At 40.1% G+C, this 72,089-nt stretch overlaps 1 protein-coding gene across 1 annotated transcript; it reads right to left on the reverse strand.

Moving 5' to 3' along the window:
• Positions 1-10,911: 10,911 nt before the first annotated feature.
• AHR (aryl hydrocarbon receptor) lies at positions 10,912-46,034 on the reverse strand. Its single transcript, XM_080920872.1, has 11 exons — positions 45,614-46,034; positions 38,915-39,102; positions 28,357-28,460; positions 26,715-26,804; positions 24,350-24,473; positions 23,242-23,372; positions 21,392-21,594; positions 20,684-20,793; positions 19,533-19,674; positions 17,078-18,344; positions 10,912-13,491 (listed from the first exon to the last, which is right to left on the reverse strand). The coding sequence occupies exons 1-11, from the start codon at positions 45,673-45,675 to the stop codon at positions 13,354-13,356; spliced, it is 2,559 nt and encodes an 852-aa protein (XP_080776998.1). The 5' UTR covers positions 45,676-46,034; the 3' UTR covers positions 10,912-13,353.
• Positions 46,035-72,089: the final 26,055 nt, after the last annotated feature.

The raw sequence follows: 72,089 nt of genomic DNA on the forward strand, positions 1-72,089 counted from the left end.
ACTGCAGTGATCTCTGTCTTGGTTTTGTTTTCTGAGTACTTGCTCTTTCCTGGCTTCCGGAGGAGGATCCTGGGCTCTCTTCATAGAAGGACTAATTTGAAGGTGGAGAATCTAAGGTTGTAGAACCCAGTAAGTTGGTGAGAATTTTTGGGTTCCAGAGCACACTTCTAACTCTAGTTGCTCCCCCTCTTCATCATAATACTAGGCTTCCCTCCTCATGCATTTCCATCCTACTGCTGGACCATTTTAGCCCATCATCTTATGAGCTCCTGTTATCCACAGTTGTTTGGAAGCCTGGTTGTGGATGAAGCACCAGGGAAGCTGTTTTAAAAAGTCACTGTTTGCTCTACCCACAAAGGTTTTGTTTCAAGCCATGGCTGAAAACCTACACACTAGTAGATTTTGAAGTCCAGGTTTAGGACCTGTGTAGATGAAGCCAGTACCTCTGTATTGTGATGCTGGGTAAGTAAGTCACTAACATTGTTGCTCAGATGCATTGTCCTTAGCTACAGTGAGTCTGGGAGTCAGTGTTGCTGTAAAATGGCCAGCTCCAATACAACCTTCAATTTTGAGATCCACTTCTTTCTTACTTAAATTGAATTAGGTAATCGATTAGGTCCACTACTAATTCTTTTTCTTACGTGTGTGTGTGTGTGTGTGTGTGTGAGTGAGAGCATGTGTGTGTGTGTGTGTGTGTGTGTGTGTTATTGTGTGCACATGCAAACAAGTGTCAGATCCAACTTAGTGTCCTCCTCTATTTATCCCACCTTATGTTTTGAGAAAGGGTCTTTCACTGAACATGGGGCTCACTAATTAGCTAGTCTGTCTGGACTTCCTTACTCTACCACTCCATCACTATTGGGGATAGAGACTCCTGCTCACCCACCCACCTTTTACATGGGAATCTGAACTCAGATACGCATGCTTCGGCAACAAGTGCTTTCCCCAGTGAGACACCTCCTCACCTCTCTGCTATGTCTGTACTAAGTTTAGCTTGTGATTTCTTTCAACACTTAAAATAAACATAAACAATCCTCATCCCATATCTGAGTCCTACATATGTGGAACCATGTATGCTAAAAGGGACTTTGCGCTTGAAGCTCTCCATCAAGAGCTTTTAACAAATTTAAATCCAGAGTTTTAAAACTTCTGGAACCAAACAAACTATTTCAAATGTAAATTAACTATTGAAATTGCAAATTGCTTGCAAATTCTGGGGGTACATCTATTTCATGCTGGGGCAAACAGAGCAGTAAGGAGTCTGGATATTCATGCACACATCCACTCTTCAGACTGACATGTCCAACCTGAAAACTTCAGGTTTGTTCAACTATTTATTGCTCTGAGTATAAGATCTCCGAAATAGGCAATCATCACTCACTTTTACTTCAGATACCTAATTTGTTCACATGTATACCAAATTATGGAGATAAAAGAAGCTACACAATGGTGGCTGAATTGGAAGGCCACATTAGATAGGTGTGTAAGAAGTGTTAGCCCAGAGTGAATGGAGTATTTGCTGGAAAGTGATGGGTGCTGTCCCCAGCTTAGGCTAATACACTGTAGCCTTCCTTTCCTCTCTTTCAGTGGGACAGCAGGGAAATGGCTCCTTGCCTCAGGCCTGATGTCTGAGTCTATAAATAGCTTGTATCTCCAAGATAGCCTCCATGACTAGAGCATCTTACTGACATTCGAAGATCTATGAGCAAATACATGGAGGCTGTATGTATGTATTTTCCTTCAGAGTTCTCTTTAAAGACAAAATAGCATATCTAAAAAACAAGCAATTATTTTGGTTGGTCACTTGTATCTATAGTTATGCAAAAATGCCTGATAGTTTTTTGTTTTTGTCTCTTCATTTTTGTTAATTGCCTTTCAGGAAAATATTTCCCACTACCAACACTAGAGGCAGAAAATGTTTCTTATAAACCACACAAAACATAGAGCAGTTGGCCTACTATAACTAGTTGGCGTACTATAACCAGTTGTCAAGACAATCTGTTCCAAAGTTTAGCTAGCAAGTGGCTGACAAGTTCAGAGCAGGGCAGGCACACTAACTCATTTTGGAGTGACCTGGATGGGTTTGCTTTTCATATAATATTAGAGACATCTCCCTCTCTAGCAAAATCTTTGGAGGCAGGGTACAGCACTAATCTCACAGTTCAGGGCTGCCCTAAAGACAATGAGAAGTATTGGTTTGTTTCCACTGCCTAGAACATCTATGAAAACTCCAGCTATGCATATGACTTGGGACTTTTTGTTGAACTGAAAGCCATGTCGCTCAGAAATGGAGCACTGATAGTACCTAAAACTGATGAAACAGAGATACTTGCAATATATAAGTTTTTCTAACCTGGGTGACCCCACCCCAAATTCAATGGAGCTTCAAATTTTCTCACTGTGTTTGTAGCTAGATGTCCTGAACACAGTTTGAATTAGGTCTTAGAGCATCATTTCTCACTGGGGCTGCTCATTTCACAATGTAAGGAGCCATCACAGAATGCTGCTAGCACTGGTAAGGTGAAGCACCCTACTGTGCCCATGACAGCCCAGCACAGCAAGAAATGGCACATCCAGAAGAGGTGATAGCTCTAAGGTTGCTAAGATCTAAGATCTCAGATGAGGGAAAGGTGTGAATTTGGCTAGGAGACATGCTGTGAGACATGGAAACACTATTGTTCACATAAAAAAAAAATCCACAGGATTTCCTACTTGCAAAGTTGCAATGTTGCTTATTATTACAGAGGAAGATAAGTGTGTTCCTGTGGAGTGGGAGATGCAGACATGAACCTATGGGGCCTCCCTCACTAAGGATGCTCACAAGTACGCCTGTGTCTACACAAACAGGGCACTTAGATGCCCCATCTTTTTGGTCTTATTTTATTTATGAAAGGAATTCTATTTGTCTCTGGATCAGAAAGTAGTTAAATTTACAGTGGATGATGCTGACTTCTGCTGAAGGCAGAATACACACTGGTGAGTTCTGGTTACTTATCAAATGAATCCCCAACATTCAACATACCAGCCCTTGTTGGGTGCACGGTATGGAAGAGTTTGGTAGAAATGAAAACTCCTGGGATCTCTGCCATTTGCTGAGTCAGTATGGATGACAACGGGCTCCCATGGAGTTCTTGAGAAAGATCAAGAAGCTTGGCTGTCACTCCTTGTTCCTGGTAATGAGGTCCTCATTTTTATGTGGGCTTTTGTGAGAGTCACCATGTTGTGCTAAGAGAGCCGGTTTGCCTCTTGGGGATAAGTATGCTCATTTGCAAAAGCAAACAAACAACATTAGGATAAAATGATTGCTTAGTTATTTCCTAGAGCCATGGGACTCCTGATTTCTTCCTCTGTTGACCCATGAGTGTCAGGGTTGTGTTAGTGAATATTACCTTGAGAAGAAAAGGGCCTCTGGCCAATAGATATATTAATCAACTTAACACTAATCACGTTTGCTAGCTAATCATGTCAATGTCTCTTTTAATTCTTTTGTAATTCAACCTCCGAACTGGAAAGAAAGGAACCTGTTGATGTGATGACATGTGCCTCAGATAAACTGCCTTAGATTCCTGCCATGATCATTTCATGAAGTACACACACAGCAAAACGCTGAATTGTGAACTTTAAATGGTTATGATTCTATCGGTCAATCATACTTCAATTAGGCTATGACGTAGTTGAGTGTGATAGTGCACATTTAAACTTCATCCCACCACTCAGGAGGCAGAGGAAGGTGGACAATTATAAGCACCAAACCAGTCTGGTCTATATAGTTATTTCTATGCCTACATAGAGATACTCTGTCTTAAACAAAACAAAATGAAATGAAACAAACAGAAAAGAATGGTATAGACTAGATACAGAAATGAAAAATGCTGAATTATGTAGAGCCAAGATTTGTTTGGTTAAATTCTATTTTAAACAACAGCACCAAAAGAAAGGGGCATAAGGTGAGAGAAGGCTGGAGATTGGATAAAAAAAACCCAGAAACTTCATATTGTAGTTGTAAATCAAATGACAGCCTCCACTGTACTCTATTTCTGAGACACCTTGGAGGGACACTCAGCAATGTCTCACTGACAATTGTGAAAAAGAAATCTCTGTGTCATTAACTGGGCATGCTTATTATTAAATAGCCAGTGAGCATTCCCTGTGATCTGGTTACAAATAATGGGTACTTTGACAGTTGTTGCTACATGAGTTAGGCTTTGAGCTCAGCTGCAATCCACCACGAGCAGCAAGTCTGTCCTGATTTCTGCTTCTTGAGTTAGTGAGGGCCTCAGAGAACTGCACTTAGGTCCTTGGGCACCAGGAGGAGGTATCCTAATTGATTACTAGTGAGACTTACCATAGGCCCTGGTACCAAGATGACATACACATAGCTGGATGTCATCAGAGCCCCATCTATACTCAGCCTCCCACCTGGACTATGGGATTCTCTGCAGATTGCTTCACACCATGCTAGCCACTCAGTGCCTTTAAGTTGTGGAGAATCTACATTTGCCTCATGAGGCCAGCTGGCAAAACTCACAATGATTCTGATGGTTTATGTCAAGCCCATGCTTGACCCTCAAACAAGTTTAAGCTGAAGCATTTTAAGAAGTGTTTGAGGGATCTAGGTTCTCAGTTGTTTACAGTGCTGATGTTGGAATAATGAAGGCAGGGAGGAGATCCAGCTACCATGAACTTGGTGAGCATCCATTACAAGTAGAACTGTGGATAGAGCCAGCCTGTCCAGGTAGTAGTGGCGTCTGGTATCAGAGTTGTGGACAGAATTCTTTTCTTTTGTTCAGTATGTCCTTTGTTTTGCTCTGTTTAATTTTATTTTGTCAAAATTATTCCAAAGATAGCTGGTAACGAAGGGTGACTTGACATTGATAATAACAACAAGAATTAAAGTACTCACCCCCAAAGGGTCACATAAAATGAGATAAAACAGAATGGGGTAATGCAAGCCAGAGAAAGATGTGAGTGTGACAAGAGTGTATGCAGTGTGTTACCAATTGTTCTCACTGTGCCCTGATTTCCTTTTAAGCCTTCTCATGTTCAGACTAAAAGGAAAAGCTACTTGTACTTTGATGAAGAGCAAACATGTTCTTTTCCTAGTCCTAACAATAAAAACAAAAGCATATGGGTCTTATCTAAAAGGTTTAAATGTGATCGCTACAGTAAATAGAGTCACATGTCTCATAAACTGCTTTCACACTCTCTATGGAAACTAAGATTCAAAATGTATAAAAACAAAGTTAGTGAAATTTTCTGCAGATGGCCAAATAGCAGAGCTGAGTTAAAAAGTGATTCTCAAGTTTGAAAAAAAGAAAAAAAAAAGCTTTGGGGATATATTTACAAATGATATGGAAAAAAGATCTTAGCAGGTACTTCAGATGTGAAGAAAATGTTAAGGTCTTCAAGACATGAAAAAAAAAGCATGCTTAGGAAATGAAGGCAGAGAGGATCAAATTCTTATGCATGTGAATGCTGGTGGGGGCATGATGTGTTCCTGTAAGATAGGAAGATACGTCCTATGTGTTACAAACCATAGATGAAGATGCAGACTCTGAGCCACAAGGAAACACAAGAAATGAGCTTGCAATTTCTTCATACAAAGGAGACTTTGTTAATGTGCTTTCTTTGGAACATTAGCAAAATGAGAACTGTTTTGTGCAAACAGTTCTGGCATCAAATTTGAAACATACCCAGCACCAATTGTTTAATTACTATATACATTAACACAGTAAAGGTGTTTAGCAAATGTCTTCCTTAGGGTTTTACTGCTGTGAGCAGATACAATGTCCAAAGCAACTCTTCTAAGGACAACATTTAATTGAGGCTGGCTTTTTGGTTCAGAGGTTCAGTCCATTATCATCAGTGTAGGAAGAAACATGGCAGCATCCTGGCAGACATGGTGCAGAAACAGTTGAGAGTTTTACAACTTTATTTGAAAGCAGAATGACTTCCAGGCAGCTAGGATGGAGGTATACCCACAGTGACACACCTACTTTAACAGGACCACACCTTCTAATAGTGCCATACTCCCTGGGCTAAGCAAATGCAAACCATAATAGTAGCAAAGGAACCTGATTTCTTTTTCCTGGGTTTCCCTGAATATGTTTAATTACAAGATTTCCCTGTTGACAGCTCATATAACTTTTGACTTGTGTTTGGAAACAGAATATTAGAAACCACTTTGTAGATAGATTCTGAAGGCAGTGACTTAATATGCAATTGAAATTAAAGTCACCAGGACATATCATCGTGAAAAATGTTAGGGCACACAAAATAGTGGACATTCACACAAAGCTCTCGCATACTCTTCAGCCTAAATAGGATTCTTTCAGATTTACCTCAAACAATGTTAAAGGGAAGGAAGGAGTCCCCAACATCCCCAAGACCTACTGAAAGTTTACCCTCTGAAAGCACCAGAGTTTGTTCTGATGCGGGCATTTCTTTCTAGACTATGAAATCTTTTAGTAACCTTCTGTTTGAAATACATATTTTAGTTTTGTTATCTTTGAATATTTCTATTTATTATTTGACAACTTCATGCCTCAATATAATGTACCATGTTCATACCCAAGGCCTACTTCTCTCTCATTTCCCCTGAACTCCTTTAATAGTCCTTCCTCTCACATTTAAGTCCTTTTGATAATTTAATAACCCACTGAGTCTGGTTAGTAGTCCAATAATGATGGGCAACCTCCCATCAACCATATCCCTAAAGAAAAATGACTGCTCCTCCATTAAGTACCACCAATAGGTCTTCAGCTAGAGGTAGAGCATCAGGAGTCCCATCACTCCCCCACCCTCTTCCGTGCAATGCTGAGTAGCTTGATCTTGTGCAGGTGACCACAGCTGCTATGAGTTCATGAGTACAGTAGTCTTGCATGTTCAGCAGACAGCGATATGCTACACTCCTCCCCATCTTCCACCTCTCACATTTCTTCTGTTCTTTTTTTTTTTTTGGGATGTTCCGTGAATCAAGGAGAAGGGGATGCACTTTGCAAATTCAAGGAACTTCAGGGATTTATGACCCAAAATGTTCTAAGACTTTTATTTTAAACTGAGAAATTCCTGTCTCTTTCAATGTTCATTCTGCAGTTAAAGCCTTTTTGTTGATAATACAAAGATAGTTTGCAAGTGTTCTTTGTGCAGAGGCATTGATTGGTTTCTAGATGAACATAGGAAAGAACATGTCTGGTTTGAATGCCCTGTGGGAGATCCTTAATCTCACACTTTATTTGAATCAAGGACAGGAACCTAAAACTTGACCAGGTAGCCATGTCATTCTTAAAACTTGTTTTTTTAAACACTTTTCTATATTAAAAAGAGCCCTTCGGTTAAACATTAGCTTCATATTTTAGCCTCTTGTCCATCAGACAGAAGGCTAATTCCTTGATATATACAAGAATAATCTGAGCTGGATCCTTGTAAAATCTTTGAGGGAAACAGTAAATGCTTGAATTGGATATACATTTGACTCAGTGGTTCAAATCTGTGTCCTAACACAGACACCCACCCTGAAATTAAACAGGGCCCCACTAATGGTTTGTATTTTGTGGCTCTGCTACCCACAGTCAACTATGGCTTCAAGACACTATATAGAAAACTGTAGAACTATTAACACTTCTTATTGTATAATAACCCAATGAGTCAAAAATTCTTTGCACACAAGGCATTGAACAAATATCTGGCAAGGTATTTGTAATGTACAGCATTTTAAAAGCTCTGTGACCTTTTTCTATTTAATGGGCTTCCCCTGGGCCCAGTCAAGTGACAATATCTTGATAAAGGGTTGAAAAGAAAAAAAAAAAAAACCATTTTTTTTTTTACCCTCAAAATAGTTCTGTTAACTTTACATGTAGAGAACTACATGGCAATGTGTGAATGCAGCGTGGGTATAATGACTAATTCATTTCGGGAAACCCGTTTTTATTCTAGGAATCAGGCCAATTTGTATGGTGATTTGCAACCAACAGACACATTATTAAGACCCTTCCTTAGAAACATATGTGAGGCTGTGTGCAACACACACATTTCCTAACTCCCAACATGAGGCGAACATCTGGATTAAGCAAGACTGCTCTTCCACATATCCCTGCACAGAGGCAAGTTTGGAGCCAGCCAGGCACCACAGTCTCTCATAAAGTGGAATCTCTTTTCTTGCTCCAGAGGGACTTAAAGGTGGGAGGAGCAACAGGAACAGTGCCAAGCCCTCCTGGTTTTCCCCAGAGCTGTAGCCTGAGAGAATGCACGGAATGATTTGTATAGAAAGATGTGGAAAAGAAGGTATTTCCATTCCAGAGGCGTCATTCCTTAAAATCTGAAATAACTGTGTTAACATCTAATGGCTACTATAATGAATTACTGCACTGATTGGCACAGGATAATACAAATATAATCTTAATAGAACTAGTGCAGCAATTCTCAACCTTCCTAATGTTGTGTTCCTTTGATCTGGTTCCTCATGCCGTGGTGACCCTCCCCCCCCCCCAACCATATCATTTTGATTGCTACTTCATAACTGTAAGTTTTATTGTTATGAATTGTGATGTAAATATTTAACATGCAAGATGTGACTCCCTGAAAGGGTCCTTCAACCCCCAAAGCAGTTACAATCCACAGGAAAAACACCATTAGAGGATGCCTGCTGAAATGGAGGCATTGGGAAGGGCGAGTTACTTTCTTCCCTTTTTTAGCTTCTTGGACCTTTTTTGAATTCTTTGGGTGTGGTCTTACATCTTCAACAGTATCAGCAGCGTGTCTTCAAATACTGCTGCTGTTCTCCTTTCTGTTCTCCCTCCCTCCTGACCCTCCAACCTTCCTCTCAATTACTTTTGGTGATAACACTGAGTCTCCCCAGGTAATCCAGGACAGCCTGTATGTCAGTCTTCTTTTAAGAGAGAAGGATTAAGTTATAGTTTCTAAGACTTTTGTCCATTGTTTCATGGCCATGTTACTGCCCAGTACATCTTGAAGGAAGGTAGGTAGGAGAGTATTGCTCATATTACTGGACTCAGGAAATACAGAAAAAAAGAGGGGGAAGGGTTTGGTCTCAACATCCCCTTTCATCACATCCTTGGTGTTTAGTATCCTTCCATGGCATATTACTTTTTAAAGGCTCTGTCCACTCTCAATAGACTATAAGCTAGTGGCCAATCCTCCAACAAGAGGTTTAGAGGACATTTTAGATCCAATCCATAGCACCTTCTCATCCCTAGGTCCTGGACTCATTAACATTTACGGAATGTTCCTTGCCACCAAATTAACATATACATGGGTTCTAAAAATTTACAAATAAATTTTGTTGACTATTTTTCTGTGTATGACCATTTGAAGATTCAGTTGCTTTTTAAAAAATATATAGCTTAGCCATTTACAAAAATGGAATAATCAAATTGACTGAATGGGGATGTAAATGGGATGAATTAAATTATCATCAGGAGGAATGGGAAGACAGAGCAAAGGGCTTGGCAGGGACAGCTGCGCTGCTCTTTATCGGGAGGTGCACCTAGTTCCCTCCGTGTCACATAAATGATATGAGCCCACTTTGTGTCTTCAGCATCAGTTTCTTCGTTTCTAACTGTGTAAGATTTTTATGGCTTTTCCCCACCATTCTATGTCATTAATTGGAAGTCACTTACCTTATATTCATAGGACAATGAAGGCCAGTCACAGTGAGGTAAAATTTGAGGGTATTCCTCACAAAGGAAAGGGTTGTAGACTGGATGAGTGTGTAAAGAACCAAAACCAGAACCAAGACTTAAACAAGATGGAAGACGAAAAGAGGGCATGAGTGGAGGCTGGAGAGCTGCCAGGCTGAGGAGAGGGTATGAGGAGATAAGAGAAAGAGAGACTGTTGAGAGACTGAAGGAAACTAAAGCCATGGGAGTTGTAGGAAGAAAGAAGTTCACTGAAGGAACAGCTTCACAGGAACAAGTTCAAAAGATGGGGATGAACTACATCACAGCACAGAAGGGAAGAGCCAAGGTTACAGTGGATTTGAGGGGGAAAACCAATTTCTGAGCAAATAGGAAAAGAAGATTAAATTAAGGTGATTGAGCACCACGCATTCCAAGATTTAATTGCAACATGTCCACAGAGAGACCTATAGAAGTGGGGAGTTAAAGATAGAAAACATAGATGCTTATCTTTAACTCTTTAAGTATGAAAAAGATGGTGTCTACCTCAAGGTCTAAGAACCTCTCCTCCAATATACTCTAGGAAAGGTGAAGTCTAAAATTAGTAATATTGAGGAGATGAAAGTGTAGAGAAACACTGGGTGAAGCTGCCAATTTTATTAGTAAAACTGGAATCAAGGTCATCTGCAGAATGTTAAGACAGAAATCACAACTGCCATCCATTTCCTTGGAGTGGCCAATCTCCCTGGGTCAGCAGTCTTGGTAAGATGTGCTACACTGAAATCATTTGTAGTTAAGGAAGCCACTGGAATGAGTACATAGAAAGATTGGAAAGATTGTAGTCATGTATAATTATTCAGTGATATACAGTAAAAGATGTGATGTAGACTGTTCTGATGTGCACATATCACATCACAAAGTGAAAATCAGTGGTGAGGTACACTGCACAACCTCACTGTCATGTGTTGGTGCCAACATAAACACACTAGTGGTTAGGAACTACAGATCACTCACTGATAAGCTTGAGTTTGCTCAAATCAAACAGTTCAAACAGAGGATTTAAGTGACTCTTTCATGAAAGACTTGGTGTGTTGTCTTTCTCTAAAGAAACCTTTGTCTAGCAATCACATGATGCTACAGGGCTCTGTTTTCTCCATAGAATTGGAAATAAACATTTACATGAAGACATTATTCATATTTGGTGGTTAGTTTATTATCATATATCACTGTTTACATTTCCTTTGATATTTAAGGACATTTATAAATCATACTTTAACAAAACTCTATGCATGGCATATATAAGCTATAACAGTTTGAAGGAGAGCAAGAAGCTATGTAAACCTAAGGTCTACTGATACTGAAACAAACTAGCTTGTGCATAGTAAGGATCGAATGGTTGATACAATGGCATATTGGTTAAGTGTTCAGGTGCGGTAAGAAGCACCCAGAAGAGAACTTTAGTCAGACATACACAGAGTCTTAGAATTTCATCTAGAAATTAATCCCACAGTCTAGCAGTGCGATAAGCATCCTTTCCATTTGGCACTTGGCAATACAGACAAATGAATATGAGTTTATATGTGATTTTATTATTCTTAAACATTTTAGCTATTTTATATAGATAAGAAAACACAATATTACTTTTGAAACTTTCAGTTTGATAAGTGTGTAATTAAATGCCACCATACTCACAGTGTTCAGAGTTTTCTCTTTTCTTTCAACTGAACATTTGGTTACATGCAGAAGAGACTGACAAAATGGTTTCTATGACAACTTTTAATGAAAAGCTTACATAGAAAAACAGGTTACTAATTCAGACCACTGGTCTAAATCCTTGGTGATACCTCATGCTGAAAGCAAATTGTGAAATGCTTTAGACAGCTGTTTTTCAATGCTTAATCCTAAAGGTTCAAAATTTTGACTGAAAATGCATAGAAGTAAGAAGACTTTTTATCCAAAGGCATGTTTACATACATTAATTTTCTAAAAAAAAAAAAAAAACAGCCTGCATTTCAGTGTCTCTCAACCTTCCTAATGCTTTGACTCTTTCAACCATAAAATTATTTTCATTGCTACTTCAAAACTATAATTTTACTACTGTTATAAATACGTAAATACCTGTCTTTTCCAATGGTCCTAGACGACCCCTGTGAAAGGGTCATTCTATCTCCAAAGGTAGTCAGGACTCACCGGCTGAGAACCACTACTGGATTTTAATACATCTCAGTTTGGGATCTCACCAGATTTCTATACAATATGTGAAAAACAGATCCAGACCCATGTCCTTCATGTATCTAAGCAATGACAAAGACAATGACAGACACTAGCATTTTTTTCTCTAAGCCATTTGAGAACAGTACATTTGGCAGAGTGACAAATTGGCCATCGTGGTAGCAAAGGTTGTGTCACACAAATGACTTAATGTATGGAGGTGAACAAATTGTAATTATCTTTATCCTAATGCCAACTCAAATGTCTCATTTCATTATTTGATTTCTTAACAAGATACACTGAAAAAATATGCAGATGAGGTAAGATCTATTCCTACATGAAAACTGAAAATGTTTTACAGATTTTTTGTTCGTTACACTTATACAATGCACCACTCATTTCAGTCATTAAAATACCTTTCACCAAACATGGCATCTTCAATCCTAACACTCCTTAAATATGAGAGAAACGAACAGTTTCCACTAGTTTAAGAAGTGGACTTTATAAAGTCAATATAATAAAAAGGATTACAGACCCATGACAGATTTGTAAAGAAAATTTAGACACAATGAAAAGAGTGCTCTGCTTAGTTTAGCTGACTAGCTCCACAAACCCCACCACCCTTCACTGCAGCTTAAGGGACACAGCCACCTTTAGCATCTTCTATGGTGACCTTCTGATTGCACCCTGGAGGTTTCAGTGAAAGCCAGCGGGGTGTTATCTCACCTCTCAGAAAACACTGTTAAAATACAAGTGCTAAGCTCTTAACAGTATGTAGTAATTAAATAATTTTGGCAACATGTTATTTTCAAATTTTTCAACATAAGGCACAGAGGAACATCTAATGTTTAGAAGCAAGTATATTACACAATAAATAGTTAATTTCAGTCACTGTTTGCCCTTTAACTGAAGAAAAGGATTGCGTAGTGCAGTAAAAACACGCCTGGATTCATAAAAAAGGTTGGGATTTGAGAAACTTTCTGTGTGCAGAAAGAATATTAATTCAAAAGAGGTAAAAAATATTTCATATAAAATACACACCCTATCGTGTTACAGGTAGAAAAAAAAATAGTGAGGCACTTGTATTAACAGTGCAGAAGGAAAACATTGAGATTTTCTTTTGATAAAAGCACCAAACCATTTACTTTAACATCTCAGACAAAAACAGAGGTTAAAAATATTGATTAGTTCTGTAACTCTGTATTTGGTATACTGACAAGAATCCAGAAATTCAAAGCTCAAAGAACTTCCCTGTTTTTCTAGCTGAAGTTACTGAGCAGAGAATCCGAGTTCTCCTCAGAAAGCACTGTGCACTCTGAGGTGCTGGGGCTCGGGGAATGCACATGGCCTCTCCCTGTGTTCCTACAGTGCTTCCATCTTATAGGTAACTGGTGATATGGTTTTTAAATTCCTTTTCTAAACACCAGGATTAAAATCTGCTTTGGAGAAAGTTTACTGATGTCTGTCCCTCGAAGTTTTGGTATCCTGCTCCATCCTGGCCTCGGAGCTACAGGAACCCACTCGGTGTGATATCAGGAAGAGGCCGGGCTTCTGCCAGGGGATGGAGATGAGCAGCTGTCTGAGCGTGGCCAACACTGCTCAAGTCAGACGGGTAGGCTTCATTTAAAACACCCTGGCTCTGAAACTGAAAACAAACACAGCACAACTGCTTGTTAAGATCCAAGGACCACCTTGACACACATCTGTGTCCCTTCGACCTCCAGGTTGGCTAATGGACTGATTTCATTTGGAAGATCAGGTTTTCCCATTAATCCTATAAGACAATTTAAAGATGGTTACAGAGAAGGCTATAACTATCTCACTTCATCTGCCTTGGGGCCTGATAGGAAATGATGTGACAAGGGTTGTCACAGGGCTATTCAGTCCCACCACCACCCATCAAAAACCTGCAGGCAGCAAATGGATTCTCCCCAGAACTTCTACACAGCACTGCGACACCATCGCCCCGTCCAGATCTCGGGTTCACGTGTTTTTTTGACTATCTTTGAAATGTTACACTACAGGCATGACCGTAAACCAACTTATTCATAATACATGTTTAATAAATTGTTCTGCACGTTACCAAATCACAAAAGAAAAAAAAAATGCTTGGTTGCTGTACCGGCTATTTGCATCGGAGAGAAATTCCTCAATTGAGAAAAGATTGAACTGTAGCCCCAGTAGGGGCTGAAGACTCAGAAGAAGAGGCAGCTACACAGAGGTGAAGTTGTCTGAGAGTATCCCTCGGGTCAGCTCACAGAAGCTGTGTTTCAGAAGTGGCCAAGGTTGCACCTTGTGTTGGCAGCCAACCTCGGCAGGTGAGAGTCACGCAGCCACTGGGTTTGGAGGCATAAAGGGGTCATGGAGGGAACTGAATCTTGGTGCTGTGAGAGTCCAGGAGAGGTCACCGGTGAAGGTGCTACCTCAGTGGCACTTGATAGCTCAGGGAGAGAAGTTGAGGCTCAGCAGCGAAAAGCGAGCACGGGAGAGACTAGGTGGAAGAGACACCCAGCTGTGGCAGAGGACCCCAGGATTCTGGAGGTGCCAGCACTACAGTGTGACCATCAAGAACAGCAACTGTGAAGTGAAGGCTGCCAGAGTGTGGAAGACAAACTGTGTGTGCTGCAGAGCATGGAGCTGGAGAACTGACCCCAAGTCCTTTGGAGGAGCCCAGAAGATTGGGAGTGGGTCCCAGACACTGGCCGCTGAGTTATTTACAGAGCTGGAGTTTGGGTTTGCTTTCATTTGATTGTGACTTCGAGAGGTTCTTTCCTCTCGAAGAGAGAAGGCATTTAATTAATTTTGAGTTCACAAGAGCCCACAGCTTAGGCTTTAAACTTTAAAACAAAGTTTTAGATTTTTTTTTTTTTAAAAAAGAGAATGGACGTTCAGAGACTGAACTTTTAATATGCTTACATTTGTAAAGATTATGGGACTTTTAAAGACATTTATATTTTATATTGTGGCATTAATATTAATGTGTAGTCTGGGGGATACATGAGAAAGAAAGGTGCTGACTGAAAAATGAATGTCTGTGTGTCAAGTTGACAAGGAGTCACCTGTTCTGGTTAGTTTTATGTCAACTTGAACTCAGCTAAAGTCACTGGGAGGGGAGAGAGCCTCAGCAGAGAAGATGCCTCTATTAATCTGGCTGTAGGCAGGCAAGCCTGGAGGGCATTTTCTTAATTAGTGGTTGATATAGGCTCAGCACATTGTGTGGATCTATAAGAAGCAGGCTGAGCAAGCTATGGAAAGCAGTCCCGCAAGAAGTACTCTCCCATGGCCTCTGCAAGAGCTTCTGCCTCCAGGTTCCTGTCCTGTTTGAGGCCCTGCCCCTACTGCTTTTGATGATGAACTGTTATGTGGAACTGTGAGTAAATTAAACTCTTTTCTTCTCAAACTGCTTTTGGTAGTGGTGTTTCATCACACCCTAACTAAGACACCTGCCTTCTTACATCGGTGTCCTTTTCAGAACTGCTAAAAAGGAGGAAGAGTGAATATGAGAGTTGACAGAAAAGCAGCCAGAACGATAGCAGAAACCATTGAATTTTCACACTGTGCTGTGGAGCTGATGAAATAAATTAAGATTAAAGTAAAAGTCATACAATTCCTTTAGTTGTTCCAAATAACTCACTTACTTTGTAGTGCTGGAGGTCCAGTGAAGGGGCTTGAGTAAGCTCGCTCCCCCACTGAGCTATCTATACTCTTGACCTCTTTGTCCCGTGTCTTACAGTTTTCCAGATTGTCTTTGAACTCACTCTACAGCCCAACACCAGCCCTGAGAAGCGTGGGGTTGTCCTATACCTACAAGCAACATACAGACTGTGTAGATTGTATTTTTATTTTTAGGAACACACACACACACACACACACACACACACACACACACATATTCATAAAGAAAAAGAGGCCAGGAATTTGAAAGACAGCAAAGGGGGTGGGCAGTAGATGAAAAGGGTTGTAGGAAAGAAAGGGAAAGGGAGTGTAATTATATTTTCATTTCAAAAATTAATAAATTATTTAGAAGAATGAAATGTCCCATGTATGGGTATTTTGCCTGCATGGATATATGTGCACCACTAGTGTGTGGTACTCAAGGGGGACAGAAGAAATCACTGGATCCCTGAGCCTGAAATTTTGAATAGTTATGACCTGTCATGTGGGATCTGGGAGTCAAATGCAAGTCCTGTAGAAGTGTAAGTGTTAATAGCTGAGCCATCTCTCCAGGCTCAAACTGTTGTTAATTTTTCATTGCCATGAAATGAAATTAATCATACGTACAGGTTACAATGTGACATTTTAATTCATCTATATTGTGTAAGCATATCAGACAACTATCTTCCCCTGTGAATACTCACCTATCATTTGCATTAAGAATGTCTGGATTCCATTTTTTCTAGTGATTTTGAATCCTATAATGAACTGCTGTTAACCACTGTTGTCCCACTTTGCTGAAGAAGACCCAGAGTTACCCGGAGTTACTCTTGTTCTCTGTCAGTACCCACTAGCCAGCCCCACTGTTGCCGTTTCCAGTATCTGAGGCATCGGCCTTGGAAGTCTCCACACATGAATGTGATAAGCAGATGTACCACTTTGAGGACAATACTAATATTCCATTCTTTTATGGGTAAATTATATCTAATGTATGGTTAGTCCATTTTCTTTATAATAAATATTATGTTGGGTTATCAGGAAAAAGATTGAGAAAAACCTTCAAAAAAAGAAAAGAGAGAAAAACCTTCATCTTCATTCTCCATTTAAAAAAAAAAATCCGATACAATCAGATAAAGCAGATGTGTTAACAACCTTAAAAACAAGAGGACTGCAATTTAAGCCACACTTATAAGTGGCTACACTCAAACACCCAACAGGGCAGTGAACTTCATATTAGTCAAGATATTCTTAGAACCTAAACCAGTATATCTTCAAATAAACTAATATTTGCTAGCAAAAATTTATCAGTATAAGCATGTTATACTCCTGAGTAGTAACAAAGAACGGTTATTAAATTATGTTAACATCAACTCGTTTTTAAGACAATTATTTACAATAATTTATTATTCACACTATTTTAAGTAAATGATAACGAAGCTAAGTACATGACCACAAATACAATCAAAGCAGTTCTGAAGTCGTTTGCTACCTAAAACGGTTCTGATGATATGTCTAAACAGAACAGACATGGAGATGCTTAGGCCTACAAGGTTTATTCATCTGTAGAAAGCCCTTACCTTGCTTAGAAATGCCTGGGAGCCTGGAATTTGGGGGCTGTACTGCATCTGATCCACAGGGGTGTGCTGAGGCCCAGACTGGCACTGGTGATACATTGACATGGCCCCAGCATAGTATGCCTGAGGGCTAACCACGGCTGACTGTGAGTTTATTCCATGTCTCTGGGTTTCAGGAACTTGTAAACAGCTGACATAATTTTCTAAATTAGAAGTAGTGGGATGCAGGGACGGTTCAAAATCCCTTCCAGTGAAGGCCAAGTGCGTGCCCTTGGAATGTTCTGGTAGCAGTGACTGATTGCAGGGGGCAAAGCTCTGTGTGTAAGGCATACTGTCTAGCTCTGACCTGTAGGGAAATTCCTGAGCAGTTCCCTGTAGGCTGGGAAAGAGATTATATTGCTTTGCTTCCTGAGGACAGCTCAAAGACATGGGAGGGGTAGGGTTCCAACTGGCGAACATGCCATTGACTTGCATGTGTTTTGTTTCCTGACCCAGATCTTGCTGGGGGGGCTCCATCTGACACAACTGATGCTGGGGCTCCATTGCCTGAGCCGGGTGCTGCTGAAGTTGCTGTTGTTGCTCTAGCTGCAGGCGCTCCTGCAGCATACAGCTTAGGTGCTGAGTCACAGGCTGTTGCTGGCAAGCAGAATTCAGCAGCGTTGAATTGTTCAGGGAATCTTGCACGTATGTCAGGATCTCATCCGTTATGTCGATGTCTTTGAAGTCAACCTCCCCCGGGGACTCAGTTCTGAAGAACTCCTCATTCTGCATGCTTCTGATATCTTCGAAATCAATCCCCAGGTTTCTCATGATGCTGTACAATTCATTATTTTTAGTATCTGGAAAGAGCTCTGAGGGGCCTCCGGAGAGTGCAAGGTTCATGTCCTGAGCGTGTCCAAGTTGCTCATGCTTTAGCATAGCTTCACTCCCTGCGGCTGCACAGCTGCCTTGCCAACTACCGCACTCATTCGCAGAGTCCATGAGAAAATGGCTGTCCAGTGGTACAGGGCTCGAAGGAGGACACAGGTAGATGGATTCGTCCTGTTGGATCATGGCACTCATAAGAGAACTGGGGTGGAAAGAATCTGTACTTGGGGTTGACTGCGGAGCCCAGTCTTTCTTACTAGTGTTGCTTTTGTTGCGTATTGGTAAGGGGTCCATTATGGGAGAGAAAGGGCTGGAGATCTCGTACAATACGGCCTCTCCAGTAGCAAACATGAATGGCAGTGTCATGCTTCGTTTCTGTAGATGCTCTCGTCCCTCTTCATCCCTGACAGGACGCAAGAAGGTCGAACACATTACTTTCACCATACACAATTTAAGTGAGATATTTCTAAAAGGAGGGGGAAAAAAAACTAAAACATACTAAAGCTGAGCTCGACAGTGAGGAACGTGGAGCTTATTTTGAACTAAATTTTTCTCATGGCTATTATTATACAAACGGAACTAAAGCTATATAGGAAAAACATATAGATACTAAAAAAGGGACATAAAATAACAACTTGGAGACATACGTGGAATACAAAACAAATGGATAACAGCAAAGCTGTAATGAAATGTTTAACCCTGGAAGAAACTAATGAAGTCAAAGGTCTGTTAGCTGCACCAATCAATGGTTTAATGAAGCAAACATTCACATGCCCCTATGGGTAATATAAACATTCACTCGGGTTATGGGTTAATGACTCAGTTCTGTACAAATGTTAGTTCTTCCTTGAAATCTTACAAAATCCCAATAGGTCTGTTGTTGTTGTGGTTGTTGGGAATTTACTCATTTTAATAAATGAGTTCTAAAGTACATTTAGAAGCATAATGCATAAGAAGAGCCAAAGCAATTAGGAATGAGAAAAAAATGTATCCAAAAACAAAGACAAGTATTCACCATAAAAAGATAGTACAATTAGGGTCTGTGAGGACTCAGAAAGCAATGGCAGTGGACCAGCCAGCAGCTCTAGAAACAGGACACAGAGAAACCTGACAGGCACTTCAGGGTGGTAGGACAGTCTGTCAAGAGTTTGTTTCCTTAACAGACTCTGTTGGTTAATTTGATATTAAAAAAGGAGAAAATCAGTCAGGATGCTTACTTCTACCTAACTCCCGAAAAGCAGTTAACAATTCACCAAAGACTCCTTTCTGGGATATGTGAGAAGCTTCCAAATTGCGGTGTACATACTGGAAACAAGTTTTATAGTTTTCCTTTTATCTTTAAGATGTCATAGTCTTTCATCTCCCCAACTAGAGGATGAACTGGGGGTCTTTAGCTTTACCTTAGCTGCTCAATGAAGCTTGTCACTATTGTTTTTTATTTTTATTCAACATTTTTCATCTTTGTCCTGCTCTTTCTACATAAAAGTGTTTTAACAATTTTTAGTTTCAGGTTCCATTGCCTTAAGAATTTTTTTTTAATTTTCATGCAAGAAGACACAAAAGCAGGACACAATCTGTTTCTTATGCTCACGTTAGCGGTCTCTGAGTCGCGATGATGTAGTCTGGTCTTCCGTTTCTGTAAATCAAGCGTGCGTTGGACTGGACCCACCTCCACCGACTGTGTTTTGCAAGAAGCCGGAAAACTGTCATGCCGCTTTCTCCCGTCTTAATCACTAAAAGGAAACAGTGACAACAAGGTCACCAAACCCCATGTCAGTGCAGTAAAGCACATCCCTGCCACCAACCCCCTCTGTAGGGAGACTCGCTCGCTGGGTGGGAACCTGCCACTCATGCAACAGACTTGAGTTTGGTTCCCAGCAGACACACTGGGTGGCTCACAACCTCCAGTAAACAAGTCCCAGGAAGCCTGATGTGCTCTCCTGGCACCAGAGTTTGCCTGTATTCATTCTGCCACAGAGACAACTGCACATACACAACTGAAACATAAAACACATTAACTTATAAAGCGCCGCCCTGGCGCATTTCCAGGTGATTCCATTGAATATCAGTTATGACCGGATCTTGAAAACTTTAAGTCCAGTAAATGCACTGAAAGGCACAGAAGTGATTCCTCAGAGTCTGTGCTCTCCCATTTAGATAGAGCCTAATACGTAAAAGGTTAAGAGAAATTCTGAGAGCTCTTCAGGCATGCAAAGAGCTCAGCTTGGGGGGAAAGTAAAAAGTTTCTTGTTAAGTGAGGAATATTTTTAGTATTTTTTGACTTTATATTAACATCTATGTGTGATGCCATTAAAGATTCCCTGAACAAAGCTTCAGTGGCCAAAAATAGTTACTTCATAATAATTATAACACAGCCATTACTGCATAGTGGCCGCAGAGGAATTAGGAAGTAAAAGAGTCAAATCGGTTAAAGAGGTAGCATAACATGCACGGGACCCATCCAAGTAGTCAGTCCTATGAAGATATTATCATATATAACAGTTTGAAATGCATACCACGGTGCTGGGAGATGCCTCCATGGGTAAAGGTGATTGCTACCAAGTCTGACTGTTTGAGGTTGATTGTAGGGATCCCCAAAACGAAAGTAATCTGCCCCCGACAAGCTGCTCCCTGACTGCTACTTGCGCACACACACCAAAGAATCAATGAAGATGTTTAAAAGCTTAATATGCTCTAGAACGTGTGCCATTTGCCAGGTAGGTCACAAGAAGGCCAACTCACTGCGGATGTGGGATTCTGCACAGTGAAGCATGTCTGCAGCATGGATAAACTGGTACCCCGATCCTCTTGTGCACAGCTCCACTTCCGTGTAGCCCAGAATAAGCTGTCCCCTGTTGACATCGAAGCATCAGCTTGTAAGGTCATCAACATAACATTCACTGGTGCTATGTGATTTCCATAGCATTCAAGTTTTTCACATTAGTACATAGAAAACAGCCTTTTGATTATGTGTTTCTTTTTCTTGCTTATGGCTAAGAATTTTCAGTTTTAGCTGCTTTCTTCCTTTGAATGGAGCCATTGACATTAAGATGGTCAAAAACGAATCTGATATAATTAAACATAAAAGTGAAACAAATTCAAAAGCTAAATATATGGACGGCTCATGCTGTCCTTTGGAGGCAGTTATTACATTGCATTCTTCCTCATGAAAGGAGAAAAACATTAAAATGCCTTTACATAGATTCTTTTTAGTTAACTAATTAACTTTAGATAGTGAATCTCTAAAGCTAAAAATTAAGAAATATTTCTACAAAATGAAAATAAACCAGCGGTAGTAAATCACACAAAGTAATAAGATTATTGGTCAAACTGATGAAACTACCCTATAGTGATCAGTAATATTAGAACCTAGATCACATCTCACACAGTTGTAGGTCTGCTAAAGTACAAGACGCACTTGATGAATTCTGAGTGAGAAGGTTCTCTTACTTGGCATCACAACCAATTGGCGTGAAGTCTAGTTTGTGTTTGGTCCTGAAGATGAAGTTTTTGGTTCGAATCTCCAGGATGGACGGCGGCTGAAGAGGAGTGGCTATTGCAAACAACGCCAGCTGTGGAGGAAGAAGTGCTCCGTCCTTCCCTTTCTTGTTCTGTCCATGAAGATACTTTAACCTCCCTTGGAAATTCATTGCCTAAAAAAAAACACACACACACACACACACACACAATGAAATTACCAGTGTGTAACAGTTTTGTTTTCAAAGGTTCCGTCACATTCCTGTCAGGGGAAGAACACTTCCCAAGGCTCAGAACGACAAATTAATTTCACTCTTCTCTCTGCAGAAAGCCTGTTACAAATTTAAAGGTAGAGTGGGAAAGTGAGCACTGACTGCCAAGTGACCTACCCTGCCCCCGCATCGTGACAGAACTGCCCTATCATTCCTGTGCTTAGAGTCACGTGACCATCCCGACCTTCTATTCCACACTCACAATCCACAGCTTACGAAAAAGAGTGGTGATAAAGTCTAATTACACATTAATTTTCAAACATGTAGGATCTATATGCCATAGCTGACTGGAATCTTTCTTACTAAGAAAAAAACATTTTATTAAAACAGTAAAATGAAGTTTATAAGGCTGTATAAGGCATTTAGAGATCAGGGGATGAATTTAGAAGTCAGAGGCCAAAGAGAGTTTAGACAATGGGTGTGGTGAGCTCAGCTGATTTATGAGTCTGAGAGACTATGTCACACACATCTGATATAGCACAAGACAGAAGAACCCCCCATACACAGAAACCCCACGTAATCCCATTAACCAGCCTTGAACAGTGGTACTGGCAATCTCAGTTATAACTGTAAATCTATATCAGCAAAAGCAATTGTCAAAAAGAATACACTAACAAAATGCACTGATTCATGAGGCTTAATGAGTTAACCTAACTCTCAGTCACTCTCAGTGCTGTGCTGGGTGGCTTGCGGGTACTTCTTGCAGGAAGCCTCCTATCAGATGCTAACTCTGGAACCACAAATATAAGCATTTTGTCTGGCATTTATCCCAGACCTGCATAAATCTATGCTCTTCCCATGTAGAATGCATATAACCCCCAATCTTAGGTACCCTATTGAAGAGTGGCTAGCTAGCTCTGAGTCTAAAAAGTTCTTTCAAAACATCCAGTATACAAGGTTATATTTTATGTCAATTGCTAAAAGTTCATCTTAAATGATAAGAGTTTTCTAGGCTGCAAGAGACCTCAAAACTATGTGTGTGTGTGTGTGTGTGAGTGTGTGTATGTCTGAGTGTATATGTGAATTTATATGGTATATTTAGTATGTGTATGTGAGTGTTGAGTTTATGTGGTGTATGTAACATATATGTATGGTTTATGTGGTGTATATGAAGAGCTGTGCACATGGGTGTGAATGTATATGAGTTTATGTGGTGTGCATGGTATGTATGCTTGTGTGTGAGTACATGTGTATGTGTGTGTACATGTATATATATGTGTGTATGAGTACATGTGTGTATATGTGTATATCTGTGTATATGTGTGTGTATGAGTACATGCATATGTGTATGTGTGTGTGTGAGAGAGTGTAAGCACTGAGGCTCCTCCAGACTCCCCCTCTCCTCACACCCTCACTGTACTACAGACGCATATCACCAGGCCAGGCTTTTATATGGGTTCTTGGGGTCACTCTCAGACCCCCATTCTTCAGGAAAAATGCTGCAACACCTGAGCCAATTTACTGGCCCTAAAATGTTAGCTTTTAGGAGCTACTTTGTGTTATTATATCAAGTCATCCACACCCTCGGTATTTTAAGATTATGCACCTTACCAGAAAGCCAGACGAATTATCCAGCAGGCATCTCAGCCGGCACCGGAAGCACCTCTCCATGAAGGAAGTATTCTCTGGGGGAAGCTGGTCTGCGGTGTAATAGACTGCTGGCTGGGAGAGGCCATGGGCTTCTGTAGGGAGGAAACAACAGCCTACCTTATATCTGCTGTGAAATTAAGGGTTTGAGCAGTTAAAACTGTGGCAGATTTAAAAGTGGCATCTGTATTTTGTGTTAAAAATGCCATTTCAAAAATCATTGAAAAGCCCCAAATGCATCAACACTAACACTGTAGGACTTGCGTTCTTTTGTATTCATCACTCTGAACTATGCTGTCAGTATTGGGGCTCTGTCTCTAACAGTGGTTTTGTTTTCTCACCAGCCCCACAGATATCTTACCAATGCATACATCAGGAAAAACTCTTTATTTTGCCATGTGCTAGTGTCCGCTCTTAATGGGGACATATTAATGAGAATGATTTACTCTCCTCAGTTCCAATCCTGTATATTGCTCCCACCTTTTACAATGGTATCAGTGTTGGTTAAAAAACAAACAAACAAACAAACAAAACAAACAAACAAAAACAGTACTGCTTTGGGCTTGGGTCAGAGCTCTACGGGTAAAATGCCAAGCATGCATGACATTGAGTTTGACCCCTAGAACCCATATCAGAAAAGCCAAGCATGGAGATGCTTGGAATCCCAGGGCAGGGAGCTCCAGACAGAGGGAACCCTGGGCTCCCAGCAGCATACACTTCTTGGTGATCTCCAGGCCAGTAAAAAATCTTGTTTTAAAAAAATAACGTAGAAGGTGTGCAAAAAATGACATCTGAGGTTGGTGACCTTTGGCCTCCACACGTACCGACAGGTGGGCACACACACACATTCACATGACTAACAACACAACCCTCTTTATGATATCCTTTATGGGATTGCATCTGCTACTGTTTTCTTGGCTCTTGTGGCCTGGCTCTTATGTCCAGCTACAGACTCCCACCGCCTGACTTGTTCCCTGTTTTCAGCCTGGAGCTCTGTGCCTTACAACATCTCAGCCTCCTTTTATAGAATATTCAGAATGCATGAGCATCGTCTTCTGGTAAACTTTCTTACCGTCCACTCCTTGTGCAGAGTCTGTGCTCTGTGAGGGGCTTAGAGCCCAGTGAAGCTGGCGCTGGAACTCAGCTCGGTCTTCCGTATGGATAAGCTCATAGACGCTCTGATGTATGACATCAGACTAAAGGAGAGGGCCATGAGGAAATAAATCGAGTAGTTTAAAGAATGGTAAGGTTTAGTAAAGCAGTTTCCAAAGGTATCTAGATCAGTGGGCACCTGTTAGCAACAGTGAACTGGAAGCCAATGAAGGTTTGCAAAGACCCCTAACCATTCACATCAGCCAACACTTCCCACTTCCCGATGCGAACGCTCTGGCTCACAAGGAAGTTTCCTGTTCTTCAAATGTACTGTATTAAGATCTACTCAGAGTCCTTGTTTAGTTCACACTGGCTGATAGCATTCTAGAATAGTCGTTTTCAACATGTGGATTGCAGCCCCTTTGGGGGTAGAATATCAGATATCCTGCATATCAGATATTTATATAACCAGCCATAGCAGTAGCAAAATTAGTTATAAAGTAGCAACAAGAGCGTTTATGAGTGGGTCACCACAGCTTGAGAAACTGTATTAAAGGGTGATAGCATTAGGAAGGCTGAGATCCACTGTTCTAGACCCTATCTCATCCATAAATCCTTCTACCAGCAATACACTTGAATTTAAAAAACCTAAGATCCCATTGCTTTAATCACCTTCCCGTAAGTCTCCCTGGAAACTTAATGTCCTATCATCTGTAACACAGTTGCCAGGGTGATCTGGAAGATAGCTAAAGCATCCACTTTCCCTGTAATGAAAGCTGCCAGTGAATATTTACTATATATATATATATATATATATATATATATATATATATATATATATATATATATATGATAAAAACTACACATGTGATAAACAGTCTATGGCATGGTCACCAGTAGCCTTGTGAGATTACAGAAATGCTAACTCATGGGCCACACTATGACCCACTACAATGGAATATCTCGGAATGGAGTCCAGAGATTTTTTTTTTTTTATCAGTGCTGTATAGCATCAAATTAAAAAAGGAAAACAAAAAAAAAAAGCCTAAAATATATTTTTTTAATTCTTACAGCACCCATTTTAATCAAGATACACATGTACTCACTGATCAGTTGATAATAGCCAAAAATAAAAGAAGCTCAGGATACTCACTATACAACACACAGACCATATGAAACCCAAGAAGAAAGATCACATCAAAGTGTGGATGCCACAGTTTTAGTCAGTAGGGGAAGGAGAATAATCTCTGGCAAACAGAGGGAGAGGGATCTGGGGAGGGAGAGAAGATGGGGAGGAAAGGGGGGGTCAGTTCAGATATGGGAGGAGATGGGGGAGAAGTACAGAAACTCAGAAATTTGAAAGTGGGTGTGCATCAGTGGGGGATGGGAAAACTGAGGATAGCCACTAGAATGTCCCAGATGCCAGTGACCCAAGATGTTCTCACGTCCCAACAGGGAGGAATTTAGCCGAAATACCCAACAAAAGGGAGAGACAATGTGTAGAGACCATAGCTAATGGATAGGCATGTCCTCCAGTTTAAGGATAGGGCCACCCACCTAGCTCAAAAATATTAATCCATAATTCCTACTTTCAAAAGGAAATGCAGGGACAAAGTATGGAGCAGAAACTGAAAGGCCATCTAGAGACTGCCCCACCTAGGAATCCATTCCATCTGCTGACACGAAACCCAGTCACAATTGTTGATGCCAAGAAGTGCTTACAGACAGGAGCCCAGTATAGCTGCCCCCTAAGAGGCTCTGCCAGAGTTGGACCAATACAGATGCAGATGTACACAGCCAAACATTGGATTAAGTATAGGAACCCCAATGGAGAAGCTAGGGCAAGGACTGTAGGAGCTGAAGGGGTTTGCAACCCCATAGGAAGAACAACAATATCAACCAACCAGACTCCCCTCAATGCTCCTAGGGACTAAACCATCAACCAAAGACACAGCAGGGAACCCCTGGCTCTAGCTGGATATTTAGCAGAGGATAGCCTTATTAGGCATCATTAGAAGGGGAGCCCCTTAGTCCTGTGGAGGCTTAATAACCCAGGATAGGGGAACACCAGGCCACTGAGGCAGGCATAGGTGGGTGGGTGGGGGAATCCCCCTCATAGAGGCAGGAGGGAAGAAGGAGGGGATGGGGGCTTCAGGGGTGAAACTGAGAAGGGGGATAACATCTAAAATGTAAATAAATAAAATAACCAATAAGTTTTTTTAAAAAAAGACTTTCCATTTACAAATGGTCAACTTTGATCTTACATCATAAAAATAGATAAAGCAGTAGAAAGTCCATTTTTCTAAAGATAATCATTTTAAATGATGGCAGAGAAATGTATGTACTTGCTGAAAGCCCAGGTAATCTTGAATAGTGGAGGAAGCATAGAAGACCAAGGCATCCGCTGTGACAACCAGTACAAAGCCATTCAGCGCCTGCAGACAGGAAGGTGTGGTTAGAGCTGGAGTGTAAACCTGTCACTCAGAAATACCGACTGTGCAGTGAAAGGCTGTTTCTCTTTATCTCTCAACACATGCTCTTCAAAATGACTAAAATTCTTACGCTCCCCAAACACAGGCACACTGTGTGTAGACTACGGAGTTTCTACTCATGCCTCCAACTCGGTTGAGAAAAAAAAAAAAAAAAAAAATTCCAGCTAAATTTAAAGTTCAACAGGTGCATGAATAGAATATGAGGCTTTCCAATTTCCTTATAGTCCAGACTTCTTTTAAGCACAGTGCATCTAATTTTTGATAGAAAATAAACTGCACAGAGAACTGTCACTATGGTTCCATGCCTTTCTGTAGGGAACACAGTAGGAAAAACCACTTGCAGGACCTTTAAGTGGAGAAAGCTAGTCGGAAGACAGAACTGCTTTTATCTAATATACTCCTGGCACTGACTGAGTTGGAAATTCAGATGCCGTCAAAGAATTATAAAGACATCTAAACTTTTATTGGAAAGTGCAATGCATATACAATATGCCATTCAAATAACTGAAATATTATTCTCAGATATAAAAACACATACATTACTGACATTCCATCTCCTTATGAATATTTTCACAATGAAATGCATCATCTTATACCCTCTCCTTATTTCTATTACCCCAGGGCTGCTCTGTACCCCTTTTCCCTCGAGCCTGTATCATCGTTAAGATTATTCTGTGTTCGTTCCTTCTTTTAGTTCATGAGTCTTTTTTTCCATTTATTTTTTCTATTTATTTTTTCTATTTATTTCTATCTTGTGCCATTGTATGTTGGAAGTTACACATTTCCAACATACAATGGCACAAAATATACATGATCATTTCAAGAGGGAGGAATGGAGCACAGGGAAGAAATACTGAACCCAAGACAGCCTGAAATAGCGGGGCAAACACCAGAGCCTCTAGGTCCATGTGCCGATTGCGAGTGGTAGATGGTAGCTTAGTGGGAACTCCCTTAGTCCTGGCATTTGAAAACTTGGTCTCAATTTGGTGGAGCTGTTTGGGATGGGGCCTTCCTGGAGAAAGTTAGTCACTAGGGGAGATTATATGGTCTCATCCTATTTCTAGTTCATTCTCTCCCTACCTCCCCACCTGTCTGTGTAAATGTGGGGGGCAATGGTTGCTGGAAAAAAATCTATAACATGTAAGCCACATATTGTTCATCAAACACACATTATATTATCACATTAAATAAAATATAAGTAAGAACAGTAGATGCTTTAACTCTCTGCCTGAGCAACATTCTTGAAAAGTGCACACAGATTCATCATGAGAAGCAGCAGAGAGGATGACTAGACCTGATAAATCCAGTTCCCATAATCCCAGGGTGACGAGACCAGATTAATCTATTTCTCATAATCCCATCTGCCAGGAACTAGAGAAGGGCAGTGCTGCACTTGCATGAAGGTAGTACAGTGAGAGAAATCAGGATGGATGAATCTCCTGCTGTGTGCTCCTGTCCTACTGTGGGCAGGGAAGGAGTGCTTCCCTTGAGTTACCTGTAACAAAAACTCTCCTTCTTGCAAATCCTGCCAGTCTCTCACTTGTGCTCTGCACTGGTCCTGGCCTCCATTTCTGTCAGCCGGGGTGGACTTTAAGGCAACTATAGGGAGAAGAAAAAGGAAGAAGTAATTACACAAAAGGTACACCTTTAAACAAGTTATACTCAAAGACTGTAATAGAAGCCATCAATGGATGACCCGAAACACAATGTGTGCCGCGTGCTTTGACGAGAGGCAACACAACTGAACACAATTCTTACGGCTACCATTTACGTCAGCACTTTACCACGCACGAACAGATCGCACTTGGCAGCACATGGCTGACATGTCTGACCTGCATAGATGTAAATCTCAGTTCTGCCATTTATTAAAATATCCACTCCTGAGCCTGCTTACTCAGATGAGACAGGACCATCGAAGCAAACAAACAGAACAAGACCATCCTGTGAAGCTGTTGTGAAGAGCAGCGAAGATGTCCCATGGTTCCAGTTGCTCTAGTTAGTGTTTACAAGAGTTTAAGGGTTGCCCTATTCCAATGCTCTGCATTCTTACTCTCCCTGATCCCTCTCTGTCCCGTGATATTTAAATAGTGACTCTGCAGTCCTTGAGAATTATTTTATTAGATTTCTGTGTTCCCTGGTTCGGGGCAAGCTTTCTTAGCGAGCCAGGGGTCACATGAGCCATTCTCACGTTTGCATTTTCCAGTAAATCACCAGTCTACGTGTCACACCAGGACCTTGGGCCAAGCTCTCGCCTACCTTTGCAGAAGCTGAAAGCTATCTCTGTGAGAAAAGAGGCCAGGGTTTGGCCCCTGTCCGTAACATTTTCAAAAGGCCAGAGAACAGATTTCCTCAGGCCAAAAAAATAGTGTGAGGTAAACTGGTCTCCTGTTAAGACTAAAAGGAAATACTTGACTGTTTCTCACTGGAATGCAGAACAGAGAAGGGCCCTTCCTTTCTGTACATTATTAGCTGTGGCTGCTTGCTTTGATGGGAAACCTTGCTGTAAGGCACTGGCTGCTCATAATGGCAAAGGTAAATAAGGGCCCTGCAACATTGCCAAGCAAAGAAGACGGGAATTTTACCGAGTAAGGCCCACTGCTGAAAAGATGGGAACAAAGCCAAACTCAAACTGTACATTCTAATAAAACGAGTAGTACCATTCTAAAATTGGACCAATACAGTGTCAGACAAAAAAAAATCTCAATTATCAGCTGAAATCTCTTCACATTAATTTTTGAGTAACAGAACTCATGTCAGTACCAATAAAAGAAAACAACCGCTCAACATCTAGATTACTGGACTGCTCTTTCTCTCCAGACAGTTAATAAACAACCAAAGGTATTTGTCTCAGGTTTGCTACTGGGCTTGTATTGAGATTAGTAACCAATGCAAATTAGACTTAGCCAGTCTGCAGGAGGATTTCCAATTTATAGAAATAAAGAACTGGAAGAGAATGTTAAAAAGGACACGAGTCAGAACAGGTCTACAAAGCATCACAGAAACTGTGGGGATGGTAAACAAAGGAGCAAGCTCTGCACACAGAATGACTCTCGGAGTTTTGAATCTTGGAAGCACAGTATTTGATAGGAATAACAAGTAGATTTCTGGGAAGGGTGACTGGATGGTTCTACTCCAAGCAGACCAGACAATATTTCTGTCGTTTATTCCATAGGAAAGGCCTAAAGTAAATGCTTCACAAACATGAGTCGGAAACAGTTTGTGTTCTCCCTGCCCAGGGTCTCCCCACAGAGGACATCTGTGCTGTCATAGAAAGCCACATTTTTCAAGCCAGAATGAATCATTTTAACCTTTTACAATGTTTCCCCTTGAAGTTTTAGTATAGTAACTATTACACTCCCTTCTTAAATTACAAGACTCTGTATTAATTCTCTTTCTCCTCAAGTATGTTGCTTAACTTGTAAAGAAATCCATGGAATGAGACAACTGCTCCCTACCTTCAGAATTCCTCCGTTCACGTGGCAATAATGTATTGTCTTGGGGCCACAATCTAAGTCCTATTTAATTTCCAAAACAACCTTATGTCACTGGTATTGTCTGCTTGATAAAATATGACACTAAGACACAGGAGATGAAGAAAATCCCTCAGAGCTGCCAAACTTTAAGAGGTAAAGCCTGAATATAAATACAGGAAGCCTGGAGCCTGCTTCCAGTGTATAGGGGTGGGTTCCCAGTGTGCAGGGATGTGCTTCCAGTGTGCAGGGATGTGCTCCCATATGCAGGGATGTGCTCCCAGTGTGCAGAGATGTGCTCCCAGTGTGCAGGGATGACTCAACCATTCTACAGTTCTCACAGTGAGCCAACCATTTTTACCTCTAGTTTTCTTGCCTTTGCATAAGAGCAATGCTGTCACTTGAGGTGAATTCTGGTGAGCATACAATAACATGCAACTCACACATGAGCAGTAAAGGGCAGACATGACCAATGCCTGTTACACACCCTGGAAGGACTACAAACAGACAACCATATAAACTGCACTGGGCGCTATTTCCTTATCTTTGAATGGAGAGCACCAATTAACATCGTTAGGATTGCTCTGATGACCAGAGGGCGACTAAAACATCCTAACACTTAGGAGCACTGGACACGTCACTCACGTATATAGTCTAATCTCTATGATACTTGAAACTTAACAGCCCCGGGACGTGTGACAGTTTGTAGAAATGAAATGTAAGATCTGAAAATATCATTGGTTCTGCTACTTGAGAAGCATGTTAAATTTTAACAGGTATGTGTGCAGTAGGCTATATACCCCCTTCTGAAGTGACAGGAATGTTAGCACAAGGTAAGGATAGTAACATGCCAGAGGGTTAAGCATGGCTTCCTTTAGAGTCTCTGAAGAACTGGTCTACTCACTGTGGAAAGACATGCTGCTAACACATCCCCGAACCCTAGCGCCCACAGCTCCAGTCTACACTCAACTGACACTTACCGAATCTACATTTTCTAACGTGGGACTTTCCTCTCTTGTATATTATTTTGGATTGTTGAAGAAATAAAATCCATGAGGACAATATATAGGATTCTGGTTAAACCATCTATCCTTTGTTTTTCTAAGTTTACTTTTAAGTTGAAATGTGGCATGATACAGCTTGAGAGGAAAAACTATTTTTACTTATTTATCATTATTAACTTAGTGTACGTTATAACATTTATTTCCATTGTTATGACTTGAAAAGTTAAATTCAGTTCCAACACTGATGTATGCATAAGAGAGAATGACTATGATAATTTAACAGAACACATAACATATATATATATATAACATATATATACATATATATTTAAGAAACAAATTTTTAATTAATTTTTAAAAAACCTTCAAATTAGTTTATATAAATGAATAAATGTCCAAATACTACATGAGGGGGTAAATACTGAAATGATCGGCGGCTACCAGCTCCCACGCGTTATCACTCTGCACACGGTCCATGAGCCACTCCAGCTGGGAGCTGTGCTGGCCTGCTGTCTCTATATTTGCTTTCACACACTGTCTCCTAGGTGGGTTCTCACCACATCTGTCACACACGTAGGGCAGGCAACAGCTGGACCCACACGCTCCGGCTGCCTCTCTGCCATTGCTTTCACACACTGTCCCCTGTAGCCCACAAAAACCAAAGTTCCAGAAACTTGTAATCTAGCAATTAGATTTGTATGTTAAATCCATAATACATCCACATAATAAATTCACTGCCAATTAATAAAGATATGGACTGCCCACCTAGACAAGATAAACTCGATCTAGTTCACCTAGATCTGAACCACCCTCCGTAGTCTCCATCTTGATTCTTCTTCTCCTCCTCCTCTCTCCTTCCTAGACTTTTCCCCTCCTACCCTTCCTTCCCATCCAGTGATAGGCTGGACCCACCTTGCTGCATAATGACATCATCCTACAAATACATCATATGTACAAAAGGGAGTTTTCTATATAGTTTGAGATAAAAGATACATTTTACTTTAATACATTGGAAGGTTTTCTGTATATGAAATGTGTTCTTGTAAAAAATATTATTGTGTGTATGGGTGTTTTTCCTGTGTACCATATGCATATCTAGTTCTCTCAGAGGCTAGAAGAGGGCATCAGATCCCCTGGGACACTTGTGACATGATATGGGTACTGAGAATCAAACCTGGGTCCTGTGGAAACAGTAAATGCTGTTAGCCACTGAGCCACCTCTGCAGCCCCTAAAGTGTGTTTCTCGAAGGCACAGGGAAATTGTGTTTTGATTAATGGAAGGTTATCGTTTATTAGCAGATCTTTTTTTTTAAGTGAAAGGCCTTAAAAATTAGTTTTATTTCAAATTTGAAGTGAAAACTCACTTCCAAAGACCCCGTTATCACACTCCACGTTACGCAGTCAGTTAGATGCAATACTTCTAAGCAGTCCCTCTGGGCATTCATGAAACAACAGCAGAAATGTCGGCTTGTCTGTATCATACTGTCATTGTTACCTACATAAGTGCAGTTCAAACAGGACTTAAAATGCAGAATGTGACTAAGAAGTTGTACCAGTTACCATGACACTTCCACAGGCGTTAGAATCATCCCGAAGGCATGTTCATCTCAGAGTGGCCCTGTCAACTGCTGACTCAGCGGCTCTAAGATGACACACTCCACAAGTCACACTAACAATCCCAGGCAACACTACAAACCACACACCACTCTCTGAAGACCAGTGGCAGAGTATCTAGACTTAGAAAATCATTTAGAAATCCCCTGGGTTCCTACGTTTTTCTACGCTTATTGTTGGCTTAGTACATACATTCACTAGTATAACATTAAGAATCTTTTAACCACTTACCAAGACAAAACTGCAGCACAGCATTAAAACATACACCAGGGTGAGTGTGCAAACACAGTGCCCATGGTTCTCACCCTCCTCAAACAAGCAGCAGCTCTCTTTTTGGAGAATATCTAGACATAAGCAGCTGTTCCTAATGAGAGAAAACGTCACGGGCAAGTAATGCCATCCACCCCACAAAGAGCTTGTAAGAGCTCGTTAGCAAATTCCCATCTGAGTTAAATGCAGCATTGTTTCCACACAGGAGTTCATAGGTGATATTAAGACAGGGTCTAAGGGTCCCTAGGCACTTTCAGACCTCTGTTAAAACAGACGTCAGTATTCTATAGGACATATGTGTAATTTGCATGACAACAACTCTAATGACAGAATCCATTCACAGAAACCTTACTGTCAGCATGAAGCCACTTCAGACCTCAGACCCGGCATGGCTTCTTACTGTTCACACTGAGGGGGTAAAGGCAGTGTGACAGGAAGGTTAAAGGTCCTCTGAGACTAGTCTAGACACACTAGAATGGTATGTGCCCCACCTGTCTCCCCCACCGCGCGGCACATGTCCTCTGCTGTGTGCTGTCTCCACAACATGGAGAGGAGACATTAAGAACACAGGAAGTGAGGGAGCATTCTGTCACGTGACAAAAATGCTCCCCATATCATGTAAGAAAATGTGAGGCAAGAAAACATATTCACCGTTGACTGCAGGTCCATTACAGCCATTTTCCTCACTCAGCCCCCTTTCCTCCTCCTGGAAAGGTGATGTAGAAATAGTCTGCACCACTGTATGTTGGAACTCTGTAATCTTCCCTTTTTGTTTTGCCTAAAGTCAGGGAGGTTAGGTTACAATAGTGTCTTGAGTCTCTGAAGAGACTTTGGACTTTTAAACAGTTTTTGAGATTGTGGAAAAACTACAGGGACTTTTGAAGTCAGACTGAATGCACTTTGTATTATGCTGTGGCTACCAGCCTGCGGTGGCCAGGGAATGGAATGATGTGGTGTGAATGAGAATGGCCCCCATAAGCTCATATATTTGTGCGCTCGGCCCCCTGTTAGTGCAGCTGTTTAAGAGAGATTAGAAGGTCTAGCCTTGCTGGAGTAGGGCCCGGAGGTTTCAAAAGCCCACACTAGGCCCAGATTTGCTCTCCCTTTGACCACAACTTATAGATCAAATGCGAGCTCTCTGCTACTGCTTTCTTAAGTCTTCTCCACAGTAATGATCATGGACTTACCCTCTGAAACTAAGCAATCTCCCAGTTAAATGCTTTCTTTTATAAGCTTGCCTTGGATACAGTGTTTCATCACATAGATAGTAACCCCAACTAAGACAATGTCCAAATGCAGAGCAATTTGAACAAACTATTTACATCCTGAAAATTTAATACATAGTTAAAAAAAAACTACATTCCAAATTTAAATGCCAAAAATTATACTTTCTTTTTTTTATTAGATACTCTGAATTTACATTTGAGATGTTAGCCTTTCACCCTGCCCCACTCCTATCCCCCTTCCCCCTCCATCTGCCCTTTCTTAAGAATAAATTGTTATCTGGGCATGTCGGTGAATGCCTTTAACCCCAGCACTCAACAGGCAGAGGCAGACAGATCTCTGAGCTTCTCTAGTCTTGTGTACAGAGTGATTTTGAAGACAGCAGGGCTACTAAGGGAAACCATGTCTTGAAAAAACTAACTAAAACCATGCAATTTATCTGTTTATCCCATGTGCAATCATATCTCTGTTTGACCACTGAACAACAGACATGATACAGGGGAAACCACCTGTCTGTTAACATGAGTCAGTTCCACCCGGATGCAGCCACCCAAATCCAGGTATCCAAAAATAAAGTCCTACTGATCATAGTCACTGAACTTCTTGAACTTTCTGCCTCAGACATAACAGATAATAATTTCAAATAGACAGCTTCGAGCTTCACTCTACCTAAAACAATGACTGAGCAGCATTACGTACTTCAAAGTTAAATTCTGGGATGTCTCAATTAACCAGAAAAGTCTAAGTATTAACGCTGTAGCTAACGTTCAATTGGTGCTTTTCAGACAGTTCAGTCACGGCTCCAAGTTCAAGAAGATCAATTCATGGCATATTATTTGAACTTGCAATAAATAGATGTATTTTCTTGGAAAAATATCTATTGTTATAGTAAAACTTGAGTTTCCTTTCTAGCAAGATTGTATGATTACTCGTTTATATTGTTCTTTCCGCAGGAATTTACACACCCCCTGTTTGCATCCTGTTATTCATGTGGAGCTTCCCTTCGCTTCACTACACTGTTTCCCTAAAAGAGGGACGTGGAGACTAACTGGATAGTGTGAGACGGACACCTCAGGACTGCCAGGAGCTCCGCACCACACGGTTCTGCTCATAGCTAACGGTACTATGCTCAAACGTTTGTCTCTAGGTACTCTAAGTCACTGCACGGATGGACACACGGATGGTCCAGAGACATATGGTCAATTCTGGTTTTAACAAAGTTTTATCCCATATACTTTCCACCTAACTCTATGTCTATATATAGTATATATAGAACAGCTCATGGTACTGCTCAAACTGTATACACACCCTTAAACTACACACACACACACACACACACACACACACACACACACACACACACACTTATAACCTTCCTTTAAAATTTTGTGTATTTGGAGTTTTCCTTTCAAGAGCAAAGAAAACAAATTTTAAAAGCTAGCTCTGGACACAATGGAGACCAAAGTAAAACTCTAGGACATATTGGTAACATACTTGCTCCAATACTAATTTCTTGGTTCTGTGGAAAGGAGATAGAATCAGCACAGAGGAGGCCTGCTTTAGAAGGCATAGCTCAACAAAATTTCTAGCTACATCTAATGCACACTGAAGTGTAAAACCAGCAGAGTAGACTGAAATTAAGCATGATATATATAATTGATGAGGAATAATACAAATGGGTAATAAAAGTCTGAATAAAAATCCAACTAACTAATGAAGGGCAGAAAAAATACTTTTAACATGACGGCCTGGGGCACTCAGCACTGCTAATGAGGCTGACTCGGGGTAATAAGACACATGTATGATCATGCATGTGTGTGAACATACATATATTCATCCATTTTAAAGAAAGCCATTATGTAGTGTTTGTATGGCAAAGTAGTTATTCTAGGCAGCTTCAGTGTCATCGTCCTGCCTCTCAACAGGAGACAATGTGTGTGTTTTCTCACACATCATAAGGCCTATTCTTCATACACACAAACACATCATGTTCTTCATCATAAAGGCACCAGAAATTAAAACATATGATGATTCAAGTCAATAAACCTCTCCCGGAGTTGAGTCTATGGCCTCTGGCCCTGTATACGAAATTCTCTGGGGGCAGAAACACCTCCTATGTCAGAGGAGAGTAAAGTGAAAGGTAAAAATTGTATTTTCTTGAAACTATGCATGATCTCACTACTGTGGACCTCTATATTGCAGGCCACGTGGAATCACTACTGTGGGCCTCTCTATGACAGGCCACGTGGAATCACTACTGTGGGCCTCCTCTACATTACAGGCCACATGGAATCACTACTGTGGGCCTCTCTACATTACAGGCCACGTGGAATCACTGCTGTGGGCCTCTACATTACAGGCCACGTGGAATCACTACTGTGGGCATCTCTACGTTACAGGCCACGTGGAATCACTACTGTGGGCCTCTACATTACAGGCCACGTGGAATCACTACTGTGGGCCTCTCTACATTACAGGCCACATGGAATCACTACTGTGGGCTTCTCTATGACAGGCCACGTGGAATCACTACTGTGGGCTTCTCTATGACAGGCCACGTGGACTCACTACTGTGGGAGGTGGTGTACACTATAGATCACATGGAATCACTATTATCAGACTCTGTACAGTTCAGACTATATGGAGTCACGACTGTAGAACTCGGTGTACACTCTAAACCACACGGAATGATGACTGTGGGAGTCAGTGTACACTTATAGACTAAACTGGTCACAGCTGTGAGATTTGATGTACACTCCAGACCATGTGACATCACTGTGGATGTCTGTGTGCACTGACAGAATGCTATTGTTAAAAATACGAATGCTAAGAAAATATACAACCATGCAAGCAAAAGTTGCTCAAATCAAATACATCAAATCATACAAACATAAATCTGAAGGGAAATGCCTTTCTTTGCAGTCCTCTAAGACACGTTACAGACATGAAGAGGTGCTCCCTGGTGACTTGGATGGCCATTATTAGCATCATCTGAGTTTGCTGAAGGGGGAACTTCTGCATCTCACCACGATGCCTACTGAGCAGTTTGAGATTTTGGTATTAATCCATTCGCTACAATTTGTGAAAGAACATGATCCTTTAAGAAGCACATTCCCTAATAATTAATTTTTGATTTATGAAAACAAAATATATAAAAAAGGCACATGGGAAATGGTCTAGCAAGGAAGATCCCTTGTTATTGAAGCAGGACATCTCTAGTTCAAATCCACAGAATTCTTGTAAAAAATAATTAAGGAGCTATTTTGCATGACAAAATATGTTAGGACATTAATTTCAAATACAAAGTACATTTTTAAAATTCTGTGGTGATGAAATGCTGGATGCCCCTCAGCCACCCTCAGAGCTGAGTTCGTGGCTGAAGCACAGGGTGCTCCCTGACACAGTTAAAGTCAAATACTTTGCCAATGACACTGTGAAGAATGAAATCCAACACTGTTGATTCCATATTTAAGTGTTCTTTCTGGTCATAAACCACTCTAAATACATTTTCTTGGTGCTAAACATACATTAATATAAATCTGTAAAAGTCCGTATAGCTTTGAAAGACTAAATGAATTCACATACAGAAAATATAGGAACAATATATTACTATCTCCTGGGGAAGGGTGGGGAAGAAGAGACAGGGTGCATGTATGTTAATTTGTGTGTGTCAGAGAGAGAATGTCAAAGAAAGAGCAGGTGTATGTGTGTGCATGTATGTCAGATAGAGCATGTATGTGACAAAGAGTGTGTGTGTAAGGGTCAGAGGGAGAGGAAGTGTGTGTATGTGTAAGTGAGAGAAAGATAGAGAAGGGAACAAAGAGGAAGAGGGAGGAGAGGATATATGTGTGTGTCAGAGAAAGTGTGTGTGTGTGTCTGTGGTGTGTGTGTGTGTGTCTGTGTGTGTGTGTAAGAGGGGGTGATAAGGTGCAAGCACACATGCCTGCATTCACACCTGCAGAAGTCACAGAAAGGTTTTGTGTGTCCTTCCCTATCGTTCCTGCCTTATTCCCACTGAACCTACAAATAAGCTGGCAGCCAGAAGGCCCGTGGTCTGACTCTGTTTCCCTCAGCTCTACAGTTAAAGTCATGCAAGGCAGTGTCCTAAGTGGGCACTGGAAGCGTGAACCTGATCTGCATGTTCACACACCAAATCTTCTCTTGTCCACTGAGCCAGCCCTAGGCCCAATCACAGCCGTAAAGTACTTTATTTCTTTTTAAAAATGAAACCTGAGCATAACCTGTAATTGCATGACTTTCACAGAATGATACCACGCATCATCCAAATGGCTCTATCTGTCTGGTGAATGAGACAGGAGAGTTAATGACACATTCAGCTTTGTCACTTTTCTATGACAATAAATACATATGCAGTCGTGGACAGTTTGTATTGACACCAGCATTCAAAGGACCATACTTAACATTAGCAAGCTGTGAGTTGTTGCTGTAAAAGTCAACTGTGCTGACATACCATCAAAGAAGCTCTTGGCCCTCAGGTAGCTAACGCTGAGCCTGAGAACGGAGAGTTTGTCCAGCTTATTGATAACATCTTGTGGGAAGGGCAGCAGGCTGGCCAGGCGGTCTAACTCTGTGTTCAGCCGATCTCTGTGTCGCTTTGAAGGATTTGACTTAATTCCTTCAGCAGGTGCAGGCCTTACTCTGCAAAACAAAGACAAACCTTTAGAAAACACAGAGCAAAACATGTCTCTCACATTAAAACCTCACCTCAAGGACCTTTCTGCCCTCGAGACATAAAGTGTTTCTCCATTGCACTGCTACCCAACTCTTCTTTTCTCAACAGCACAATTATGAAATAAGTCCCAGATAATAACAAACACTGCCCAAAATACAAAGAAATCCATAAACATCCGTGTGAAAATATACAAAAACCACTGCATTATCCAGTTAAAACAGAAATATTTTCATATTGAAAGAGTCTTTAAGTGAAAAATTCCTTTTAAGCATGTTTTACCTAGAAAAACTACTAGTAAACAGGCATTTGGCTTTAGAGAGTAAGATGTTTAGTGACTTAGCTAGTTAATCATTTACATATTGGTAAGCACAGATTCTCAAATTCCCACTTCCTTAATTCTCCTTAAAGATTTTACTTAGTTTTCTCACGCAGACTAAGTAAGATTAACTATGCTGTTATCACAGATCCTTTTATGACCTCAATGCAGAACCACTGATAGTCTCTTTTTGATTGGATTTCAGACTTGCTCTATGAGATGAAGGCTGTACCTGACACCATGAATGAGCCCAAGAGCCTGTGCTAGACAGGCTCCTTGGGGAAAACCTATTACTAGCATGCTCTTAAATGGACAGAGCAATAAAATGACTCCTAATGACTTATTGCTACACCTTTAGATAAGTGCATTGCTCAACTCTTGCCACGGAAGCTTCTTTTTTTGTAGTAGATAGCCATTAACAGACACACCCACAACTGGCAAACATGTAGCAGAAGGACAGTGAATAAGAAGTGTGCTCAACCCTAATTGGGATGTTTGTAACACAGCCTTCCCCTCATGGTTCAGGGATCTATGAGAAGGAAGGGACAGGCATATCCTAAGAGCCAAAGACAGTGGATGACTTCAGACTGAACAGCACAGAGGGCATATCAACCCACAGAGACGGTGACCACATGCACAAGTCCTGTGAAAGGTCAAGGCAGACAGAGCCCTAGCAGGGAGGAGAAGAGGTCAACATGAAATCCAACCTCTAGCTGAGAAGCTATTGTTACCTGATCACAGCTTGGAGAAAGAAAATCAAGTTTTCTACAATGGAGTGACACACACCCAGGAATCTTGGCCAACAAAGCTAGATGAGCCAAACCTTAGGGAAGGCCAGGGGAACGCTAAAGAAAACTGGGAGGATTGTAGAAGCCAGAGAGGTCCAAGACACCATGAGAACACTGACCTTGGAACTAACTAAGGATTCACGCGGGCTCACAGAGACTAAAGCAACAAGTATGTACCCTACGTGGGTCTGAGCTAGGACCTTTGCATATACTCTGTAGTTGTGTGGCTTGCTGTTCTGGTGGGACTCCTGACAATGGGAGTGAGGGCTAACTCTGGCTCTTTTGTGTACACTTGAGATCCTTTCCCTCTTACTGGGTTGTGTCGTTCAGCCCTGATATAAATTAGGTTTGTCCTTGTCTTACTTCAATTTCTCATACTATGTTGGGTTGATATCCTTGGGAGGCCTGCCTTTTCTTATTTTCTTGGAAGGGAATGGAAGAGTGAATCTAGGGAAGAGGGATGTTGGGAGGAGTGGAGGTAGGGGAAACTGTGGTTGGGATGTAAAGAACAAATATTAAAACTGAATATACATATATATATACATACATACATATATATGTATATATATACATGCATATACTGAGGGGGGATAAGGGGTATTAGGTGGGTAGAGGTGGGGAGAAGGAGTTGAGAAAGAAATTAATATTATTAAGATACACTGTATCAAATTCTGAAAGCCAAAAACTTCACTTTTTTAAAAATGGAAAGCAAGTAGATACCTGACTCTGGCCTCCACATTCATTTGCATACATGTACAGTACATAATCATATGTATACACACACACACACACACACACACACACACACAGTAGAGGAATAATCTCAAGATGAAGAAAACACAGAACATACCCAACTCTTAATACAATGTGTTCTTCATTTTGTTTCCCCGGCTTTAGAGCAAGGTCTCTGAATAAGAATTTCAAATGCTAATCATCATAAACTTTAAATGATTTAAAATGATAAGAGTGATATATCAGAGATGAATTTCATCACCAGGCTAAGTTCAGCTTGATGTTTTACTTCCCTAGATGAGACAAAAGACGTCCACAGAGCCTTCTGAGACTTCCACCTGGAAGCCCCGCTGAGCCAAATTCTCTTTCCAGTGCCCTGTTGCTGCTTTCTAGCTGGGAGGGATTCTTTACTTTCCTGTTGTCTTTAGTTAAGGAGAGATTTGTGTGTAAACAGCAGGTGCTCATACAAGAAGCACATACTAAAGAAGCTAGGAGAATTAAATATGTCTAGAAATTATGATTTTTTTTTCCTGGTGATCCTGAAAAGACTTGGACGAATGTTTTCTCTCACAATTTCTTAAGCATGTGTATGTTCTTTTCTAGTATTACTCTTTGGGCCCCCATAACAGACCCAATATAACACAATTATCAATATTAGAGCAGAAAAATGTTAACTGATAATCAACTGGTAATTTCGTAAAACTCAAATACTTATTGTGCAGGGAGCTCTGGTCCCTGCAAAGACAAATGCTACAATTCTGTTTCTCTTACCAGGAGCAAACTTATTTTATAGTAAGTCAAACAAGTATCATACGTTGCTCAGTGATGTAGGTGGCTTAGCAGTGATGCCCAAGAGTTCTTAGAGATGCAGGTCTCTAAAGTGGGTGTTAAATATAAGCAAAATATTCTGGATTCATAAGGACAGAATACAACGCAATCTGCAACTACCATTCTCCTTCAGAAACAAAGACGGAAAGGAAAACAAGGGCAGAAATCCTGTCTCTCAGACCTGAGACACTGTGCCCACATGGAAAAGACTAGGGCAACGGAAAACAGTGTAAACTACTAATGTATATGAGTGGGAGGAGAATGCCATCACAGACCACTACAAACTCAACAACAAAGAATCTGACGCAGTCAAACACAATGGAAGGTTGAAATCCGAGGAGAGATGGACAGCTGACATCCTTACGGAAGGCACCTAAGAGATGGCCCAGCACACTGAGTATAGGATGGCACTGTGTGCGTGTTACTGACTTTAATATGGGGATGCATTTCAGGGGAACTTCGTCCAGAATGAGAGAAAGAACAAAGAGGCTGAAAAATATTAGACAAAGGAAGTCAATATGAGAAGCATCAAATTCTAGTATTGCACACAAGGACAGTCCCAACACAGAAGCTCTCCAGCTCTGTCACTTGCTTGCCAAACTGGTAATATTTCTAAGTAAAATACATGGATACAGACATGTCTCTTTGACAAACAGTGCAGATGTAATTCACAAAAATTTTATAATCTAACTTTATACTATATCTGAGTGTTAGGCAGAAACGGGGCCGCATCATTTGGTCTAGATCTGTTGCTTCTTTTGTTAGGTTTGGTGTGAGCCCTTGTGTTTAGACCCATCCACAGGCTAGTGTGAGGCGCATTCACAGCCTCAGCACAGATGCTCTCTCAATAATGCTATTTGAGAGAAAATGAAACAATATCACGTATCTGCAAATCCCAGGTACTCTCTAGAAAAGGGCATCATGCCATAGCTCTGTGAAAAATTTAGTATGTATACTGTAACAAAACTTTTAGTAAGTTTTATTATACAGATGAGGCTCACCATGTTTTAATAAAGTGAAGGGCTTCTGTATTATTTCAGTCGTCCAGAATACTAATAAGGCCAAAGTTGTTACTGGTGTGTACACTAGCAACAGATCACAGGATCCTTGAAAACTATTATCTTGACACCCTGCCATAGCTGGCTTGAATACTGCCTCACCTACAGATTTTATTTATTGAACACCTATTATCTGCTAACAATCCTAAATTACGATAGCAGTAACACCTCTTCTGTCTTAACAAAGCTTCAAAATCATATTTAAAGTTTTAATCACCAGAGTAGATCTTTCCAGGGTAGGTTCTTCAGCCATCCTCTTGAGAATCGGAATAACTAAACAAATGTACACATTTTCCTCTCCAAAGAGAACGAGCAAGACAAGGACTTAACCGAAAACAGACACTGAGCGTGGGATGACTAGCTAAGAAACATTGAGGAAGGTTCTATTTGCGGGTTGGTCTTTGAAATTCGGTCCTTGAATATGAGGATATGGGATGGATGCGAGGCCGCATCGGATCTCTTAATTTCCTAACTTTCACTTCACTGAAGAAGAAGGAAACAGTTCAGTTATTCACAGTGCAGTGCCTACAAAATGCTGTACTGGGGTGAAATTGAACACATTTCAAATTCACTTCCTACTACAGATAACTGTCATGGTGAGACCCGCCACTAGAGGGGGCTTATCTTGTCTCTAGATCTTCACTTGACTTGAAAGAGCTTCGGGTTGAAATCATGTCACTTACTTTACTCCAAATGTTCATGGAGCTGTATATTTAAATATGACATTTTTTAACACTGTAGAATCACAGTGCATATGTTCCTCATAAAAATAGCTATCCCTTAAAGGGATCAGGCTCATTAAACGAGAAAGCACGGTCAACACATCTTTGTGCTTTTCCTAAAATTGAGGTATTGGTAAGTAGTTTAACTTAAAGACTCATATTAGAGCTCAATGACCTAATTGTTAAGGGTGAACTTTGATTATGTACATTATAAAGTTCACTATTTTGTATTGGGGGCAGGGGAGACTAAGTACTTTCACTAGAGAATCTAAGTAAGTGCCAAAGCCACCAAAGCACCACAGTCTTCCTTCGACAAGGCAAGTTTGTTGGTGACCCTTAAGGCATTTCAAGGGTGAGAGATGATTAAAGGTGCTCAGTATAGATCTAATAAGCAGAAGTCAAGGGCCACATAAAATAAAAAAATAAGTGAGTGGGGACAACAGTTTAGTTGTAAGAAATTGTCAAATACAAATAGTGAGACAATAAAAGGTAAATCTTAATCTAAAGGGAAGTGTTGTAACATTAAAAAGGAAGCTCTCTATAGTAACTAGAAACTAAAAACATTCAACATCAGAATGAATAGCATCTAAGATGGTGAACTTTGTGTAGAAAGCAGTTAATGTCCTTAAGTAACACGCTGAAAATCAGTTAAAACCTCATACAGAGCTTCAGAGTTGATGTCATGTACAGAACATCTGAGATTTTTTTCATCTCCTGCTGAGCTAGTATTGCTATTAATGAAAACAGGGAACAAACACTTGAAAGCCTCTGAAACTTTAACCATCAGGAACAAAGTCAAACTGAACAAAAGTGTTTAAAAAAAAAAAAAGAAAGAAAGAAAGAAACCATTTTACAAAATAGAAAAGCACTGAAAGCCAGGGTCCAAAGAACACTGAGGTGGAAAAGTGCTGAGTCAATGACATTTGTGTCCTTTAAAGTTTACCATAACATTTCCAAATTCTGATCACATTATTTACACACAGACATCTCCTCTCTATATTATTTTTTTATGTCAAGATTTGAGGAACTAGGACAGTTTAAATTCTTAAGGGGAATTAAAATCCAAAAATAACCCAACTCCTAAGCTATTAGTTGTAAATAGCGTATATCTTACACTGTTATTTTTCTAGTTCACTTGGTGATGGCTGTCAGGTTTCAAGCAAAATGCACACTATTAATTGCCTGAAAGTGTTTCTAAAATAATTTTTTAAGTAAGAAATGGTAAGTTGTGGAAACTCCAAAATAATTATGAATGAATACATCAATACACCCAATTCCTAAATGGAACCCCGTCTCAAGCACGGGTCTCTTTTCTAAGAAAAAATATTTATAAGTGTCTCCCATCTCACACAAATAACCCATGGAAACAAAGACCAACGTCTGTAATCACTGTTAGAATTGGCAAAATTTTATAAGCGAGGGGAAATGAATTACAGGTAGGCAGTAGAAATAACTTATAAGTCAGTTTAGTTCTTTTTCCTCTTCTTAATTTATATATAGGAGGAAGAAAGCTTCACTAAAGACCGGCTAAGAATGCCACCAAGTTCCAGGGCACCTGCCCACTGCACACTCCAACCTGCTACCAACTCTGTGCCAATCCTGAGCCCTGCAAAATTGCTGCCTAGAAGTAAATGAGAGAGCAAAACAGAAAGCTAGACGCTCAGAACAGAAATAAATCCCTTCAAAGGCACAGGACCCCTCCTTCAAGACAGCACGTGTTGAGCTCTGCCCAACGCCTCACCTCAGTGAGCTGTCTACTCAGCCTCCGTGTCCCCTAAAGCTCACCCGTGGTAGAGATCTGGAGCAGAGGATTTCCAGGCATACTTAACTAAGCCAGAGCAGCACTAGCTAGGTCAGAGCTGTCAACGAATCAGGGCCAGGGAAGGTCGCCAATCTGCAAAGGTGCAGGCGCCCGAAAGCAGGGACGACTTTTTTTTTTTTTTTAATGCTTTGGTGAGAGACCCAGCTCCTGGATGGTGGCCCGCGTGGGGAACCCCCTCACCCACAGAGAGCGTGTGCCCGCCGTCACTCACGTTTTCTGCACCGGCTTGCGTCGCTTGCGGCTGGCATAGGTGATGTTGGCGCTGCTGCTCATGGTGCCCGCGCCCTGCCCGCTCCACCCGCGTCCCGGAGGCGGCGCCCTGTCCGCGCTGCGCCCAGGTGAGCTGCCGCCGCCGAGGGCGGGACCGACCGCGACGCGCAGGTGCGGGCGACAGAGGGGACTCGGGGCTGCCCGGGGAGGAGAAACCCGCGCGCCAGCCGCGCCCGGTCCCGAGGGTCAGGAGGAGCTGCAGGGCTCCGAGGGCTTCCCTGCTCGGGCGATGTGACGCCGCGCCGCTCAAGGCTCAGCCCGACTGCCACCCCCTCCGGAGTCCGTCCACCAGTCCGCCCTCCCTGTCGCTCCCGGGTGAGCCTCTCCGGAACACGCGCCGGGCACCGAGCGTCGAAGGGACAAACACACGCGCTGCCGCCGGCCGCGAGCCCGCTCCTCCGCAGCCCGGACCCCGCGCAGCTCCGCCCCGGGCTCCAGCCCCGCCCCACCTGCTCGGCCACGCCCCTCACGGTTCCCAGGAGGGCCCCACCCTCTTCTCAGCACGTAATGACGTAGGACGTAGTGACTCCCTACAGTTCTTCCAGCCAGAGGTTCTGGGGGTGGGGTGATGTTTGCCCAGTACCTGTTTTCCAGCCTAGGAGGGGTGTGAGGCCACATTATGCCCGGGCAAATTCCTTGTACCCAGACATCAAGATTTACCAGGCAAAGAACTTAGCTCCTCCTAGAGTTGAGTCATCTAATTTTTGACAAAGATTTTTACATTGTAGATAAAGACTGCTACTAGAGATTGTTCTAGGGGGAAAGCTTCAGAAATGTCCTACAAAGTTGAGCCTTGAAGGCCAGGAGTTTTATAATCCGTTTCCCTCCCACATTTACTGCATGTCTACAGAAGACAATCCAATTTTTTTTTTTTTTTTCTCCGTGAGACTTCAGGAAGATGTGAAGGAAGGAAGCACAGGAGTGCTGAGGGTATGAGAAATTGGAGGACAGGAACTAAGATTATGGTTAGAGAGCTGAGCTTTATTGTTGGTATCTGGTAGACCTAATAGGATAAATGGAATGGATATTCAGAAAGTCTAAGAAAAATCATAAAGCATTAATGAAGAAGTTGGGTCTCATTCTGTAGGCAACGAACAGAAAGCTTTTAAAAGGCTTAATTTGGAAGATGATATTCCTGCTCTCTTGGGAAAGCCACTGTGGAGAAAAACAGTTGGAGAGTCGCTGGGAAGTTGAATTCGTCCAGGTGCAAGTTCACTGACAGCAATGGGGGTGAGGGTGAAGAGAGAGCAGAGATGATAAAGGAGGAGGGAAGGTAGCTGTTAGCCACCAGAGAACAGAGGCAGAGGAGTGCATTTTGAGAATCAGGGAGGTGATGCTGGACATGGAGATGAAGCCTGATATATTTTATAGATTTGAGAGAGAGACTAGAAGAGAGGATATGGCAACAAGGGGAAGGCTATCCAGAAAGCTAAGAACAACAAATGGGCTGAGGCGGTGGAGAAAGAAAAACCCTTCATAACTGTGGGTAATTATGTAAACTGGTCCAACCACTGTGGAACTCTGTATGGAGTTTGTCAACAAACTACAATCAGATCCACAAGATGACCTGCTATACTCCTTCTTTGCACATATTCATGACAGGTGAGAAGTGAACCCAGACTAGATGCACATCAACGTATGGATGGATAAATACATTATAGTGCATGCACATAATTGTAGTGCATGTACATTTGTGTCTAACACTGACAATGGCATTTCAGAAGTTTATTTCATTTCAGTAATGGCAGCTAAACCTTCCCTTAAGAGTTGGTATGCTAGTAAAGCCAGTATCTAATGTGAGCTATTAAAAACAACATGACATGGTTCACACTTTCTACACAACAATGCTTCTGATTAGCACTGAAGAACACGACCCACACCTTGTCACTGGTGAACATCCACTTAGATGTTTAGTTTTCTGGGATCAAGTAACATGATACTTTTCTTGCAACAGTCATTAACACCCAACTACTGTACCCAGGATGAAAACAGTGTGTTTCACGAATACAATAAATATTGAAGTTCAATAGAAAGAAAAAGAATTAGAACAATACTAAGCTGATTCTGTCTCAATACTTGTATCCATCCACTTAACTAAGATGTTTAATTTCTACAAGAAGCCAGACATGCTATGATACACTAGTGATTATAGACAGACTCCCTAATAGAGCCTGCATTGTAATAGAAGAGAGAACAATTAAGAAGTTGCATAGGTAAATGTGTAATTGCATTTGTGACTCATGCTGTGAGGAGTGTTTTGGAATGTGTCACAGGTGTGCTTGATCTGTTAAGGCTGGGGGGGGGGTCACTCTGAGGCAGCCGAGATGAGCCTTGCTATAGGAACGGGTTTTTGTGGGTGTAGACTGGAGGGAAGGCTATTTCAAGCATGCAATATTTGTGATACTTTCTCTTTCTCCTCTTCTTCAGTTCTGCAGCTATAAACCAACTGCCCTCAGAACTACTGACTTCATACTTCTCTGTTTTTGAAAGGATCATAGCCCTTGCCTCCCAAACTGTACTGAGGTGGCAAAAGTGACTCATGCAAAGATCAACTGGGATGGCTACTCAAAATTTGAAGCCCAACACAGTGACATCACTCAGACACCATGCACACTACTAATTTGAGATAGTCTGGATTTCTACATTTCACTATTCTATAACCCTTGCCATATTGTTATAAGGCTGAGTTTCTATAAATTGCTATCATAAAATTCAAAGATGAGAAAGTTATTGTGGAATGAAAAGATATTTCCTGCCTGATTACAAGTCAAATACCACATATATGAATGTCCCATAAAGAATGAAATAAAACAGTTGATGTAAGCCCTATTAGTTTTTAAATAGCTTCTGAGGTGTTAGGCTTCAATTTGTTAACCATATACAAGTTTGAGCCTAACTACTTAAATGAAACTGCTATTCTTTTGCCTGAAAAGACTTACACTTACTCTTAACACTAAAAATATCGAAAACAGAGAGAGAACGTGTAGGTACCCAGACAGTAAAATTCTTTACTTCTTAAGTCAGAAACATCAGTCCCAAGGAGCCAAACTTAGGTTCTAAGGCTTGTTGATACATTTAAGCTTAAAATATGAGATTATTCATCTCTAATATGTTTTATTTTGTAACAGAATCAGCTTATACATTACATGTTTGTAATTCAACATGGAAGACTATAACATACAGTTATATATCTCAGCTATTTCTAAATGTTTAATTTCTTCTTTACTGGCTCGCCTATTTTACTACAATGTCTTAGTCAGGAGGTTCAAGCAAAGAATTAACAAAGGTTGAAGAATTCTGTGAATATAGGTTAGACTGACAAGTATTATCCTTGACAAAGGAACTATTATAAAATGTGAGAATTATTTATTATCTGTCAAGTTTATTTTCCTTTACTTAGAAATAAGCAAGAGTCTTTATTTACATTTATTGATTATTTATGTGGGAGGGGGTACTGTATGAGCAGATGTGTGTCATGGCACACCAGTAGGTCAGAGGACAACATGTGGGAGTGAATGCTTTCCTTCTGCCATGTGAGATCTTGGGATTGAACCCAGGCAATCAGCCTTGGTCTTGAGTACCTTTATGAGCAAAACCACTAGCCCAGCATGCTGAGAGTCTAAATGCTAATCTTTCATTTTCAGATCCTCTTATTTTCATATGCATGAAATTCAGTCACAGGGAAGTTGATGAAGAAGCTTATGTCTCACATACTAAGATTCATATCATATTTACTAAACATTTTACTAAAATACATATATAAAGATACATTTCTGTAAAAATATTCAATATTATAGATAATTATATTTGAAGTTGAAATAACTATGTACTTTTTTCCAATTTATGGCAAAATATAGAAGAAACATAAAAAAATGATAAATTTGCTCTAAAAAGCAAATCTTACTAATTCTTGAAATGTTAATACAAATAAACGTTCACAGAACAAGATCTAAAAATCTATATTTTAAGTTTGCTGAACTGGAAAGGCTAACACAGTTCTATGCATAGTAAACAACACAGTGATATATTCTTGAGAAATACTTGCATTTGATCAGACTCAGAGATAGTGACCCTTAATCTGTTTTACATAGTGTGCTTACCTGAAAAAAACCAAGAACCTATGTATAGCTGGTTATGTAATTCAAGAAGAGGCTTAGCACAAATTACTCATATGTGTATGTGTATATGTATATGTATCAACACATCCTAAAGCTCTGATAGTATTTCGTACAAATAGTTTCTCATTAGCCCTTAAAGATCAGCGATTTCTCCTTTATGTACTTTCCTTGTTAACAAGACTTTATAATACATATGTAATCAGATTTTTTTTAGTTACATACTAAAGTGATACATTTTTATAATCATTTTTGGAAGAGTGCTACACTATGAAGGTGCCATAAGGCATCCAAAAATTCTGCCTTGACCTGATTGGTAGGTCTAAATGGATGATCTAGTTACATATTTAATCACGTGGCTGCAGTAAGGCAGAATGCTCTGTAAAGCGGCACGTTCTTAGCTCTCCTCCAAGTTGGGCTGCAAAATTTTTCCTTATTGGACTGAACACAGGGTCTCCAATGGAGGAGTTAGAGAAAGGACTGAAGGAGCTGAGTGTTTGCAACACATAGGGAGAACAACAATATCAACCAATCAGATGCCCCCCCCCCCAGAGCTCCCAGGGAATAAACCACCAAGCAAAGAGTACTCATGGAGGTCCCCATGGCTCAAGCCACATATGTAGCAGAAGCTGGCCTTGTCAGACATCAATGGGAGGATAGCCTTTGGTCCTATGAAAGCTTGATGCCCCAGTGTACAGAAATGCCAGGGCAGGGAGGTAGGAGTGTGTGGGTGGGGGAACACCCTCATAGAAGCAGGGGGAGGAAGGATGGGATAGGGGGTTTCCAGAAGGGAAACCAGGAAAGGGAATAACATTTGAAATGTAAATAAATAAAATATTCAATTAAAAATAAACTCTAAATTTGAGCTGAATGATTTCCCTGCCTAAACATAGATATAATTCTTGGAAGTATAGAGGACCTCTAATAGAAATCATGTAGAAGAGTCAATTTATTCTGAATTTACAGACAAATCTAACATCTTGTTCATCTTTGCTTTGAGTTAAATACACCTGATTATGCCAAAGGTTGGCTCATCTCAGAAGACAGCTTGTATAGTATGCACCAAAATTTGTATTTAATTTCCACTACCACAGAAAATAAATAAATGAGCAAATCAGCATCCACATTAAGCAAATGGGCTGCAGGAAAAATCATACAAATCAAATAGTTAAGTGAAAACACATCCATAATAAAGATACATTTTAAAGCATTAAATTGTTTGGAAATATAGACCCATTTAGACTCTAGAAAACAATCAAGGTTTTTGAATATTAACTTTTAAACCTTTGCATGTCATTTTTCCTGTAAGATTTCCTTATTTAAGCACATTTTTCTAGCTGTCATATTGATGCCAAATATTCATAGCAAATTTTAATGCACATCACTACTAGGAGAAAAAGTCACTATATACCCTTTCATAAAAACCCAGCCGGAAGTCCACTGGAATGATCTGATTGTAAGATGGTGTAAAGGGAAATATGTGACTCTTTTGGGGTACTCTTGAAGAGTTCTGAGTGAAAGGCTGACTTCAACTAATATGGCTCTAACAGAACCATGTAGCAGATGTCAGAAACCACAGTGCCCCAACCGTTCGGGGTTCATTTATCAAATTTGTCTTAAGAGGTAAGAATGAAAATGTTGACATTCTTATAGAATTTTCCCCAATCAATTGTAAAGATGTTCTATACATTATATTAGTATAGGAAAGAGCCTCAGACGACAGGTGATACTCTGAGACAGCTTGTTCAGTATACGAACTGATGAGAAGTAGGTTGTGCTTTACAGGCACAAAACTGTCCTTTTTGTCAAAGCCCTCATTCTAAATCATTGTAAAGAAGCAAGTGTCATAGCAACACAGAAAGGTATGTAAGAGCTGCCATCTAATCATTGTTTCCTTGTCATTTAAAATTCTCAAGAAAGAAAGAAAGAAAGAAAATCTACCTTGCTGAAAGTGAAATATGAAACACATTTTAGTACTCTTAATATACTTTTTAAACACTCTGTCATATATAACTTGCCAAGTCTCTAAGCCACAATTTGCCTTATTTCTTGTGGGGGGGCTCCAACTTAGTAAATAACCTAGTCTATTTAAGACGAAGGTGACTTAATGCTTGTCATTTCATCAACACCACATACATTTTTTAAATTGAGTATTCCTTTCTCTATGTTTTCATAGTACAAAGGTAATACATATACTCCTGCCAACAATTTTAAGGCAATTATAACCATTTGATTTTAAAGAGGAAAGTGATCCATTATAATTAACCTAAGTGGCTGAATCTTTATATAAATTTTATCATCACTTCACTTACGACTAAGCAGAATTTCCCCAATTACATATGAACATGCCCTACATGAAATATTAATAAAGGAAAGAGCTAAAACACACTGAAACAGCTTGATATATAATGTGAATAGAAGCATACTATAGATTTATATTTTCTATTAAGAGGTAGATTAGAAAATTTTGTGCTTACATCACTGAGTAGCCACACACACATAAACATGCATGTATTTATGCAAAATATATATCCATGTGCATATACATACATGCACACACATATATGTGTGTATGTACATATACACACGCACCCATATATGTATATATATATGTTATATATATATATATATATATATATATATATATATATATATATATATATCCAACATTACTTTAAGACATATTTGAAAAGAAAATAATGTTGTAATTGAAAATGAATGAAATATTACAGATCTATTTTTTTCATTTTATCCAGGGATTTTATTTGCAGATTGCACAATACTTTAGTTGTAAACCTAAGTACGTGTCTTAGTGTTTTACTGTTGTGAACAGACACCATGGCCAAGGCAACTGTTATAAGGACAACATTTAATTGGGCCTGGCTTACAGGTTCAGAGGTTCAGTCCATTATCATCAAGGCAGGAGCACGGCAGCCTCCTTGCAGGCATGGTGTGGAAGGGGTTGAGAGTTCTACATCTGGTTCTAAAGACAAACGTGAGAAGACTGACTTCTCAGGCACTAGGATGAGGGTCTCAAACCCACCCTAACAGTGACACACTTCCTCCAACAATGCCACTCCTCCTAAAAATGCCAATCCCTCGGCCAAGCATATTCAAACCATCACAGTAAGAGAATTATAGTTTGAAAACTTACATATTAGTGTCCTATTATTCCTGATTAAAATGCAAGAGAGTTTAATATCTCAGCACTTTTTTTCTATGTATGGTCAGCAGACAGCACACATTAAAATGAAGAAAAAGCTAAAATGATTGCCATTTGGTAGAAAGAAAGCCTGTGATTACCTCCTTTCCCCCTTTTAATAAGGACGCTTGTGTAGTGCTGACATTAAAAGGATTAAACAGCAAGCCTGCTGAGAAAAATGCTCAGAGGTATTAAACCCTGGCAGTGTTGGTTTAACTGTAAGTACTGTAGAATGAGATTATGTCCAAGTTTGGAAGGAGAACTAGGTTTGACAGAAGACTAAAAGGTAACAATATTTAGAGAAGCCTGAATTAATGCTTCAGTGAAAAATATAATTAGCACAAGATTTGAAAATATGTCTCCTTTGGCAAATGTCTCCAGAGTAATCAGAGCGGCGGACTGATGGAGTGGAAAGTGCTCGGCAAAGGGCCAGAGTGGCAGAGTTCAAGCTTGTGGCTGTTAACATTCGCCAGCTCTGCATCCAGAGAAGAGAAATTCCCCAAATCTCTGCATCTCCCAATGATGGATATGGCCAATGGTAACCATTCTTGCTTCTTCACAAAGTGCATTTCTACGCCACAGAGACCAAAGGGCTGAAAATGGAATTCCCCAGATTTTCATGTCGCTGAAGCAGATTGGGTTCAGCTGGAGGCATTCAGAGTCAGGACTCATCATCCTGCAGATATCTGCGCTTTCTGCTAAGAGATCTGGTAGAAGAATGCTTTTCTGTGAGAAGCTCCTGAATCTGGGTTAGACATGAACTAGTCTGAGAAGCTGTTGAGTTACAGCAAAGGTGGCACTTGGTGCTTTCATTTTAATTGCAGAGGCATATTTTACTATGATTTTACAGTAACTTCTGAATTCGTCATCTTCCCCATGAGGCAGAAACAGTAGTCCCCTTCCTAGCCAATTATAGAATATTCTGAAAACATTTCTTGATGCCTAGCCTAGAGTTGTTACTATCTTTGGCCTTTCCAATTATTTGGTAAGCTTTTAATTCCTTATAGATAATCTCTGTCTACTTAAAATACCCAGAGATTATCCTGTTTCCCATTGAACTCTAATTGACAGACAGGTAAAAATTTAGTCTCATACAAGGTCTTTGAGAAGACCAAACAAGTATGAACTCTTGCAACACTAGTCACACCTATCGATCAGCAGCTGTGAAATGCCTCATATTCTTTTATCATTAATTTTAAAAAGATAATGTAGGTATCAACACATTTCATGGAATATAGTTTCTCTTAGACAAATAGTTCAAAGCAGATTATTGCATATTTAAGTATCCACATATTCAAAGCTTCAGTTGCCATGAGTAGTCATTAGCTCCTCTGTTTATTCTTATAGCTGAAATGGAGAGATTACTTTAGAGTTATATTTTTTCACAGTCTGTACTACTTTTCTATGCTGATGGTGGTCAGGAGCATGATGGCCAACTGCACGTGGTGGGGAGGCTGACACCTTACTCCATGTGTAGAGAGAATGAGAAGGTGCAGAAACAGTTTGTTCTGTATTCTTCACCTCTGCATCTTCTAAAGAAATGAAACCATCTTACTCTCTTCCATCAGCTTGTTGACCCATTTGTTGTTGTGCCCACTGAGCCAAGAGACTTTGCTCTCTCACAACAACCCTCCCTCCCTCACTTTCTGAGTGCTCTGAACTAAAACAAAAAGAAGCAGATTGTGTATATCAAGGGATTATTCAGTTAAAACTTTGGAAACCACTTTACAGTTAGCGGATTTCTTTGGATGAGAGAAATGGATGTTCTCTGACGTGATATTCTTGGACTTATGTATTCCTCAGAAATTTTCTAATCTGAAGAGCAGAATTTCCTAAAGCTACTGTGACTCACCAAGTCATAGGTGTAATTATGGTGTCAGCTTGTCCCAAAACAAATTAGTACTGCATTTGCTTTTGGACAAGAGCAGTTAAACATTTAGTGCAGTGTGTGCAATTTTCAGGAACACAGGATCATAAACAGTCAGGCACACTCCTTATATATAAGGCATCTTTACAACCTGTCGTGATACTGTTAAAACTTAAAGGCTCCCTGTACATATTATGTCTGCAGGATGCTATAGGATGATATGATTTAGTTCTCATTGTTTAAAGCTTTTGGGGTTTTGCTGTAAGTTAAAACTCTTGGTAATATGAAAATCTGGTTACATGAGATATTCATGGGCTATTACAACTATGTTTAACAACATTTACAGGGTGTGTGTGTGTGTGTGTGTGTGTGTGTGTGTGTGCAAGAGAGAGAGACAGACAGACAGACAGTGAGAGACAGACAGACAGTGAGAGACAGGTAGACTGACTGACTGACTGACTGACTGTTTAGGCATTTTTGCTTACTTTAATGCTTTAGATTTATCCATACCATGACATGTAATGGTACTTCATACATTTACATAAGTAGACAAATTGTGGGATGTGCAAATAATATTATTTGTGTACAGTATTCAACAGTTGACAGACAGTTTCTCTTGGATGCTAGTACAAATAATATCAATGAACAAGAATGTTGTATGAGCTTCTTTTTAGGATTTGGGTATGTTATGTTCCTCCATAGGCTCTTGGGTTGAAATGTCTGGTTGGTGCTGTCTTGAGAGGTTATGGAACCTTAAGAAATGAGGCCTGCCTGGCATCTGTTGGTCACCAGATTTCTGGGGTATAGCCTTGCTGGTTGCTGTGCTTCCTGTCTGCAAGTGGCCAGGTACAAGCTTCCTCACCAAAGAGCGTGCCCAGACACAAAGCTACCAGGGCCTAAAATAGATTCTTCTTCAGTCACTTCTGGTCATGTATTTGCACATCGTAGAAAGACAAGCAGCACCATATGCACATATATATTCATTTCTTGTAAGTATATGTGTTGAAGTTTGGTCGTGTTCTTCCTCCCAGCCCATGCTTCCAGAAGTTATACTCAGACTCAAAATATACTTACAAATACCTTGGCCATATATAGAACTAGGCACTTCTGAACAGATGTGACTTAAAATATACCATTTATTCTAACCCACATTCTGCCAGGTGGCTGGTTATCTGTGCTTAGGTACCATACTTCGTTCTCCTCACCCCTTCCCAGGTGAATGTTCCTGCTCCTGGCTCTACCTTAGAATCCTCTCTGTTCCAGATGTCTCACGTCCTATTTCCTGCCTAAGCCATAGACCATCAAATTTATTAATGACGGTTGCCACATTTATACATTAAACGATATTATCTCTACATATATGGTCATGAGTGAAATTGTTGGGTTTTAGGTACTTATGGCTAACTTTTGGAGGAACTGCCAGGTTGTTTTCTCAGTGGCTGAGAATATCCTCACAAGCATCAGAGGGCATTATAACTTTTCTGTATTACTCCCAAACTCCATTGTTGCTCATTTTTATTACAGACATCTTAACAGGCATGCAGTGATATGTTACTATAGTCTTGATTAATATTTTCTTAATGACTTCAGGATCTATCATTTTGTATTTTGTAGTTTTATGTCTTTTCTTTGGACAAATGTTTACTCAAATCTTTTCCCCATTGCTAAGTTGGATTTTAGGCCCCAAAGGAGATAGGAACTCCACTGGAAGATTAACAGAGTCAATTAACCTTCCCTTTTAGGGCTCTCAGAATCTGAACCATCAACCAAAGAACATACATAGGCTGGAACTAGGCTTCCATGAACAGATGTGCAGCTTGGTTCCCACATGGGTCCTGAACAACTGGAACAGCACTATCCCAAAGTCTGTTGCCTGTATATGGGATATCTTCTTCTAGCTGGGCTGCCTTGTCTGGCCTCAGTGGGAGAGGATATGCCTAGCCTTGCAGTGCCAGAGTTGGGAACTAACTAGGGAGCCCACCCATTCAGAGGAGAAGGGGAAGAGGTATGGGGGAATGATTGTGGGAGGAGATGTGCAGGAGGGGACAGTGACTGGGATGTAAAGTTAAAATAATTAAATTAAATTAAAAAAAAAACATGAGAATGTCTAAGGAAGTTTTGTTTCAAATTATAACTCATGAAAAGCAGTGTAATATGCTTGGGAAAACTCTTGTGGTTTGGTGAGACTAGATGCTGGAATGAGGTATAACATGTGCTCACAATGGGAAACAAAAAACAGATAGTAGCAGAGTTAAGGTGGACTTGAGCTTGCAGGCCATTGAGAATCACAGTTTTCAAGTTGGACATGGTCCTGTATTTTCCATCAGTACATGCTGCTGCTGCAAAAACCTGTCGCTAACTGTGACCTGACCTGAGATAAGCAGTCCATCATAGTGATGACCAACTCAGATCCGACAGTCTAGGACATTAAGTCATATTCAGCCTTCCTGGATAAGTAGTTAGGTAGCTTTAAGTGGGTTATATCAGCTCTACCACTCTAAACTTAGAGGGTACGTTGTAAGATGCAATAATAAAGAAAAGCCCTTTGCACCCTTCCTAGGTTATGGTGCATGCTCAGTAAATGATAACTACAAATAATAATCGTTGAAAGTAAAGACTGCCTTTTTTTCCAGTGTCAAATACAGTATGTTGGCGTCCGATCATAGACGGATTGAGTGGCCAGTTGAGGAACACCTACAAATACAGATCTAGAGTTCAAGATGAAGTTCAAAAATGATCATCATTAATTCTAATCATGCTATCATTCAGAAGAGGAAAGGAAATAGTGCTCTCACAGCTGTAGAGAGTAGACATGCAGAGCAAAGTAATAAAAAGTAATTATTCCTCAGGAAGAAGTATTTATTTATTTTATGTATATGAGTATACTATAGCTGTCTTCAGACACATTAGATGAGGATGGCAGATCCCATTACAGATGACTGTAAGCTACCATGTGGTTGCTGAGAATTGAACTGACTTCCAGAAGAGTAGTCGGTGTTTTTAACCACTGAGCCATCTCTCCAGCCCCTCTTTTGACTTTATAATTATATCATTTCTACTTTCCTTTTCTTCCAAATGTGCCCATATATTCCTCCTTCCTCTCTTTCAATTTCATGATTTCTACATGCAAATATAAACACATACACACACAAACACACACACATTTTAAATGTTACATATGTATGTTTTCAGGAATGATCATTTCATATTTGATAACTAGCTGGAGAAGACTATTTTTCTCACTTTAGCATTTCTTAAGAAGACAACTTAAAAAATATGTTTAACAGAACAAAATGTTGAATATGGAAAAGAAAAACCAACAGAAAAATCAAAGAACCCCCAGAGAAGACACCAGAATCAAAGGCCAGTCACTTTACACATTCAGGAGTCTCATAAAATTACTACCCTGAGAGCTATAGTATATATGCAGAGGCCCTGGCACAGACTTCTCTGGGCACTCGGTTACTACTTCAGCCTCTGTGCGTTCATATGACCTTTGCTCAACTGTTTCAGAGTGCCTTGCTCTCCTGTTGTCCCCCATGTTCTCCATCTCCCTCACTTCTTCTGTTCTCCCTTTTGCATGGTGTTCCCTGAGCTCTAAGGTAAAGGAACTGATGGAGACATCTTGCTTAGAGCTGTATGCTCCAACGTCTCTTTGTGTAATGATTTGCTGTGAGTCTCTATATTTGTCCAATCTGCTGCAGGAAGAAGCATCTCTGAAAATAGCCGAATAGGGTACCAATCTATGAGTAGAGAAGAGTATCATTAAGAGTAATTTTTGTTACTTTTTTAAAAAGAAAATAGTATTTGGTTTTACCCTAGATGTCTAGGCTATCTAGACTCTTTCTTGATCGCCAAAGTGGTGTCAGGTATGGGTTTTATCTCATGGAGTGGATCTTAAGTTAAATGAGGCATCATTTGGTTACTCCCACAAAGTGTGTTCTATCATTGCTCTAGCCTATTTTGCAGAAAGGACAGATTGTAGGTGAAAGGTTTTGTAGTTGGGTTGGTGATTACTTTTCTCTAGATATTATGAGGAGACTGGAGCTGGGTGGGGGAAGAAGAGGAGAACAGTAGGATCCTGTGGGAAGCAGAAAGGGAGATGGGCTTAAGGGGGAAATGGGAGACAGTCAGATGGAGTTGAAGAACATTTGAGGGGTGCTATCGAAATCTTGTACAGTGGGAACTTGCTAGTCTACAAAGGGGATCCTAATTAAGTATTCAAATAATGAGGGCGATAGAACTCCTACTTGCCACCTCTTGTCACCAAATGAAGCTTCCAGTGCTGGAAGTGTTCCATACAAATGACTTGTTGGTCCAAGTATCAGACTGTTGCCAAAGCAATAAGTTGCTCTCCAAAAACTGATAGCAAGGCCCAGTTATAGAAGGTATCAACCATACAACTCATTCAAGTTGTATGAACAGGTTGAACTGGTGCCTAAATAGAATCTTCACCCCATATTCTGCTATCTATGGCACAAAGGAAACAACATAGTGGAGTTCTTTTTCTTTTGGGATACCCACCTTTAAAATGTTTCCCAAACACTGTCAAGAAAACAAAATGGCAGCCAATAGACTGGGAAAAGATCCTTACCAATCCCCCATCTGATAGAGGTCTAATATCCAATATATACAAAAAACTCAAGAAGTTAGACTCCAGAGAATCAAACAATCCTATTAAAAATGGGGTACAGAGCTAAACAAAGAATTCTCAATTGAGGAATATCGAATGGCTGAGAAGCACCTAAGGAAATGCTCAACATCCCTAGTCATCAGGGAAATGCAAATCAAAACAACCTTGAGATTCCACCTCACACCAGTCAGAATGGGCAAAATCAAAAACTCAGATGACAGCAGATGCTGGCGAGGATGTGGAGAAAGAGAAACACTCCTCCAATGTTGGTGGGGTTGTAAGCCGGTACAACCACTCTGGAAATCAGTCTGGCGGTTCCTCAGAAAATTGGACATAGTCCTACTTGAATACCCAGCTATTCCACTTTTGGGCATATACCCCAAAGATGCTCCAACATACAATAAGGACACATGCACCACAATGTTCATAGCAGCCCTATTTATAATAGCCAGAAGCTGGAAAGAACCCAGATGTCCTTCAGTAGATGAATGGATACAGAAATTGTGGTATATTTACACAATGGAGTACTACTTGGCTATCAGAAACAATGACTTTATGAAATTTCTAGGAAAATGGGTGTATCTAGAGAATATCATCCTGAGTGAGGAAACCCAGTCACAAAAGAGCAGACATAATATGCAGTCACTGATAATTGGATAATAGCCCCAGAAAGCTCTGAATATCCAAGAAACAACTCACAGACCATATGAAGCCCAAAAAAAAAAAAAAAAAAAAAAAAAAAAAAAAAAAAAAAAAAAAACAAAAAAAAAAGAGAGAGAGAGAAAGAGAGAAGAAAAGAAAAAAGAAAAAAGAAAAGAAAAAAAAAAAAGAAAGGCCAAAAAGTGGAAACCTTAGTCCTTCTTAGAAACAAAACCCAAAAGTGTATATCACCCTTTCAGAGTGGGGTACACCTAGACCTTAAATCATTAATAACTCAAGAGCTAAGAAAATAGCCTTGTAGCCTTGTGCAATTTTTATTATTTAAAAATTACTATGTTTAATCTTTATACACCAAGAAAACTTTGACTACTTTCATGTTACATTTTATTTTACATGTAGTTTATACTCAGTGTGACTAGTAAGATTTCAATGCATACTATCAAACCTTAAAAAAAATCAAGTACTGACAAAAATGTATTGATATAGTTTTATTATAAATGCTTTTAAATGCGTTTTAATTTTTATGTTAAAATGCTTTAAAAAATCTGAACACGTATCTCCATCATTTTTTTAAATAAATTTGTAAGAAAAAAAAAGTGTTCCAAAACAACATCATTTCCAGCTCGGTGGTGGTGGCACGTTTTTAAATCTCAGTACTTGGAAGGCAGAGGCAGGCAGATCTCTGAGTTCAAGACTAGCCTGTTCTATATGCCAACACAGCCAGAGCCACACAGAGAAACCCTGTCTGGAAAAACTAAACTAAACAAAACAAGCAAACAAACAAAAAACTGGACCATTTCCCAAAGAAAATTCATATATATAGGATGATATCCATGGAATGCTATGTGGTTTTGGAAAGCATAAAGTCATACTAAGAACTTCTGATTTAAAAAATGAAAAAAATAATACCAAACAAACAGGTGAGTCCTGGAAGAGGGGTAAAAAGTCCATCCTCAAATGTGTGTATCTTCCATTCTAGATCCAGTTAACCTTTACCCTCCCCTCCCTCTTCCCTTTGCCTGACCCTCCCCTCCTACCCTCCCTCTGTAGATTTGTATCTCTGTGTCCTTGGTTTCATTATGTCTGTATAATTCATTTCTCTTGGGTCATACTCTTACTAGGCAGATTACCATGATGCCTTACTCATCTTTTTATCAGGAAAGAGTGAAAATGTTTTAAAATATGGGTTCTGCATACATTCTACATTTTATGCCTTCACGGACAAAGGAAGCCTTTTCTCTGCGCTGGGCATGGTAGAGATTTCATTTCAGGAGGCTTCTTTGAAAGTCTAAACTTTGACTCTTTTGGGTAACCCACAAACAAGCCGGGGACAGTGTCTCCACAGTTTTCCTATGAAGGCAAACAGTTCATCTCCAATAGATTGAGCTGTTCTACACCTGCTGCCATAATTTTCTATACACTACGAACATATGGAAGAAGGAATTTAACTCCCCTACAAATCCATTGATTTCCACAGACTGAAAAATTAGTTCAAATGCCAGCCCCTCAATGAAGCATTTCCTATGGAAATAGTGCAAAACTTCTTTTTGTTGTAAGCTAATATGGCACTGATAGAAACCATTCACCAGGGATTCATCAAATACTCAGTTATTGCACTCAGTCTAGCTTTTTAAAAAGGTTTATTTATTTTATGTGTAAGGCTTCTTTTGCTTATGTGTATGGATATGTATAATATGTGTTCCTCGTGCTCATGAATGCCAGAAATTGAGTTAAATTACCTGGAAATGGGCTTACAGACAGTTGTGGTGCTGTGGGGATGTCTAGAACTGAACCTTGGTGCTCTGTAACAGCAGCCAGGATGACTAACCACTGAGCAATCTTTCCATCCCTATGTGCTCTCTCTATTGTATCTCTTGAATAGAAATGACCTCATGTATCCATCAGGAGGATAGATGAAAATGTAGTAAAAGTGTCTGCACCAAGAGAAACCAAAAAGACACTAGGGTGAGAGGAAAACTTCTTAGCATATCTTTTATAGAGTTTGTCCCTGCATCAGTTTTCAAAATATATTGAACAAACAAACTTTCAAACTAATGAAAATAATATAAAATAAAACTATCCCAAAGAACATTATAAGCCTCTAATCTACATTTGAACACTGAAAACTGCAAACCAAGATCATGTCGAAGAAACCTGGCTGCTTTACAAGGTTACACTTCAATGTTAGACCAAAGACCTTTAAACAGAGATAGTTTTGAAATACTTAACTATGTATGAAAATGTCATTTTTCTAACTAATTTCTTGTTTTTTAATTCTAGAGCTTCAAAATCATTCTAAGAGCTCTGAATAGGGGTGAGGGAGACTACTTCACTTTTGAGCTGTACTAAGTCTTCCAGTTAGATAGGACCATTTTTCGGATCACAGAACAGCAGTAATGACAAAACATAAGGCCACAGCTTATGGTCAGCCTGTGGTCTGAGTGAACATTATCTCAATATGCAGAACCAATGGCTAAGGCAGGGTCTCGGTGACTCAGGCTGAGAAGCACTCAGGATACTTGTCTTTATTCCTCTCTAGGGTACCAGAACTGTGAGCTGACTATCACTCCGATGAAGATAAGCTCAGTTCTCTAGTCATTGATGATTTAGAGATTCTTAGACTCCAACTCCAAGGCAACTAGACACACGTAGCAGACTTCTATCATCAAAAACCTACTGGGATGGCTGTGAAATTAAAATACAATTGTAATCGATAAAGCAAGTTTTAAAATACAAGTTGTGGATTCTGAATTTGTGGAACTAAGGCAGCATAGGAAGTTATATGCTTTAAAAAAAAAAAAGATGTATTTTAAGAAAGACATTTCCCAAACCTCAAACCAGCAGGTGACACAAACAGCCTGAAACTAATGTAGCTGCTGATGGACACATCTGTTTAAGACTGTGGAGTATGTGCCCCAGACAGCTGGTGAATGCTCGCTGGAACAGCTGCTAAACGCAGTGTCTGTGTTTTCTGTATCGTCATAGTAGATGATTGACAATAATGGTGACTGTCATCTCCCAAAGTTGGATGAAAGCTGCATACAGATTCTGGAATAAATAAATGTCAACCTAAAAATTACTCCCTGGAACAAGTAACTGTAACTTTCTAATTTTTGTTTAGTTAGTCTAAATTTGTAATAGGTGTGTGTGAGGGGAAAATACAATACATAAAGAATTACTTCTGTTCTAATGAATATTAAATTTTGTCACTTTTTCTTGTTAAGGACCTAAATAACCTGTTGAAGGTTGAGTGTTATAGGATAATTGAAACATTCAAATGATGTATAAATCTCCATAGGAAAAGGCATCAGGATAGTGCCAAGGACCAGCCTCAGCTTAAAAAGAGGTTCTGAGAGAAGGGGTGTTTGAGAATAGTAAAACAAACTACTCAAAGGCAAACTGAGAGTCCAAGCTGACAGCTTATGTTCTGCTTGAGACAGTTTTTCAAGTGGCTCTCTCTTGCTTTTCTGAAAATTCTTTGGATAGTTCATCTCTTGCAGATCAAAAGACTGGTTTCTTTATTTTAGATATCAATTCAGCCATCAACCCAGGTTCCCTTTAGAGTATCCCATGAATCAGCATCCGCCAAATGCTCCAGATCCTTGATTCTTAGGAGAAAACCAGCACATTTAAAAAAAAAAAAAAAAAAAAAAAAAAAAAAAAAAAAAAACATTGCAAAAGAATTCAGAGATCTTCCTGCTTCTTTTTTTAAATGACTTTATTTTACAAAACAAAGATAAATGTACAGATTTTAAACATTTTTTGCTTAAAATTATACATTTTTGTCAGTACTGTTTTATCAGACATTAAAATAGTTTTTACATAAAACCATGTGAATATATTTTTTTTAGTCAGTACTTGATTTTTTTTCAAGGGCTTGACAGTATGCATTGAAAACCTAATAGTTACAATAAGCGTAAAGTACATGCAAAACAAAACGCAACATGGAAATAGTCAAAGTCTTCTTGTTTTGTAAATATATGTATATATTTTTTTGTTTTCTTTATTTCTTGGACTTCATACAGTCTGTGACTTGTTTCTGGGGGAGTGCAAGCCTCTGGGGTTAGCATCCCACTATCAGTGACTGCATATTATGTCTGTTCTTTTGTGACTGGGTTATCTCACTCAGGATGATATTCTCTAGATGCAGCCATTTTCTTAAGAATTTGGTTAAGTCATTGTTTCTGGTGGCTGAGTAGTATTCCATTGTGTATATGTACCACAATTTTTGTATCCATTCATCTTCTGAAGGACATCTGGGTTCCTTCCAGCTTCTGGCTATTAAAAATAGAGCTGCTATGAACATTGTGGTGCATATATCTTTGTTGTGTATTAAAGTGTCTCTGGGGTATATGCCCAGAAGTGGAATAGCTGGGTCTTCAGGTAGTACTATATCCAATTTTCTAAGGTATCGCCAGACAGATTTCCAGAGTGGTTGTATTAGCTTGCAACCCCACCAACAGTGGAGAAGTGTTAATCTTTCTCCGCAGCCTCGCCAGCATCTGCTGTCATCTGAGATTTGGATCTTGGCCAATCTGACTGGTGTGAGGTGGAATCTCAGGGTTGTTTTGATTTGCATTTCCCTGATGGCTAAGGATGTTGAGCACTTCCTCAGATGTTTCTCGGCCATTCGGTTTTCCTCAACTGAAAACGTTTTGTTTAGCTCTGTACCCCATTTTTTAATAGGGTTATTTGATTCTCTGGTGTCTAGCTTTTTGAGTTCCTTGTACACCTTGGATATTAGGCCTCTATCTGATGTGGTGTTGGTAAAGATCTTTTCCCATTCTGTTGGTTGCTGTTTTGTTTTCTTGACGATGTCTTTAGCCTTACAGAAGCTTTGCAATCTCATTAAGTCCCATTTGTTAATCTTTGACCTTAGAGCTTGAGCCATTGGTGTTTTGTTCAGGAAATTTTCTCCTGTACCTATGTGTTCTAAGGTTTTCCCTACTTTCTCATCTAATAGTTTCAGTGTATCTGGTTTAATGTGGAGATCTTTGATCCACTTACACTTGAGCTTTGTACAAAGAGATAAGAACGGGTCTATTTTCATTCTTTTGCATGCTGAGTGCCAGTTGGACCAGCACCATGTGTTGAATAGGCTGTCCTTTTTCCATTGAATGTTTACTGCTCCTTTGTCAAAAATCTGGTGACCATATACATGAGGGCTCATTTCTGGATCTTCTATTCCATTGATCCACATGCCTATTTCTGTACCAGTACCATGCAGTTTTCAGCACAATGCCTTGTAATATAGCTTGAGGTCAGGGATAGTGATTCCCACAGATGTTTTTTTGTTGTTGAGGATGAATTTCGCTATTCTAGGTCTTTTGTTATTCCATATGAAATTGCACATTGATCTTTCCAATTCCATGAAGAACTGGGTTGGAATTTTGATGGGGATTGCATTGAATCTGTAGATTGCTTTTGGTAAGATGGCCATTTTTAAGATGTTGATTTTTCCAATCCATGAGCATGGGAGATCTTTCCATTTTCTGAGATCCTCCTCAATTTTTTTCTTTAGAGGTTTGAAGTTCTTGTCATACAGGTTCTTCACTTGCTTTGTTAGGGTCACACCAAGGTATTTCATAGTTTTTGTAACGATTGTGAAGCGTACGTTTTCCCTAATTTCTTTCTCCACATGTTTGTCCTTTGAGTACAGGAAGGCTACTGATTTGTTTGAGTTAATTTTGTATCCAGCCACTTTGCTTAACTTGTTTATCAGCTGTAGGAGTTCTCTGGTGGAACTTTTGGGGTCACTCAAGTACACTATCATGTCATCGGCAAAGAGTGATGTTTTTATCTCTTCCTTTCCGATTTGTATCCCCTTGATCTTCTTTTGCTGTCTAATTGCTCCAGCCAGGACTTCCAGTACTATGTTGAATAGGTAGGGGGAGAGTGGGCAGCCTTGTCGAGTCCTTGATTTTAGTGGGATTGCTTCAAGTTTCTCGCCATTAAGCTTGATGTTGGCTGTTGGTTTGCTGTATATTGCTTTTATTATGTTTAAGTATGGGCCTTGGATTCCTGTTCTTTCCAGGACTTTTAACATGAAGGGGTGTTGGATTTTGTCGAATGCTTTCTCATCGTCTAGTGAGATGACCATGTGATTTTGGTCTTTGAGTTTGTTTATATGGTGGATTACGTTGATGGATTTCCTTATGTTAAACCATCCCTGTATCCCAGGGATGAAGCCTACTTGGTCATGATGAATGATCGTTTTGATGTGTTCTTGGATTCGGTTTGCAAGGATTTTGTTGAGTATTTTTGCATCAATGTTCATAAGTGAGATTGGTCTGAAGTTCTCTTTCCTTGTAGGGTCTTTGTGTGGTTTAGGTACGAGGGTTATTGTAGCCTCAAAAAATGAGTTGGGTAATATTCCATCTGATTCTATCTTTTGTAATAGTTTGGCGAGTATTGGTGTTATATCCTCAATAAAAGTCTGATAAAATTTTGCACTGAACCTGTCTGGACCTGGGCTTTTTTTGGTTGGGAAGCTTTTGATGACTTCTTCAATTTCTTTAGGTGTTATAGGGTTATTTAGATGGTTTACTTGGTCCTGGTTTAACTTTGGGACCTTGTATTTGTCTAGGAATTCATCCATTTCCTCCAGATTTTCCAATTTTGTGGAGTATAAGTTTTTGTAGTAGGATCTGATGATTTCTTGAATTTCCTCAGTTTCAGTTGTTATGTCTCTACTTTGCTTTCTGATTTTGTTGATTTGGATACTCTCTCTTTGCCCTCTAGTTAGTCTGGCTAGGGGTTTATCAATCTTGTTGATTTTCTCAAAGAACCAATTCTTTGTTTTGTTGATTTTTTCAATGGTTCTTTTGTTTCTATTTGGTCTATTTCTGCCCTAATTTTGATTATTTCTTGCCGTCTACTCTTCTTGGGTATATCTGCTTCCTTTTGTTCTAGGGCTTTTAGCTGTGCTGTCAGGTTGCTGATGTGAGCTCTCTCCAGTTTCTTTTTGGAAGCATTTAGGGCTATGAGTTTTCCTCTCAATACTGCTTTCTTTGCATCCCATAGGTTTGGGTATGTTGTGTTTTAATTTTCATTGAATTCTAGAAAATCCTTAATTTCTGTCTTTATTTCTTCTTTGACTCTGCTATCGTTTAACAGAGAGTTGTTTAGTTTCCATGTGTATGTGGGCTTTTTGTTGTCTTTGTTGTTGTTAAAGACTAGCCATAGACCATGGTGATCTGAGAGGATGCATGGGAGTATTTCAATCTTCTTATATCGATGGAGGCTCGTTCTGTGTTCAATTATGTGGTCAATTTTCGAGAAGGTGCCATGGGCTGGTGAGAAGAAGGTATATTCTTTTACTTTTGGATAGTATGTTTTGTATATATCTATTAATTCTAGTTGGTTCAAAGTCTCTGCTAGTTTTGCAGTGTCCTTTTTCAGTTTCTGTTTCCCTGATCTGTCCATTGGTGAGAGTGGGGTATTAAAGTCTCCCACTATTATTGTGTGGGGTGAAATGTATTTTTTGAGCTTTAGTAGGGTTTCTATTATGAATGTGGGTGATTTTTTATTTGGAGCATATATGTTAAGGATTGAGAGTTCCTCCTGACAGATTTCCCAGGTAATGAGTAAAAAGTGTCCTTCCTTATTTTTTTTGACAACTTTTGGTTGGAAATTTACTTTATTCGATATTAGACTAGCCACTCCAGCTTGCTTCTTGGAGCTGTTTGCTTGGAAGTTTTTTTCCCACCCTTTTACTCTGAGATAGTGTCTGTCTTTGTCTCTGATATGAATTTCCTGTATGCAGCAAAAGGCTGGATTTTGTTTATGTATCCAGTCTGATAGTCTATGTCTCTTTATTGGGGAGTTGAGACCATTTATGTTAATAGATAGCAAGGAATAGTTGTTTCTGTTTCCTGCCATTATTGCTTTTTTGTGTTGAGTTGTGTCTGTGTTTTTTTCTTCTTTTAGCTTTCTTGTTTAGGAGTTTTCTTGTTCTTACTAGGCTGTATTTTCCCTCATCATATTGGGTTTTCCACCTATAATTCGTTGTAGTGCTGGGTTTGTGGTCAGATATTGTGTGAATTTTGATTTGTCTTGAAATATCTTCGTCTCTCCATCGATGGTGATTGATAGTTTTGCTGGGTATAGCAGCTTGGGCTGGCACTTGTGCTTTGTTAAGGAGTGCATGATGTCTGTCCAGACTCTTCTAGCTTTCATAGTCTCTGTTGAGAAATCTGGTGTGAGTCTGATTGGTCTGCCTTTATATGTTACCTGACCTTTTTCCCTTACTGCTTTTAGTATTCTTTCTTTACTTTGGGCGCTTGATGTTTTTACTATTATGTGTCAGGAGGTATTTCTTTTCTGGTCCAACCTATTTGGAGTTCTGAAGTCTTCTTTTATGCTCGTGGTCATCTCATTCTTGAGGGTAGGGAAGTTTTCTTCAATGATTTTGTTGAAGATATTTACTGTGCCCCTTAGTTGATACTCTTCTCCCTCTTCTATTCCTATTATCCTTAGATTCGGTCTTCTCATTGTGTCTTGGATTTCCTGGACATTTTGGGTTAGGAGCTTTTTGTTTTTTGCATCTTCTCTGGCTGTTTTGTCTATGTTTGCAATGTTGTCAACTGCCCCCGAGATTCTCTCTTCGATCTCTTGTAATCTATTTGAAATGCTTGCTTCTGTGACTCCTGATTTCTTTTTCTGGTGTTCTGATTCTAGGGTTATCTCTTTTAGTGTTTTCGTTATTGTGTCAATCTCTGTTTTAATTTCCCTCTTCCATTCCTTTATTTCTTTGGTTCTGTTTTTCTCTAGTTCTTTGAGTTCTTTGAGTGTTTTTCTTGTTTTTTCTTTAAAAGCTTCTGAATCTTTTTGCTTTTCCTCCCTTTCTTGTTTAAGTAACTCTATCAGCGTCTTGAGGCATGATTTCAGGTCTGTGTCTTCTTTTTCTGGAGTGTTTGGATTTCCGATGTTTGCTGTTATGGGAGAGCTGGGCTCTGGTGTTGCTAGATTGTCTTGATTTCCTTGGGATATACTCTTTCTCTTTCCTCTTGCTATTTTGTTGTCAGTGATATGTTCTTACCTTTCCCTTGTATCTGGTCTGTGTCCTTGGTTCTCCACTGGTTGAGGTGTCAGATGTGTCAAGCCCTGTTTTATGCCTCAAAGTCGTCGGGTGTGAGCAGAAGTTCCAACGTTCTGTTTCTCTTTGCTGGATCAGGCCCGGCAGGGCAGGGCAAGGCAGGGGGTGCACTTTTCTGGTGTACTCCACAGAAATCTCTCTGTTCCCCTGCAGCCCAGGTCTCCCACCCACCAGTTGCTCAGCCTCTATGAGCCTCCGTTCTGGGTGGCAGATGGGCCATGCTCTGCTCTGTGTCCTGAAGTCGCCTCCGGGCAGAAACAGAAGTTCTAATTTTCTGTTCCCAATCGCAGTTGCTCAGCCTCTATGAGCCGCCTTTCTGCCTGGCAAGTAGGCCAGGCTCCGCTCTGTGTTCGGAAACGATCTTCCTGCTTCTTAAGCACAGCCAATAAGCTAGCTGGGTGGGAACCTGCCCTGAAACATTTCTACCAGGCCACGCCTAACCTTGTTTGGTCCCAGGCCAACCCTAAATTCAAAACTCTGTCTGCCTTTGTAAGGATGAACAAAAAGCATAGTTTGATAGGATTGCCTTTGATTCTTACTCCCCAAATATCCTTATCTCCTTCCTTAGCATCTTTGTGATGTGTTAGCCCAAAATGCAGCTGCCTTTGTTCCTTTACATCTGTGCCTTTTTTCATATATAAGTTTTTTGTTAAAGTCTTATTTATCTGTCTATCTATCTATCTATCTATCTATCTATCTATCTATCTATCTATCTATTACAAGTATAAGGTACCTGTCTTCAGACATACCAGAAGAGGGCATCAGATCCAATTACAGATGGTTGTGAGCCACCATGTGGTTACTGAGATTTGAACTCAGGACCTCTGGAAGAGCAGTCAGTGCTCTTAACCACTGAGCCACCTCTCTACAATTCATATTGCATCCTTATATTTTAAACAGTTGACATATTATATATCTTTGAATTCATGTTTTTAGAGTTTTTTTCCACAGCCTTAAGGGCTGTACTGGAGGTCCCAGAACCTACCATTTTGATAAAGACAAATACCATACACCAAAATACCATAGTCCTTGCTAGTATCTCATCCCTGATATCATCATATTCTCATCATGGGTTACATTTACTCTTATCACTCAGTATGACTTTTCTAGCCCCACTTCAGTCGCACTGAAATGGGGACTATTAGTACTTGGCCCCAGATCTCACACTAACACAGAGTGTAGAGTACATTGCAGCAATGTCTAGAATGAATCAAATAATTTAGGGATGTTTATCTGTGTACCTACTTTCCTTCATTGACAGAAGAGAGAAACCCTGCCATATAGTTCTGTACTGTTGGGCTGAAACAATAAAGTATTTAGCATAACATGCATTCTAAGGAGTATGATCTCATTTAAACTATTACATGTACAATGTGGCCCACTGTAAAATTTTAAGTAGTGTTCTGCAGCTACTTTAATAAAAAATGAAAAGAAATTTTACTAGAAGCATCTATTCTAAATTTTGAGCTTAACTTTTATTCTCTGCTTATTTTAGGATCTGGGGCTCTAGAGGGAAGCATGACATTTTTATGATACTGGGTCTCATTGGTCCTAGCTTCATAGCCTGACTTTTGTTATGATAAAAGATCATTAGCTCTCTCTCTTTAAATGTATTTATACTCATGCTGAGATAGTCTGTGAGGTGCTGCTGACCCTCTGCTTATTGTGTTATCTGTGTGACTCGGCTGAGTCAGAACTTTTGAGTCAGAAGTGAAACACATAATCGCTGAGAGTTAAAGCAAAGCGAATTTTAAGAAGTGAAACTCAAAACAACAAAGCTATTCATACCATAAAATCACTCATGCTTTTATTGAAAGTGGCACTTGTTGGGTATTTACTGTCTGCCAAACAGGAAATGTTCTATAGAAATTTAACTGTCCTAACAAATCCTTGAAGTGGCTGTTTTGCTGCCTCAGTTGTACTAAGTGACTGGCCTGTGATCCACCAGGCAGCAGGTAGGGAAAAGCTGCTGTGAACAGCACATTCTTCCAGGGAACTGGGCACTTCCCTTATCTCCAGGCTCCCCCAGCTTCTCAGTAATTGCTGTTTCCCACAACACAGAGCACCATCTGTGCCTGTCATAGATAGTACTGAATTCTCAGAGGCAATTTAACAACTCAAAAGCCAACAGTCACAGTAGCTCATCGATCTATGCTAAGTACATTAATCTGTAAGTTAAAGACAGGATACACTTAAGAAATAACAAGACTTAAAAGTGTTAGAGAAGAACAGTCTGAAAACATTTATCCAGGCTTACAACACAGATCTCTGTTCTCGATTCCATTGCCCCAGCCTGGGTCTTGAAGAAGGCACAGCTAGGAAATCCAGGGATTGAAGGATGAACTAAGACTGGGCAAAGCCTCTAGACGGGGAAGCCATCTTCCATATCCCAGGAGGCTTTAGGAAAAGTTGGATAATGACAACAAGAGATTCTGAATTGCTCTCAGCAGCAAGGCTGACAGCATAAGAACATTGTTGAATATACTTCTTGTGGCAGGCTGGTTTTCTCCATCTTTTTTTTTCCTCCTAGATTTGTTCTCAGCCTAAATAGAAATGAACAAAGGAAATGGACTATGGGATTGAAAATTTACTGATCTCATTGTCAACCCTTCCACCCTACTGTAATAGAACCCAGCCTTTGGTGCATCCTGCTTAATTTATTAGGGTGAAGTCAAGTAAAAGCCGTGAAGAGAGGCAGCTTAATCACATGACAATGCTTAGTGTGCTCAGGAATTTACAATGCCACATTTCATATAGTTACCGGGTAAAAATGGGCACAGAGGCATTTCTCTACAGACAAGTCACAAACTGAAGACTTCCCCGGAAGATTAAGCATGCAAGGT

This window comes from Micromys minutus (genome assembly GCF_963924665.1).
Source record: "Micromys minutus genome assembly, chromosome: 1".
NCBI lineage: Eukaryota > Metazoa > Chordata > Mammalia > Rodentia > Muridae > Micromys > Micromys minutus.

Coding starts and splice junctions, on each gene's coding strand:
- AHR (XM_080920872.1), bottom strand. CDS start 45,675: ATGAGCAGCAGCGCCAACATCACCTATGCCAGCCGCAAGCGACGCAAG. Junction 24,474..26,714: donor ATTACCTGGGCTTTCAGCAA/GTACATACATTT, acceptor CCTCTCCTTTAG/TCTGATGTCATACATCAGAG. Junction 20,794..21,391: donor CCAATTGGTTGTGATGCCAA/GTAAGAGAACCT, acceptor CGATGTCAACAG/GGGACAGCTTATTCTGGGCT.